At 40.1% G+C, this 71193-nt stretch overlaps 3 protein-coding genes and 1 long non-coding RNA gene across 11 annotated transcripts; 2 read left to right on the top strand and 2 right to left on the bottom strand.

Moving 5' to 3' along the window:
• Nucleotides 1-3824: 3824 nt before the first annotated feature.
• Nucleotides 3825-10000, top strand: LOC147655417 (uncharacterized). The gene is made up of 5 exons (XM_086884899.1): nt 3825-3976; nt 4896-4963; nt 6888-6991; nt 8029-8128; nt 8446-10000. The coding sequence occupies exons 2-5, from the start codon at nt 4945-4947 to the stop codon at nt 8646-8648; spliced, it is 426 nt and encodes a 141-aa protein (XP_086741025.1). The 5' UTR covers nt 3825-3976; nt 4896-4944; the 3' UTR covers nt 8649-10000.
• A 2925-nt stretch (nt 10001-12925) lies between these two features.
• RDH10 (retinol dehydrogenase 10) lies at nt 12926-39060 on the bottom strand. 7 transcript variants are annotated; one of them, XM_086884811.1, is made up of 7 exons: nt 38925-39060; nt 38492-38830; nt 37782-38020; nt 18108-18206; nt 16655-16800; nt 16211-16342; nt 12926-14308 (listed from the first exon to the last, which is right to left on the bottom strand). In XM_086884811.1, exons 2-7 carry the CDS (start codon nt 38781-38783, stop codon nt 14185-14187), a joined length of 1032 nt encoding a protein of 343 aa, XP_086740937.1. In that variant the 5' UTR covers nt 38784-38830; nt 38925-39060; the 3' UTR covers nt 12926-14184. The 7 variants fall into 7 exon arrangements, with proteins under 7 accessions (XP_086740937.1, XP_086740915.1, XP_086740943.1 ...); XM_086884789.1 differs by having other exon boundaries at nt 38492-38815; nt 38947-39054; XM_086884817.1 differs by having other exon boundaries at nt 38492-38818; nt 38947-39054.
• A 307-nt stretch (nt 39061-39367) lies between these two features.
• RPL7 (ribosomal protein L7) lies at nt 39368-49022 on the top strand. 2 transcript variants are annotated; one of them, XM_086884939.1, is made up of 8 exons: nt 40510-40822; nt 40937-41459; nt 42582-42684; nt 43405-43571; nt 44217-44354; nt 44715-44824; nt 45933-46143; nt 48958-49022. In XM_086884939.1, exons 2-7 carry the CDS (start codon nt 41446-41448, stop codon nt 46139-46141), a joined length of 741 nt encoding a protein of 246 aa, XP_086741065.1. In that variant the 5' UTR covers nt 40510-40822; nt 40937-41445; the 3' UTR covers nt 46142-46143; nt 48958-49022. The 2 variants fall into 2 exon arrangements, with proteins under 2 accessions (XP_086741056.1, XP_086741065.1); XM_086884930.1 differs by having other exon boundaries at nt 39368-41459.
• Nucleotides 49023-63086: 14064 nt separating this feature from the next.
• Nucleotides 63087-68943, bottom strand: LOC147655418 (uncharacterized). The gene is made up of 2 exons (XR_015279038.1): nt 66522-68943; nt 63087-64721 (listed from the first exon to the last, which is right to left on the bottom strand). It is a non-coding gene; the product is annotated as an uncharacterized LOC147655418 (long non-coding RNA).
• Between the last annotated feature and the right edge of the window lie 2250 nt (nt 68944-71193).

Raw genomic sequence — 71193 nt, forward strand, 5'->3', positions numbered from 1 at the left:
GTTCTGTTGATCAGCACCTCCTCCCAGGAACTTTTTTTGGGATAACACTGCTGAGGAGCCCAGCTGCAGTGAAGCCCCTCACTGTGGGGATGGGCAGGAAGCTCTGCCCCAGAAAAGCCCCAGGAGGGCTGGGTTTAATCTCCCAGCTCCACAGATTCAGCAAAGGTTGGGATCCTGAAATTGTACCGGGACAGTGCTCCCTTTAACCCTCACTTTCAGGTAGTCCTGCATATGTGAAGATGATGGGAAAGGCTGCAACTCTCTCAGGTATTTCTTGAGCTGTTCCTCTAGGACAAAGACAGATCAGCAAATCAGATAGATAGATAGATAGATAGATAGATAGATAGATAGATAGATAGATGGATGCAGTATTAGTAGATGAAGAATCAGCCACACTTTTGGCTGGAGATGGCTCCAGAAAAAAAATCAGAAAGGGATTAATCACAAGGAAGTAGACTGTTTTGAAAAGCTACTCTCATCCAGACAGCCCTCTCAAATCTAGTTGGGAATAGTCTCCCAGGACACTGCATGAGCAATGAAGCCAGGTGAAGACAGAAGAGCTGCTCAGCCGCTGTGAGATAGCTGTGACTAAGAATGATGACCACTGTCTGCCTTAATCAAAAAAAAAATAATCCTGTGTCCCTTTTCACTCCCATTACAAGGAACTCACGAATGGGTTTGCATCATTTTCCATAAAGCAGAAGGAAAACCCCTGCTGAGGTATTTTTACTCTCACTCTATCTCACTGTCCTGCTCTAACACCCACAGTTCTCCTGAAGATACAGTCACTGCTTATTCAAAGTTCAAGTGTAGGGGGACCCTGAGCTGTTCTGCCAAAAGCTTTCCCCTTCCCCCTCCACCCCCGCCTGAATCACTGGCAGCAAACATAATGGCAAAGGGTGTCACATTCTTCTTACCGTAATTCTGTAAAGCAGACTGGGATATTTTCCGAGATTTCTTGTAAAGCTGGATGCAAGCAACTCTGTGTGTGTGTACATGTGCACACACCCGTGTGCCAGTAAATCAGCTTAAACTCACATGTTTGGAAAATTACTGGCTGATTTGGCTGTTTTCTCATAGCTAAGTGTGTGTATTCAAATTATAATTGAAGATTTACGTCTTCAGGCTTTATTCTTCCAAGCTCTTTGTTAAATTTCATATATGAATAACACGAAAGCGTATCCCAGATAGCCGAAAGGCATGAATTGTAAGTGCCCACACCTCTATACACACATTTTTATAATGGCTTAGGCTGACATGAGCCAGGAAATTCAGAGTTTAGTCTCACATGGTCTTAATTCATACCTTTGAACACACAAAATCTTCTCCCTGTAGGGTTATATTTTAAAAATAGCCAGTGGGACTTAACCCCAAATTTCTGTGCAACTCTGATTACATTGGCTCTTTCTTTTTCAGCTTTATCATTTACAGAGTTTCTTGCTCATTTTTCAGAAAGATAACAGTTAGAAAGAGGGATTGTGAAAATATTAATTAGTTTTCTATAAGACCATTGTTCTTTTTGAAGTGCTGGGCTATTTTTTTTCTTCATTTTAATATATCTTAAGCATGTGTATATTTTATATGTTCTTATCAACACAGTGAAAGATACTGTAATTAAATGATCCAAGAACTCTACAGTTAAGAAATGCCAAAATAAACTGCTTGCACAAATCTGTTCACTTCTCTTACACTTATGTCCAAGGAGATGGCTCCCACTTAGGGTCAGTGCACGTTCACTCTGGCAGCTGCCCTTATCAGATCCCTCTGCCCTCTGTGTCCTCCTGCAGGACTCTGTCTCCTCTCCTCTGTCCTGACATGCTGTCACCTTGGCCAGTCAAGGCCAGTCATGCAACGTGATCATCACATCCCAGCCTCTCATCTCTCTTACTCTGGTTTTCCATGTGCCTCCTGTGCTCCTGGCCCACAAAAGCCAGAGTAATCTCCCAGCTCTCCTCTCAAAGCATGGGTCTCACTGAAAACTGGCACATCATGGTGGAGAGAAATTGGCTGTAGATCAGGTGATAATTTTTCACATACACAAACACACTGTCTCTCAAGAAGCCACCCACACACTTCTACCTGCCCAAGTCAGTAGAGGATACAACTAATTCCTGTTTGCTGATGAAGGCAAAGGAAGGATGTAGGGGCTAAAGACAGGAGATGAGGGTTTAAAGCCAATCCACACTTGGTTGAGCTGAGCAGCCGGGACACAGGACCACCTATGACCGCACAGACCTGACTGTTTATCTGCTGCTGCAGTCAGCAATTTGTCAGGGAGTTGTGCACATCTGGTTGCCTGAGCTGCTCTGCATTTGGAAATTGGAAGATCTCTAGTCACACAAAGGAAAAGGCTTACAGGTCTGGTGGGCCTGACTTTGGCAAAGAGTAAGAAATCAAAACTGCAAACCCCTCTACCCACTCACTTTTTAGCTTGGGCATAAAGATGTCCCATCCCAGCTTGCTTTGAATCTTCATTTGGCCCTTTGGCCAAAAATTGAAAGAAGAAAACTGGGCTCCTGACAAAGAGTAGGTCTTTTTCCTAGGAAACAAACCTGAAATGTTCTGACTGACGAAGGAAGCATTAGCCAAAGCTGTGCCACCCCTGCCTGCAAAAGGACCTTTTCTACTACATAGCTCCTCAAAGTCTCCCTTAGCTGAAGCTGAGCACAGGCAAATGGGGCAGCATGGACTGGACCATGGCCCCACAAATGAATGTTCTGGGACCTGCCTGGAGAGCAGCTGAATTCTGGTTGCTTCTTCAATATTTTCATTTTTAACTCAGTGACAAGACAGTTTAAAAAATGCATTTCCAAGACTCCCCAAAAACAGGCTACAGTGTCATACCACTTCCCATGTTGCCTGGGTGGTTCCTGCATTGCTAAATTTGTCCAGACATATGATTCTGAGAAAAGCCTGGGGAGAGGCAGTTTCCCAAATGGAGCACTGGCTGACAGCGATGTGAAACAGGGAGCAAAAGGACTGTCACCTGCAGCTTGAGACCTCCAGAGAAAGGCTAGTTTCTGAATTTTCTGTAAGTAAACAGGATTGTCTCAGAAAGACAGCTGACTCCATCTTCTGTTTCCCATGCAACACCTGCAGCTCCACATATTTGGCTAACACTTGGGTCAAAATAAGGGTAATATTAATATAATCAAAGTAATGTAATGAATTTAACTCAGTGAATGATTTCTAAACAGCCCAAGGTCTTTTGAGCTGTGGACTGTTGTGATTTGGGTCCTTAAGCTCGTCAGTCTTTACCAATGATGCCAGTGGGCATTTCAGATATAGAGTATACCTTCAATGACAGCTTAATTGACACTATGTTCCCAGTGAGCCAGAAAGGTTTTCATCCACATGGAGACATTTCCAGTGCCCTCTAATGTTGTGTTTTAGGGCTTCAGTTCTGGTTCTGTCCCTCTCCCCCATTTCCCCACTGGGGAGGGCAGGACAAAGAGTGCTGAACACCACAGTCCTGGCATTGTCCAGTATATAGCTGATAATAGAGATCATATAAGATTCTCACCCCCCAAAAAAATAAATCTCTGAATCATATCCTGAGTATTCCCTAAACTCTATATCATCTTACTGACTTTTTCCAGTTTCCTCAGATGCATTTTTATTCCCAGCTTTATTCCCAGCATCTTCCAGAGCTCTGCCGGTTTACCTCCATTGAGTAGTTCCTTAGTTTACATCTCTCAATACAGATCTTGCCTGTGGCTGAAAGGATGTCCCTCCACCCCCTCCCAACACTACATATTCTCATAAATCTTTGAAAAACCCGTTGATAAAGAGCAGCTTGTTGGTTGTTCTCACTGCCTTGGCAGGTAAACCAGCCTGGAGGAACAAGGAGTTCTCTACCCCCACGCCAGTGGAGGTACAGCCTCCCTTCCACTGTTGCCAGCAGTCTCCAAGAGTACAGAATAACAAAAAAAGTGACCCTAAAGAGCCAAGGAAATGTGACACTGTCCAAATTCAGGTAAAAGGTTTTTTTACACTAGTTGCTTTGTGTGGTTGGGAACACTGATGGGGTAAGGGAGCAGTGGAAGCTGTTTTCTTGCCTTGCAGCAGAGGCAGCATCAACTAACTGGGTTCAATACAGCCTCCCTTCTGAGAGATGTATGGAAAACTGCTGAGAGCAGTAGCAAACTGCTTGCCACTGGGTGGATTTTACACAGAATAAGCCATGGGTTCTGGCTACAGACTGGGGGTGCTGAAAGAGAGGAGGCAAAGAGATGAGAGTTGTGGCATGTGTGTGTCCATACCCAAAAACCCTCACTACAAAGCCCAAACTAGAAGCTGTAATATTTAAAACAGAGGAAACTGGAAAATGCAGCCATCAGCAATTGCTCTGTGAGAAAATAACACATTTAAATCCTAAAATATATTTTTAATTCTTTACTTTTATTCCACTCAAGTTTCAGTTGTTTCAAAGGACTTTCTTAAAAGAAGAAAAAAAAAAGCCTGAGCAGCAATTTGAGCTCATGCTTTGTGTAAGTCTCTAGCTTGAACTCGTGAAAGTATTTTGCTTTATCTTTGATTCAAGACACAAGCTGCTCAGTTCACTAACACTGTGAGATGTCAGAGCCTACAAGTTAACTCATGGTTTGCTCCTGCAACCCAGAGAGTTAGCTCAAGGATCCATCCCACTGATCTATTATTTTTATTCTGTTTTTTTGTTTATTTCCTGGTAGATCTTTTTCGAACTCATTGATGGACTTTTTTGTTATTAGCTACTGAGATGTTGAATGCACAGGCGCTCTGAAAAGCATTGAGTATTGGGTTACAGAATAACTGATGTGATCTTCTGACTTTTGCATCTAATTGTTAAAAAAACCCAAAAAAACTAAGAAGAAAAAGAATGAATCGACTATATTTAATTAGAGCTTTTCATGCAGGAAAGAGGCCAGATGAACTTCTTAATTCTACATTTCATTTTGGGACCTTATGTGTAATGTCAAACGGGGTAAGTGAATTGCATCAATCCCTGATTCAGCACATGGAGACCCTTGTCGCTGAAGTTTCCCAGTCAATCTATCCTCTTCCCCCCACCTCTGACATAAATAAAGTCAGGAGTGGAAGATTCCCTTCAAGGAAATTTATCTCTTTGACAGTCAAACAGGTGGTGAAGTTAATGCAAACCCTCAGGAGAACTTGGTTGGTAAGAAGGGCTCTGCAATAACTAACCACAATGATTTACAAGGGACTAAATTGCCAGATTAGGCCTTGATAATTTTTCAACTCTTGACTTCATTATTACCTTGTGGATCTGGATCTTACATCACCTCTAGGAATGCCTGGGATCAAATTAAAGTGGAAACACCTGGTTGTAAGTCAGTTCAAAATACAGATTTAAGAACTAGGGGGGGTATTTGTTTGCTGGATCTGATTTTCATGCATTGTAGACAGCTAGGAAAGTCTATTTCTCTGTGTTCAAACTTTGTTTTCAAATGCCAGTTTGCTTTGTGTGTGTGCTTGCTAATGATCACTGCTCTTTGCAAGCACACTCATTGCTTACAGATCTACAGATCTGTCATGTGAAGCAGATTTAGAAGTTAAATGGAGTGTCCAAGCGAGTCAAGCTACAAACTCAAAGACTTAGACTGGTTTGAAAATCTGTGGTTTGACTTAACACAGCATGACTGTTTAAGGAGGAAGGCAGAGGTACTCATGCAGCAAGGATTTGCACAGGAAAAAGAAAAGAAAAAAGATGATCCAGTAGTTGAGATAAAATTCAAATAATTTTTTTCAAATAATGTGTGAGAACAAAATATAATTTTTGCCAGGAATCTGCAGCTGGAACAAACCAGTGGAACACTCAAAGGAACAGTGATTTAATGTCAGTAGTGCTACCACACAGCTCTGTTTGAGGAGAGTCTCCTACAAGTCCTTATGGTTGTCTTCCCTCTGCATCCTACATGTCCTTCACCATCTCTCCTGCTCAGCTGGGGAGCTGCAGTCAGTACTCATGGCTGGGCTTCCAGGAGTCAGGGAATTCAGCACCAGCACAGGAGAGGCAAAGCTATATGACACTACAGCAGTAGGAACCCTTCACAGCACACCAGGTGAAAAGTCAAGAATTTATCTAGTCCAGACAGCTGCCAGGCCACTTAATGAGAAGATGGCTATTTATAGAGCAGAAGAGAAATCATTTCAGTTAGTTCTGCTGCTGCCACACTAGCAATGGCTGCTTCATCAGAGAAAGTCTCCAGCTCCAGTGAGTCCTCCTGATTTTAATGACATCCTGCCTGGATGGCTTCAAATAACAGTCCTGGCCTAACAGCCTTGATGGGTGAAAGCTGTTCAACTACATTTCCTATGTGGAAATAATAATTAATTTGATCAGGAGCCATTCCTCAAGGGTACCACCTCACATGGCTGATAGCAAAACTGGGCATGCCATGCCATTCAGAGACCAGGGTACTGCTGAAGCTGTACTTGTTGCCAAGTTTCAGCAATTGATGCACTGATCCTCTTTAATGGGTGAGATTCTCCTGAGTCTGGTGCCTTTCTGTTTGATACAGATGCATGTGCAACAGGCTCCTGCCCATGAAGAAATCAAATGTGCTTGACAAAAAATGACTGTCCATGGGCACAGGAGCTTCCTGCAGATATGTGCTCTTTGCCTATGTCCTTGTGTTTGATTTTTCCAGGACTAAAGATGCTTTCATTGGGCTCTAGGTGGGCAATGCAGCACAGAGGCTTGAGGGGCAACTTCTCTAGCTTGGAAGGCTAGGCCCAAAAAATCACCTCCATGCATGGACTGGACTGCAAGTGCTAAAAGTGCTTGAGGGCACTTTAAACTTCCCAGTGTAGGCTGGGAGAGAAGCAAAAGCACAAAGATGATGGTAAATAACTCCCCCTTTCCCCTTGTGAAAATCACATGACAGATGGGGAGCTCTCGCACTGCCCATGCGATTGGGTTCCTGTTCCCCCAGGACCAGACCTGGCAGCCCCGGCAGGAAGAGGAGGCCAGGATGCAGCACCTCAGCAGGTGAGAAAGCTCAGAATCCTGACCATGACACTGGAATTGTCTTCAGGGAATGAGACTCGAGGAAAAGCTCCAGACAGTGACAGAGCAGGAAGTTACAGCAGCTGTAGGAGCTGTGGTTAATGAATTTCCCAGTGGGGCTTTAGCTTTTGCTCTGCCTTGCTCCCTCTGGCCCAGAGAGCCGTATTAGTTTCTCCGCTTCCCAGCCATCCCAGTCCCACAAGCTGTTTCGTGTAAGAATTTTCAAGGCAGCAGATTGTGTTATGAGTCCCCAGTGAGAGTATAATTTTAGGTCCATTTCCAAATATTTAGTAACAAAGGCTTGACTTCCCAAGGTGAATCCCAGGAACACTGACAGGATCTCCACATCTGATGATTCAAGCATTAGGGGAAGGAAAAAAAATTAAAATATGCAGTTTTTGTTTAGAAAACAAGAAACTTGGGTCCACAAGCTCAAGGGTTATGGAATTTCAGGTGCAATTTTGTCCCTTCAGTAAAAAGGGGTCACCTTGGCTGACCTGACTACTCTTATTAGATATTCTATGTCTTCAGAGGAGAACCTCCACAGGGGACTGAAAATATTCATAATACCAAAAAAGACAGGGAAAGGTAAAAGTTGCTTGTTGGAGACTCTGGGAGCACTTACCTCCAAGTTTATTGTAGCTACTAATTTCAGCTAAAAGTTAGGACCTTTTTTAGGTAAGAAGAACTTGTGGACAAATTCCTTTCTGGTCCCTGCCCCAGTCTCAGTCCCAGCCCCAACCTGGCCTGGACAGTGACTTGGTCAAAATTACCACTGTTCCCTTCAAACAAAGGAGAAATTAATTATTTCCTTGAGAAAACACCATCTACACCAACAGCTGTGGCTCAGAAGTGTTCTGCCTATAAATAAGGATTCCATATTAAAATATAGTTTAAATTATTTTTTTAAAAACTACTCCCAAAGCTTATAAACTCTTCATAGGCCTGTTGTTACTTAATTTGTTATCCCATCTAGTAAGAACAATTACACGTCTTCTAATTCCTTCATTTTTTTCTAGTTAGCTACACAAAATAAAGATCTGAAAGAGATCTCACTGAATGACTGCTTGAACAACCTGGATTTTCAGAATGACTCTAGTATTCCTCCAAAATTCTCAGGTTAGTCGTTGGACTAATGGAGTGCCTTATTTTGCAAAGATGACGTGTGAGTCACATGTTAGTTTTAAATGTCAAAATTTTTAAAGAACCAAACGAGTGATTGCTTCTGTAAATAAAATACAGAGGACAATTGTTTAAATGATCTTTGTTTAGAGTCACTGAAAGCAGAGCAAAGCTGGCATTTTTTATCAGGTTGGACTGTATAAACAAGAGATGAAGAAATCCACATGTCAATACTTTTGCTGGATTGATCTAGTTTATGATGTCTCCAATGGAGGCCTTGGTGCCGTCTGCCTCATGCTTATTTCCCACCACAGTGAGGACTTACTGGACAAGAAGCTGGCAACCCTCAGCATTTCAAGCACTGCAGTTCACAGGAAAGCCCTGGGAAAGCAGAGGCCTCGAGGAGACAATGGGCCCTTGGAGCTGTATCTCCATGTACTGCTGCTACCATAGTGAATTAATAGGGGCCACAAGACAAGAATTGGTCATGAGACCTCTGGAGACACCAATAAAATGAAGAGCACTGAGACCAGCTAGATTTGGAGACATTTGGGAGACCTTAAGTCCACCCTCTGCTCCAATCCTATTACTGACATATAACTCCTTACCTTACATGATGAAGGTTTAACTAGGCAGAAGCTCTCTTTTTAAACAGCTGCAGAGGTCAATATTCCTGGCTCTCAGCACAGCAGGAAAACTGAACATCCTTAATCAGCGTGGGATGTTTTCATTTACTCCCATTAACTACTGATCTATGTAGGGACCTAACTTGTATTGAGTAACATTTGTTCTAAACATGGATCCAAATGCACTTGCCTGTTATGAAAATAGAACAAGTTTAAGCTAACTTTGCTTATCTGTAGCTTAAGTGGTTGCATCCAAATGAAAGTTTGTGATTATCTTCTAAGGGCTTGTTTAGATGTGATGGTTGATGGAAATGGGAATATGACAGACATTCCAAAGGCACTGGCTAGTCCCAAGTCCCAGAGTGCAGAACTTCTTACTCCAGAGTATTGTTCTTGTTTAAGTTGGGCTGAAACAGTTTATGCATATTGCAAGACATGAAGGTAAGCACACACACACACTTAAGTGCGGCTATTTCAGAATAGCTCTTGTGCAGGGCTGTGTGTAGAAGAGCCCTGGTGGATGAGCTCAGGACTGTGGCTGCCTGCAGCTGGGACGGGAAGGGAGGGCTGGATGTCAGTAGGAGCAGACACTGAGCATGCACACACCCTGCAACAGGAGCTGCTAGAGTGGGTACAAAGGGGAGATCCCTAGAGCCATCTTAGCACCCCATTCTTCCTCTCCCACTAAGAACCTGTTCCTGGATACAGCTACTAGCTTTCCAAACGCTTCAGCATTAGCTATTCCCCATATCCTACTGCCACAGCAGCTCTCATTGATAATTGGATCAGGAGAGAAAAGCTCCAGTCATCCCAGTGCCATAGGCACTGGCCCAGGAACATTGTTTGCCAAAATGTTTTCAATCAGAACAGATAACATTTTAAAGGCAGTTTTGGTCAGCTTGTAGACAGGGATGAATTTAAAGGTTTACTTTTTTTTCCAAATACATTGTGGCTCCTTAGCTAAGCGCTACATTTGCCCTAGTTAGGAAGAAAGAACCAAACATCCTGCTCATTTAACTTAGGCAACAAACACTCGATCCTGACTTCTGAACATTTATCATTTAGCTCAAAACCTTGTTTTAAAATTTTGTGGAAGAAATTAATTGTTTGTGTATTGTCAGCACTAAGCAGAAAGATAAGTATGTAAGCTGGAATGTTATTTCTAAAGTTACTTTAAATATTTGGGTTGTCTACTTAAGCTATGTTTAAATAAAGTTACTATGAATTTCTTCATTTCACTGAAGCCATTATAAAGCCACACTTTCTGTCACTAGATACATCAGCTTTTAATGGTCAGAGGAAAAAACACGGCGGGCTAATTAGAATATGATGGGGCTAGGGTGGCTACATAAATGTAATTACATCTGTAATTACATTTTAAAATTTGTTGGGTATTGTCCCGAGACTCCCCAGCCTTTTTTTGCAAGATGTTTGGCTAAACACCTGGAATTTAGGCTTAGGAGCTTCAGAACAAAGTAACACTTAAATCAGTGCCTTCATCAACTATTCTGCCTGATCTGCTGTTTCAGGGACTGTTAGAAGACCTCATCTCTGCAATAGTTTTATTTCCTATTTGTGAATTTAGCTGCAATGGAAAACTGAGCAGAGCCCCAAAGCTTCTGTACTTGGAGAACCTGGGTTTTAACAGACAGAAACAAACTCCTGAGGTTAAATACTTACCTAATTACCATTTGCATTACAATTATCTCCTTTTGTTAGTCAGAGGTCTTAGCTACCCAGAGACACAAGAAAAATTAGGAATCAAATTCAGAGGTTAGGTTAATGATTTTATGTGTAAATTCTTGAGTGGGTACACACTGTCAGAACCATAGTGGCCCATAACTTATTCCTTTATGTGCATTCACTACACAGCTCTGATCTCTCTGCATTTTCCCAAGTTGCTCCTGAAGACAAGACTCATAAGGGTTTGTCTACACACAAAAGTTAGGGCAGATTATGACGGTGTTTGAACATTAAGAATAATGGTTGCTGCTGGATTATTTATTCATTATGAAGGGTATTGTTCCTGATTAGCTCACCTCACTTTGGTCTTCTGAACAAGCCCTTATGATGTAAGGTAAATATACATTTATCATGTTTTACCAACTCAACATACACAGACAGGCCTAACAGGGTGGAAGAACAATTTATACTACAATAAGCATCCAGCTTAGGTGCTCCAAGCTGCAACTACATTAATACATAAAATAACTTACAAGCACGTGATACAGGAAACTACTAATACCAAGCAAGGACACTTGAAGCCTAAACTTATCTCATTCCAATGACTGAGTACGCCAAGTTTAGAGACTTGGTAACCCCAGATTCTTTTTAAAGACTAGGAAATAGAGGAGAAACCCTAGAAGCCTCCTATAGATGAACCAGCGATGCAAATGAGTGAGTCCTGCTCACTGGGAAGTAGAGTGCTATAGAATGATCTTCAAACACATTGTTTGTGTGACTATAAACTTAGCACTAGTAAGATAGGAGCTTTCTAAGAAAACTGTTGTCAACTGCATATCCCATCAGGTTGTTACAGCAAGACAAAAAATACCAAGAGGTGCACCCTTGAGCACATCAGCTCATCTGGGTTTAACAGTAAACTTTCATGGCATTTTCCTAGAGAATGAAGGAAAATGTTCCTACATTAAGCTACTAGTCTAAAATATTAAATTAGAACTTTAACCTGAGCTACTTAAACTAGGCTGGCTTTACATGAATTATCACAGTCTATCAGTCACAGCCCTGAAGAGACACAATTCTCATAGTTTCTGACTGTAGTGTTAAAGGAAACTCACCATCATGTGGTATTTGCAGCAGTTTAGGGCAATATGAATAAGGGATACCCCAGTTCCCATTCCATCCTGTCACAAATCTCTTCCTACTTCATAGGAATCACCCATGCAACTGGGAAGTCATCCAGTCATCAGAAAACCTTCTTGGAGAAGTGAGATTGACCTCTTTACATGATTTGTTCTTGCTAAGGTGTGACTAGAGGTGACAGGAATTTTGGGATTGTTTCCAAAAGAGCTCATGTGTATCAGAAAAACTAACAAACTGATTTCTTTTGGAGGCTTGAACTGAATTTAGGCTCAGTCTCCCACTCTGCAACACAAGCACTATACACCCTCAAAGATCCTCCCCCCATACAAGTCTCATTAGACCCACAAGGTAGCTGTAGATCTAATAGTCCCTTTCCCTGTGTAGCAGTGACTTTTGAAAAGAAGATGAAAAGTTAAGGGAATGAATTTTAGAAACATGCTTAGAGTGCAACAGCCACAAGCCACCCCCCCACCACACAGCTTAAGAACTGAGAGAAAAGGCAGTAAATTTAGAGAAACCAGGATCATCACAAGCAAGCCTTGAAACTTGCTTTTTAAGTAAGCATTGTAAATTGGCAGAATGATTTATAGAAGACCTTGGTATTGCTGGTCAGCTTCTTATTTTTCCTTTTCTGTCAGGCTAACAAGTGTCAAGTACCAATATATCAAACTTTAAAAGTTGCTTCTTAGTCTGACACAGCAGCAATGATTGAGACATCTTAGAAAACAAAAGTGCAATACAATAGCACTATGCAATAGAATTAATTTGGTTGTACTTGCTTTTAGTGACTGCTGTAAGAACATGGGAGGTAATTTGGCCCTGGGGAAATCGTCTAACAGCTTTTTCAAAAGAGCATGGAATTTGGAGTAAGGGTTAATGTAAATATTTTCTTCTACTTTCAATTAGTTTCTAAACAGAGTTAGTTAACAACACTGTTCTTGACACAGATACCAATTTTTATTTTATATGTATGCTATGTATATGCAGTAATAACTACAGCTGTACTGAAAGTGCACTTTATTTTTAACTCACTGAAACTGCATCCATACCAGATCATTTTTTCAATGACCTGAATGCAGCCCTATAGAACACCAAAATTAATATTCTTCATAACCTCTTTGACGAGCTACTCCATCAGTGAGTCTAGAAGACAAAACTGTCAGCTCCTGAAGTCCAATTTCACAGTACCTACTGACAGCCTTCAGAGATTACACTGTAAACCATGTAGCTGACAAAGTGGATACAGGACTTGAGCCATTAATATTTGATCTGTGTTGACACCAAAGAGTCGTGGAACAAGCCGCTTGTCTTAGTTCAGTCTTTAAAGGAAACATTCCAATCACCGTTTTAAGGAAAAGGTGGCTCACTTTAATAACCACAGGCATTGGTCACTATTTAACAAGACATTCTAAAAAAGTAATCACAATTTTTCTGATAGTAGTTTACAAGTGGATGGTATACATTAAGATACAGAGGTAGAATCTCACTTTTACAATGCTTCACTAATACAGATTACCAAATTCAAGGCACAAAATTGTTTGCTTTACAAAAAATACTGTAAAAGTCATCTGCTGTTCTATGTGAGTACAACTCAAAAAAATCTTTACACCCTTTCATATTCTTAATGTAGAGTTGCATCAGGCATTATTCTATTTTTCCTTTGCTAATAATTGGCATATGACCAGCACTTACATAAACAGTTTGTATCTCAGCTGAGTTGCTTTGTCTTTTAGGCACAAGTCCAGTTAGAGAATTTAACATAACAGTTTCCTTGGGGGGGTGGGAAAACTCTGTCAGAAGAATGAGGAAGAAGAAATGCAACATGTAGTCCATAACAGTAAATTGGACTCTGACGGAGAGGGAAACAGAACAGAGCATTTTTCAAATTAAGTCAACTTGGAAAAAAAGTGAAATTAAATCACTGACTGCATTCCTAAAAAACCAGATGCCCAGTACAAGTTTGCTCTGACAGTATGTAAGACATTCATTTGCCTTTGAATTGGCAGAGATTTACAAATTTATTTTCATCTTTGTTTAAATAGAACACACACAATTGCAACAAAAGAGAATTACACCACAATTTGGCCATGTGTCCTTTAGAGAACTTGGGTGAACAAGTGAAGAGATGCACTCAGAAACTGTCCTTGAATTTGCTATAAGATCACAAGCAGTAGCTTAAAATTGCAAGATTTCTCTCCCTTCCTAAATAACATAAGGAAATCAAACCATTTCTGAAACATTGCATCTTCTGGTTGGATACAGCTCTTAGAAGCCTTGGCAGACTAAGAAAGAGAGATCACACAGTGCATCCCTACAACAAGTAGCATGACTAGTTTACTGTACATACAGTGATATTCTAAAGGACAGTGGTGGCAGCTACATTGTAAATTCATTTGAGTTACCTATCACATTTCCCAAGTACTCTAGTCAGTTTTATTTACAGTATATAAAAATCCATTGATTTTTAGAGTTCAATACACAGGTTTAGGACCCAAGAGAATGCCACAGTAAGATGTTGACATTTGCATCTGTTAGATGCAAGTGCACTTTGCAATTCAGTAACATTATTGCATTCACCTATAAATGTTAGTCCATCCAAAACTGTTAAATTCCATTTTTTGCTTCATTGTTGTTTGTAGCCTGTTTCCGTTGAGCGATGAAAGGATACATACACTTGTCTGCTCCCAAAAATCGGTACATGCATACAACTGCTTCAAATGGCAGAATACTGGGGAAAAGAGGTTAGAGATTTGTTAGAAGACAGTATAAAACAAAAATCCTGCTTACATGCACTTGTAAGTACATGTACTTGGTCTTCTTAAAAAGAATGTAATACCTATTGGAGATCCTTCTTAAAAGATTTAAGGGATTTTTATTTCACATGGACACTTTCAGAGAGAATTGAAATTCCAGAGTTCCAACCACAGACGGAAGCAGAAAGGAGAAAGCTGTTTATTCACATGCTTCCATCTTAGAACAGATTTTCTGTTTCTTCACGAGCAGTGTAATAGCTTGTTTAAAGAAGAGAGGCAGGGGGATGGAGGGGGGCAAGGGCACCACAGAAGGCCTGGTACAAGCAAAGCATCTGCTAAAAGCCACATCAGCAGAGGTCATCAGACATTTAAGATATTCTTTAACGTGGGATTAGTGTTAGTTAATGCCATTCTTTGATCACCAGATGTCTAACAACCTTGATTTATACTCTAAACTCAATCATCCATCCTCAAAAAGAAAGATACAAAGTAAAGAGCAATTTCCTTCCCCCTCACAGATAAAATTCCGAGAGGTGATTATGTGATGGATACCTGGTACAGATCCTCCCCTTGTTCTCACATTAACAAAATATTGTTTTTACTTCAAGTGCAGTACTAAAAAAGTCCTGGTAAAGGACTAAAATGGGATTCCTCAGCCCCTGGGAATACCAGCAGGCACTTGTCCAGTGGCAAGCAGTATAATTCCAGCCATTAGGAGTAATGACCACTAAAGCACCAAGAAGTAGATGTCACTGGTACAGGTGTCTTCAGTGCCAGCAATACTGCTTGTGCAGTGACTGGAGGGCCTTTTGATCTAAAGGCTGCTGCCTGGGGCACGGATTATGCAGAAGCTTTGATCTCCCTGTTGGAAGCTGAAGTGTTGAACCAAGAAAACCCAAAGGGCTTTTGATGTGGCTGCTGCTGTGTAAGGCACTGCTTGTGCAGGAAGCGCTGAGGCACCCTCTGAGCTTCTGAGTGAAGGAGTTATTTCTTAAATATACTGAAAGTGGCCTTCATTTGGTATCAGAATAGACACATACATCTCTCTTCCAGGAAAGAGATGAGCAGTGAAGATGCCTCTATTTTTTGGTGAGCCTGTCCACCAAGAGACACTTGAGTCAGAAGATAATAACCACCTTGTAAGTAGAATAAAAATCACCAAGGTGCTCAGTTTCAACCATTCCTTACAGAAAGAAGATACAATTCTATCTATTTTTTATATATAGCATACACACTACAGATTTAAAACAAAACACAGACTGTGAAGCTGTTCTCCATAAACCAGAATTCAAGTGATGTTGTATCACAGGAATTGAAGCACCCCTGCATGATCCTGCATCATTGAAACATCAGCCTGGCTGCAGATTAAAACAGTTTTCATCCTAAAACTGTACTGTGCTAGAGTGAAAGAAGAAATTCCTTTAAATATGCCTTCCACCAAACTTAGACTCTGAAAATTGGTTCTGAAAGTATCAGTTTTCAGTTTGCACAAGCTCTGAAGAATCTGCAGTTAGGAAGGGCCTTCTCACAAACTTGTTCTGGAAACAAGCAGCTAGAGATTCCTCTGCTGGTAGCTGCCTCATGCCCCATTCCTAATGAGAAGAGTGAAATTAAAAGTCTGCTGAATAGAAAATAGGAATCCAAGAGGATGGTAGATACAGAAGGTTAAAACAAAGATGCATAGATACATGGCATCTCAGTTAAATGAAGCTTCCCAAGCAAGCAACCTGTAACATGCAAGCCAAGAGAGATTTATGAATTCCAGCAAAATGGCACCTATGGCCTGGGTGGGTGGGAGGGTGTTTGTATCCAGAAGCTGAACATGCTGAAGTATTTTGTGGATTGCATTGCCAAATAACTGGCACTTCAGTTCTTACCTTTTCATGAAGGTGACCATATACATGAGGCGAGGTGTGCAGATCATTGGTTGGTCTGTAAGGATGGCTCTCATGGCCTGTTTCACACAGTATTCAGGTTTCAAGGGTGGAAGGAAAGGCTCAATTTCTTTTCTGAAACATTTGATTAAGACAGATTAATATGGCACATGAAGGACCACAGACACCAGTGAACAGTTCATTAACTCAATTTCTTTGGAAGTTTTTTATATTCACTGTTAAGTTACAAAGACTAATAGTTCAAAATTTGCATTGCCTGTGTACAAAAGGACAGAAGACCGTGAATTCAGAAAGTCTCTTTTTGAGTCTAGCACTAACATATACTAAAGCAGATACAGTATTTAATACTTTTATGGTAACACTTGAGTTACCTTTAAATACTTTTATGACACTACAAGCACAGAGCAGAAGGAAAACTCTACTCACCTGATCCTGCACCCTCTAAACATTCCTGTATCTACAAGATAAGGGCAAACTAAAGTAGTTTTGATTCCATCCTTTTCAGCAGCCTTCAATTCATGGCTCAAAGACTCATGGAAGCCTACAGCTCCAAATTTGCTGGCACAGTAATCCTGCATTGGCAATGAATGAAGCAGAAAAAAAAAAACAACAACAAACTTAAAAAGGAAGGATATGAATGATGTTCAAAGCAAGCATACCTGAGGTGATTCTGCACAGATTTTCAAAGCAACAACAAAAGACACCCACTGAATAGAGCATCACATCAACTCATTTATCACTTTACTTTTGAGGTAATTAGCACAGAATCATGAAAGCAGAAAAGCTGAATGTAGGAGGATATTACCTGGATTCAAGTCTTTGAATCAGGCAGGCTTACATGACAAGTTACTCCAATTACCAGTTTGCTTAATAATAAATGGTGCAACAAAGGAATGAGAATACCTAATACTACCTTGGGTCAGATTTGAAAAAGCTGGTATGGCAGGGCATAGGTGTAATAATCATAAAGGTGTTATTTTTTAGGCTTGTTTCAACAGAAGAAACAAGCAAGATTTGAGTTTTTCTATGAGATACACAAATAACTCAAATGCTACTGCTGTCTATGCAATTATTAATTGTTGCTGAACTTAGTGTGTTTTCAGACGTGTCCGTCTCTGTTGGTGGTCACACCCAGTGTAGGAAATTCTTGTAGCTTTCTCAAGACAGTAAACATTATAAAAAGCCCCAAGTTAAACCATCTTCATTCATTTATGTTATGAAACACTGCAGTTTAAGGTCCTGGATTAAGCCTTACCTATACACAAAGAAGCCTATGCTTATGGGGTAATATGACCATTATTGTTTTAGACACCTTAATTTTCACTAATTCAGTACTTTTTGTTCACGCTTGCATTTGTATTAATGACTCAAAAAACAAGACAAGCTCCAATCCTAACCTATTTTTATGCACCAGAAAAGTCTCACAAACTGGAGTTCTCAACCAGCTGCTAGTGAAGCAGGTGAGCCATATATTCTAGAAGGTTTTCAGTCATTTCCTCATAGAAACAAGAAACATTACTTTTGAAACCCCTTGCCTTTGGCTTCAAGCTTAGCACTGAAATGCTTGACATGAGTAGGCTGAATGGCACATTTCAAGTTCCTAGATTCACCAGGTAACTCAAAGATCACCTGGCATTCTAAAACCCTCAGTCATCCTAGGCTTTCACTCTAAGTGCCAATTCCACCATCCAAGGAATGAATGCAATGCCTACCCAAACCCTGTGGCTCCCACTCACGGAGCCATGCACTGATATGGTACTCAGCACCATAACCTCCAAAGATCTTTGAAGATTTGACCTCATTTCCTCTAGATGATAATATTAAAAAACTTATCTTTGGCAAAAAGTGCCAAATTTTTGTTCATTATAGGCTAACAAACCTCAACTCCAGCAGTACTGAATAACCCCAAGGAGCTTGCAACTGTCACAATGTGTCCATGGTTCATTTCCAGCATCTTGGGAAGGAAGGCTTTAGTGGTCTACAGAGAAAAAAAAAAAGTACATTTAAACAACTGATGCAAAAAAACACTTCATGAACAAATTACATTAATAATGAGTTCTCAGAATTTCTCAGTTTATTATCAAGAATATAGAAATACAATCATTTTACAGGTTTTGAACTTGAGTTTGTCAAAAATGCTAACAGAAAATCTGCAACTTGTTTGTGAATCCAGAGAGCAAGGCAGCAAAGACTGTATCTCCAGAAATCCTAAGGGTTAAAGGATCAGTTGAGCTCAGACGTGTTTATTTTTCCAGAAGAGACTAGTTATCAGGAGGAGATAATTTGACCTTAAAATGGAAGCCACAATTTTTAAAGACAAAAAAAGAAATGCAAAGTGTTTAATTATACCATTCAGCACATCTCTGTTGAGACCAGTACCAATTATCAGTTCTAATTATTGATCAATTCTAATTATCTAATAAAAAACAATTAGAACTGATTATAAGTTGGATATTGCTAGTTTTATCCAAGTAACTTATCACCTTAGGCCATTTTTATTAAATTAAATACTACAGGTATGGTTTTTGCTGTTGTTACTTTTTACCTACAATAGAGTGAACAACTTCCAGTTTAAATTACTCCCTATCCTTATTAGCATCCATAGTATTTCTATAGTTAAAAAGACCTTTGTTACTAATTCCTTAAAAGTTTAAAAATAAAACAAAATAAATCCAAAGCAAGTCTCAAGATGAAACTTTAAATTTAAACTTCCAATTTTTATGTTTTGTTTATAACAAAGTTTGTTTCCTTTTAAAAACCTGAATCAGAGTTAATACCATTAAAAAATTAAGTTTCAAGCAACACATTGAAGGTACTTGCTGGAAGATCTCCCCTACCAGAATACCTATCTTTGTCATATCTCTTCTGAAGCTGACTCAACACTTCTCCATTTTAAATAAGTATTAAGCAGAGCACCATATTTACAACAAAAATCAATGCAGTGGTAAAATGGTATGTGCAGTTATGAAATACTTCAGCTTTTAGGTTGTCAGTGTACTATATGAGATCACTTTTAAATTGCCCAAGAACTTCAGACAATGCTTTTTAATCACAAACATGCCTAGTTAATATGGTAATCTATTAGTGACAGAGCTAATAGTCTATTCCAACTCACTCCATGAATGTTTTATCCTCCTGAAAAACTACTCCTCACTACTCTTCCCATGTAATTCGTATCCCAACTCAGAGCATGCAAATGCCCCTTAAGTGTTTCCTACTTGCTGAATTGTTGGTCTGAGTCTTCTCAGCTGCATTCTTAAAAAGACATGCAAACTACAGCTGAATCCATCTAATTCCATTCTTATGCTGTCTGCATTTTCCAATCAAAGACGTCAGGACAGTTTTGCTCTAATGATTTTCACATGTTCTTGTACAACATTTTTGCCTGCAGGTGTTAAATGACTAATCCAGACCTCCTAACACCACACAAAAGAGTGTTTTCACTGGACAGCTGGCAGATGATAGAAGATTAACAGACCTCCTGACTCCTTGCCTTTTCTACTGTTGATTCATACAACTCCTAGATTCTGTCATAACTACATAACAAAGCTAATTATAAAAAATAATCTGAGAGCAAGCTGCCTTGCATTTGTTTCTTTCCTCATGGCAGGGATCTCTAAACCTCTTACACAGAGCCTTGGACAAGAATTCAGTTTGCTGTTAAACTAATCTGTGCCAGGCACACAAAGTTTCAGCCTCTCTTCCCATGTTGCATGGCAACAAAGCCCAGTCATCATCGGGCAGCGCCACCCGAAAAAGAGGCTTCGCTTGGACGGCACTGAAGTTTTACAGAGTGCTCTTTATTTGCAGCCTGCCTTGCACGCTACGACACCAACAGCGTGTAGGCTAACCCTGATCCTCCGTGCTATCCCTGTAAGACACCCATGCTCCCAGCTCAGTCCTGCTAAACAATTCACTCCACTCCCCAACATTTGTCAGCTCCATCAGCAGTTTCCACTTACGTCTCAGCTTATCTGTCCACATCACATTGGAATGACTGATTGCCACCTCACATTGCCAGAAAGCTTGATAATGCAGACTGAAGCTCTGGCTGCAAACCACAGCAACTACAGAAAAAAAGGGGCCTTGAAGTTTGTCTTGGGGGAAAGAAAGGAGGGAAAGAAGCAGAAACAATTCTTTTTTTTTTCCTACCACTTTCAAGGCATGAATCAGTTTTGCCTTCCAAGAGATGAACAGGCAAGTGCACCAAGCTACTGTTTTTACTATGGCACTGCTTTTTTTCCCCATTTTTTTTTTTTGGTTGTTTTTAATAAGGTGAACTATAACTATGTGCTTGTATTTATGTTTAGCTTGGCTGAGGAACAATTTTCAAACTAATATGTATATATATAAACATGCAACATAATCAGAATAGTCAATTTCAGAAAGTCCATTCAACTATGTTATTTCAAAGCATAAAAATTATAAAAATTGAGTTTTCAGAACTTGTAGCTAAAGCAACCCATTTTCAACCAGATGAAATTGGCACATGACAAACACAGCTTGTTGAGGACGCTTTTGGTTGACGTCTTCAGCATCTCAAGTGCAGACTTGAACAACTCCCAGCAGCAGAACTACAGTCACTTCATGTAAGTAATCTCTTAAAGGCCATTTATGGCTAAATTGGAAAAAACCACAGTTCCTCTGCTTTAAAGACAGTGGATTTCATGGAAATCCTTGCATGAGAACTCAGTGTTCTGAGACAGCCTGTTCAGAGCAAGCCCCTGTATTTTGTCATGGCATATTATCCCACAAATCCACTCAAAATCTGAAGTTGAGGGAGTCTATAAAGATAGCTTAACTATCATATGTAGAGAATTTAGCAGTCAGCTGTCAACATCTCCACTAAATGGATGTCAGAGAAAGTCATCTCGATTGCTGCCACCCTCCAGCCATCTGCAGCAGCTGGGAGTCAGCACTTGAAAACAAGCACTGTCAGAGGCAGACACACCCTACCGGGGGATCCATTTCCAGGCTCAGAGTAAAGGCTTGCCCACTGCTCCTCCCAGCTTCCTCTCGCTGGGAAAAACAATCCCAAAGTGAAGTTATTCTTTCATAGTATAAGCAATCCCCAAATAAATCAGTGTTCTTACTGAGCTTCTGGCACAGCACACCTCCTTGATCAAAGCAGCTTCCTCCATACTCTGGTTCCCAGTTTTTCTACCCGTTACATAAACCAGATCAACCTAGTTTCTAGTTTCTTTCAGCTTCAGCTACATCTGCCTACCAGACCTGAAATCTTCTGTGTGCTTGTCGTGCTGCTGACAAACTAGTTAAGAGTTTGACTGGTTGTGGCAGTTTCATAGGGCAAGATGCCTCCTGGGTGGCCTTCCCATCTGGAGTTTGTCTGAACAGGTACACAGACCACATTAGTCTTCTGAGGTGATGCATGGACATACTAATCCTCCATTAAAAAAAAAATAAATTACAAGACACCAAGCAAAAGATGGGTTTTGTCCATGGCATTAGAGGTCATGAACTAGGCCTCCAAAATAATTCAAATCAAGTCAAGTGGTTTAATCAAACTATCTGCCTTTCGGTTTGATCCTTGAAGCTTCAGTTTTACCTCTCACAGCTGCAGAGGAAGACATTTAACCCAAAACACAGAAGTATTTAAAGTCAGAGCTGGGTCATTTATTCATGACAAACACACCACAGTTTTCAACACTGAGGAGAAACCAGTAAGTAGAATACAGAGGATGAAAGAAATTGTGATGCATCAGGGTGATCAGTCCAGGATGCAAGTTAAGCATCTTCTTCACCCAAAATTACCTTTTTTTTTTTAAGGAAAAAAAATCCCAACAAAAAAGCAAAAAGCGAGCCCCAAAAGCATAGTGAAAACACCAATTTTCTAACCAGCAGTATACTTTGGATAGACAAACTAGCTAGGATAGACAGAACATATAAAACTGTTGTGAACAGAGTAGAGCTAGTTTTTCTAACTAGTTCAGCCTTTAAGTTTTTTTTGGAACCAGGAGATCCATTTCTAATCTTCTGAGCATTTTCCTCTATGCTTTTGAATATACCAATAAGACCAAACTATTCCCAGTAGCTGTAACCAAACTTCTATTTCATGTGCACACAGCTTAAATGACTTATTTCTCACAAGTGTGAAACTGAACAAGCACTTACATGTCACTTCATAGCTTTCGTAATCTGTTCTCAACATTTTGGTTTACGGCAAATTAACTTCTAACAGTCTAACACTTCTTCCCTCCCCTTCCCCAAATTCTTTAGTTCCATTCTTAATGAAACAAAACTCCAAAGATTGTGCAACACAAAGAGCAGCACAGCTGCAATGTCAAGACAAATTAGTCTAAATACAGCAAATGAGAATATGAAGAAATACTGCGTTTGGGAAAGTGATTCTTTTAATTAAATTTTGGATTAATTATTTTTAAAGAAGAAAGCAAGCATCCACAGAAAACAATGTTAGCTGTATGCAGCTCAAAACAATGGATACTGAACGCAGAAAGCACACCAAAATAGAAAAGTATGTGTTACCCCATGTTTAGAGGATTGCCTTCATAGCAAAGAATGAAATAAACAGGTACCAGCACACAGGGTCCTTTAAGTTTCTCTTTTTCAATATAGTAAATTTCTTCATACTTTCTGCCTTCAGTCAACAGCCTTTTAAAACTACTTTAATGGCATAAAAAGGCTGTATTACTGTAAGGTTGAAATACCTTTATGCCAAAGTATATATACCAAAGCTTATTTTCTACACAGCTCCTTCAGATAAAGAGCATGGTTTTTTTTGAGGCTCATCAAAAGGTGAATTTTTACATCACTAGTTATACACAACAGTGGTGTACTGGTATAACAGAGAAAACATCTTCTCCCAAGCCACAGCTATTCCTGACTGCCAGAGCTGCTGCCTAACAACACAAAAGAGTGCACTTTTGGGTAAATGTATTGTTTCATCTTCATGTTAAAAGCTATTCAGGTAAATCCAATATGAAATCCAATATGAAAAATTGGTGTGGTTAGGCAAGGACTCACATCCAGACATCTCTGGGAACTAAGGTACCAGGGACCATAGCAGTCTTCTGCCACACATGAGCTAATTTGTTAATTTAACCAACAAAGACAAAAGATTTTAATCTAAACTACATGTTATATCCTCTCTGTCCCTTAGCATGGTCATTCAGTCTTCTTTTCTTCCAATTCTTCCTCATAGCAAACAGCACAGCACACTGCAAGTTCTCTTACTCCTGTGCAGGACAGCATGTGGCCACTTCACCAAACATTTCCACATGCCCCAGTTTCTTGTTCCATTCCAGTAATTGAGAAGAAATGTACCAAGGTCTGACAAAAAAGCACCTCTAACTTTTCTGCAGTCTTACCTGTAGTAGATTTGTCCAAACTATGTGGTATTCCACTAATGCACCACTATATATGTTGAAAGGGAAAGGAAAGTGCCTGAAAGGCAGAAAACCCCTTTGGCAAGCTTATCAGTAAACACACTCAAGTTATTTTCAGCTACAGTCATGCAGCCCATCTTATTTCAGAAGCCAGCCACTTTACATACAGTTTATAAACACAGGTTAAAACTTTGCTTACAGGATTACAGGGGAAGTCATCACCAAATGGTTTAAATCGAAAATATACCCTACAACTCTTTCATAGAAGGATTTATCCAAGTTAGGCAACATAATATCCAAAATGCCTTCTCAGGCACCAAAGTATGAAGTTGCAAGCCTGCATTTAACCATTTACTTTCCTTCTACCTGTTTTATTTGGTTCCAAAGAGAATAATTGTCATTTGCACCATCATCTCAGTTTTCCCATACAGCCTCCACATCCTTCCTGAATTCCCCTCTACAAGCAACTCTGAAATGTTAGCTTAAGGTGGGAATAGTAACTGCACTATGACTACATAGAAATACCAAGCACTGAGCTGAAAACTAGAGAGACCACACAATACAAAGGATGTGGCTCTGACAGTAACAGGCTGACTACAGCAGGCACGCAGAAGTCTACAACTACTGTTGACCTTGCTAACACAAGGGACCAAAGCTGTACTTTAAAGGACCTCAGATGTCTCTGCTGACTGTTTTCAAGAACTGCTGGGCCCCTTCTGGATAATTAGCCACTGTCTAAGTAAATATTTGAATAGCTGTGGAAATTAGAACTATTTTTGATCTTCGGTTTCTATTCTCAAGAAAGGATAATGAAATATAGGTCAGAGTTACAGAGTCTTCCTAGAGTAGTGAATTAAAAAATAAAGTCACATTTCTCAGATTTTTTTTATAGGACTACCCAGATCCTTTGGTAGCAAAAAGGATCAGGAGATAAACATAACATTCTTAACCCAAGCTTCCATAGGTGGCTGTGTTAAAAGCAAAAAAAAAAACTATTCAAGGACTGTCCTCAAGTGTGCCTTGCACAGGCCCTGCATTCAGAACAAAAAAGCTAGACCTTCCAATATTTCATCTCAAAAGAAGTCCCTTTGTTTTTTATCTCCTGGCAGGCAACACAACCTTCAAGTTCTCACTGAAGGTTTATTTGTCCTTCACATAAAAACCCACTGTTTTGGGGCCAGGGGGATTCCTTTAATATTGAACCGCACCAGCAGTTAATGCTTAACATACATGCAGAGTAATAATGCTACAATTGCCTTGCAACCAGGAGACCATGAAAGAACATGACAGACTTAAACAAAAGTCCATAATGATGATGAGTAACACAGAAGCAAAGCCACACATACACTCCCCAATACCTTGGATAGCCTACATTGGCAGACGGAGTGAAACTACAGATAAAGCTACTCAGTTTAAGAAGCAAAGGTAATAAAATAAAGTAAATACCTTAAAGACCTAAGTCACAAATTAAAAGAAGCACCAATAAATTTAAAACTGTATTTAATTTACAGAGAAATAAGAATACTTTTCTTCTCTCCCAACTCTGCACAAAACACTGCACTGAAGTACAGGCAGTCTTAGATTAATAAAAACATAAGCTATTACTTGATTCACTTGGTTTTTAATTCATTATTAATTTATGGAAGTAATATTCTCTACCCTCATGACCAATCTAAATACATAAAGTCCCCCACTCATCAACAGACATATCAAATCAGCTGAGAAGCACCAAAGTTGTACAAAAGAAGGTTAAATCTTATTTATGGAAGTTTGTAAGTGGGTTTGTTAGTAGGAATAAGCATCTGTCACACCATTTACTGAAGAACAAGTATGCTACCGCCCACATTTACATTACTACATTGTTTAGTTTTGTATTGTTTAGGGTTCAGTTTCAGAAATTCTCTAGTTTTCAAAGCCAATAGTCAACAGCTTTCCTATGAAGAGTTCAATTATCATAGTGGTTCCTCTTTTACATGGACTTAACTCATGTTGAGTTTATCACACAAAAGCTGAAACTGAATTAAATTGTTTCTTTAATCAGAACTTAGTGCCACAAAGCTGTTTACAATGGGTAGACAGTAAAGATAAGATAAGTAACGCTATTAAACAAAAAAGAAGCACACAGGAAACTAATACCACTAGTTATCTCTCAAACATTAATCATTGATTTCCACTCTTTACTACTAGAACCAATTATGCTATGCCTAGGGCAACTGAACATTGCCTGACTAAATTGCCTTTTGTATAGCTTGTTAACAAGGCTTAGTTGAAAAAGGCTGTGTCTACAGAGAGAGGGATATGAAAAATGCTTAGGGAAGGACATTGCAATTGAAACTTTTATTACTGTTACTTTATCACATCATTACATTGTCTCACCCTCCTTCCTTTTAAGGGCTTAATTTCCTGTGATCTTACCCCAAACTGGGGTAGAAGATAGGATTTCTTTTCTCCCTCTCATCTGAAGCGTAGGTTCAGTACTCAAGAACACTATCTAAGTAATACAAGTCTGACTTCAGAAACTTGCCTTTTGAGCATCAAGGTGGAAAAGGTGTCACTGTAAGCTTTATAGTACCCTTCTGCTAATTGGACTTCAAAATCTCTTCAGTAAAGCTTTTCTGCATCAGACTAGATTTTGTGTGCACCATAACCTAGGGCAAGGGTTTAGGTACATAGAACACAGGCAACGGTACCCCTGATTTCTCCTTAAGAACACTTCTCACTCCTGTTTAGGAGTCACTACTTTATATAGTTTCTGGGTACGAAGAAATTCAGGTATTCAAGCAGAACTACCCTTGTTATCACTAAAAGGAATTCAGAGCCTTTGTTATTTGCATGCAGTCTCCACCTTCCTGCTCCCAAGAACTTTTGTAATTTTTTCCTTAGAGATTTTAGATTTACATGATTTTAAATTTACACTAGACCAAAGTGGAACAAATGTATACCTCAGATGTCAGTCTTGTCCTGTAAATTGTCCAATCTTTCTAATGTCTATATGCCACCAGTCATTTCTATGCAAACATCTAGTTGCCTTTAGAGCACGTGCTGGTATATATACAATACCATAAACGCTGTACATTTATACAAAACCATGTTCACCTGGACTTGCCAATATTGCTTGGCTGATGTATAAGTGCTTCCTACATACGCAGTGGTACACGCAACTGCTTCAGTCACTGATTACGTATTTAGACTTCTTCCCTCAGAGTCTGCATGTCTTTGATTTCATATGGCCATGAAAACAAAGCACATTCTCATAGGTTGCCCAGAGAGGTGGTGAAAAATCTCTATCTTAGAGGTATTAGAAAGCTGTTTGGGCACAAGCCTTGGCAGCTGGCTCTGGGTGGCCCAGCTTGAGCAGGGGAGGTGGACCTGATGACTTCAGAGGCCACTTCCCACCTCAGCCATTCTGTAATTCTCCACTCAACAGCCCACTCCCTCTTTCTCTCAGAGGAAGAAGTTCAGAAGCCAGCAGAGACCTTGCACTCTTCATCACTGTGTTAACTCAAGTTTATCAACACAGAATCTTAACTGGAAAGGATGCAACTCCTCTACCACATCTCTCATGTATCTCTCTGACAGGAGCTCTTGCTTGCAATAAATTATCCTGCTCTAAAACAGTGTCTGTTCTACTTCCATTGCTCCTCTTCCTCCTTTGGTCTCAAAGTCAGTTCAGCTGGAGGGAGGGCCCAATGAAGCAGTGCAGGACACCCAGCTGAATTTCTTGTGGAATTAACATTTTCAGCCAAGTTCAGCACATACATGTATCATACTGTTTTTAAAAACTAATTATGCCCCCCCAGCTAGCAGAAGTCCTCCAGTAGCTCACTATGTGCCAGCTTCTTTAGGACATTCTGAGCCCTCACAACTTTACACACTTTGAATTTTAGTGGTTTTAAAGCCTGGTCAGAGCAATCCAATCATACTGGATTCTTGACAGCTAACAATGAACAGGGAAAAAGAGTATCTCTGCCTAAGCTATGTAAAAGTGCAAAACAAATTACCAATGATGTTTGTTGTAAATGACAAAGTAATCTATAAGATGAGACTGAATAATAAAGGTAAGATGGCATAGTAAGAGGGCTGTTGGAAACACAGCTATGCATTTAGTGTGCCTTACACTGAAAAACAAGCAAGTCTAGATCAAAGTGGAACAAATGCATACCTGCAGACTTCTCCAGACAGCACAAATGCAAGGCATATTTAAGCATGAGAACTGAAGGTTTCCAAGTACTCACTTTCAAAAGCTGACCTCTTCCCTCCTGCTCAAAGGCATTTTATTGGACAAGCTGATAATTATTCTCCAAAAATATTAATCTCATTCTACTCTCAAACTACCACAGCTATCAAACCACAATTACTATTAATTTAAATGAAGTATTAAACAGTTGGCAGCCACTGAAAAGCAAGATGTAGCTTAGAAAGCAAATCCTTCTGCCCAAATCTACCAGGTCAGTATTTGAGCTTTCTATATAGCCAAGACTAACAAAGCACTCCAATGTGGCTGTGACAGCACAGATACACTCCAGCAAATTCAGGAATTTAAATTACAGTCTATGTAGGTAGCAGCACCAACCTTGTATTCTTCCACAGGCAGATCTATCAGTAAAGATGACCTAAAAATAGGTTTATTCAAATGTCAAATTTGAAATTACTTTAGAGTGTTCTACTGAAGTGAAGCAGGAAGTTAACACTTGCCTACTCCCTTCCACAAAAGGTGGTTTAAGCCCTGCTGAAGTCAAGTGACTAGAAATTCTACTTTGTTTATATACTGACAAATGGCTGTGTCAAAGGATTTGTAGCATTTCAGAGCTATGTTGACATTAGTGTAACAAACACATTAGTCCCTCACCTTCATTAGCACAAGTTTGCAGCAAATGTCCAACCATTTGGAGAGCGGTTATTTATTGCCAGCTATTTGATAATCTTGGCAAAAATGAAAGCATGCCCCTATAAGTCTGCAAAAAATCCACATAACAAATTCATTTTAGAAAAAAATATTAGATAAGAGCTCAGAATATTTTGTTCAGTGAACAAGAACACAATCCAACTTTTAAATACACATTTTCCTCCAGCTTGCCATAAGCTTAGTCATCTTCTGGAATATTTAGTAAAACTTGGTATTTTAGTCTACAGGTTTCCAAAACATTACTAGAGAACAGTACTGTCAGAACTACTTACGGAAAATATGAAGTCATCATTCATGTTTTATGATTTATGTAGCAGGCTTTTTAAGAAGTGGCTAAGCATTAAAGGACTGTCATATTTTATAGATACCTTAAGGCCAGTACCTCTGTAACAATGCAATTGGCTAGAGTACTTGCAAGCAAATGAAAGCTGAGTCACTTTACTCATCCTGCTCAACTCAGTCCCCAAGTCATTGTTCTGAATCATTTCCTTCATAACAAGGAAAGTGATTGTGTTACAACCGAGTATCTCACAAGAGAAACAATACTAGAAGGAAAGCTACCACTTCCACATAGCAGAAACAAAACTAGGGGAGATGATATAGTTGAATAGAGATTTAGCTTCAGTATTTCTTTAGGAAACAGTAAGATCCTAAAAGACTATGACTGCCTGTGAAGTAACTCAATGAACAAGAAGTAGCATTTTTAAAATGCATGAAGCTTTTAGATTTTTAATAACCCAAGTGTTTATGTTTCATACTTCTCCCCACCCTTCCACAAAAGGGTGTGCAGAAAATAAATAGTCTTAGCAGGTAAATTTTTGCTTCGTAAGCCTACAAAGGCTAAAATGATCAAAAGACTCCAGCTAATACAGTGACTAAACCAGCGACTAAAGCAATTTTCAAAATTTCTGCTTGCACAGGCATTTTAAACAAACATCAGCAAACTACCCACTTTCTTAGGGAGTGAGTTTTCATAGAGAGAGAAACACTTCTTTTGCCTGTCTGTGGAAACATATGCTTATGTCCCACAAGCTGAAACATGGGTCCAGCCTGGTTTTTTACTACATTCTGTGTTAGTAAAACTGATTTCCAGACAAGTCAAACAGCACAGCAGGAACAACAATCATAGTTTCAAGGTAAATAAGCTAAAACTGTAAACACAACATTGTCTGATGGGTATAAAAAACTACCTTGCCTTTATCTGTAGGTTTTTAATAGTTATAATTAAAATACTGCCATCTCTTTTGAAGTCAAGTTGTTACATTCAGACTGTTATGCTAATGGAGGATCTGCTACAGCTTGGAGTCATTTATGACTACTTAATTATTTAGAGGATGTAAATCCTACTCCCAAAAAAAAAGTCCAGAAATGAGGGTTCACTAGAATAATCACAGAGGCCCTGTTCAGCTATGTGATTTTATCCTATTCTTCTTCACCTTTTCCCCCCACACTGGCTACTCTAAGTCTGAAATGCTGAAGAGGTGATTCTAGTCTCCAAACAGAAATACAAATCAACTCGGGCAAGAAAATTAGCAGCTTTCCTCCCTGCCCTGCAGACAAGTTAGTGAGCTGAACCAGCTCACTCAAACATCAGCTGAAGATAAAAACTAGTGCAAGGTAGGATACAGACTCAAGGGATGGTCCCACGAGACAGACTGCCACTGCTAAGCTGCCTTGTAGTTTCTTCCTAGATCAACAGAAATTTTGGATAACTTACTTTTAAACACACATGAGCTTTTTCAAAACACCTCTGAAAAGGGGAGTGCTGGAGAAGCTGTCACACAAGTTCAAACAGATGGCAGAAGGAACCAGCACCAGGGCACATTTAGGTGCAGAATTCAACAGCCAAACAAACTTGAATTTCAAAAGGCTCACACCAAGTCAGCCCCCTCAGCTCTGCAGCTGTTCCAGCATTCCTTGGCCTACCATGCCCTCCCATCCCAGTTGTGATAACTTACTCATGTCATGTGTTTGACTGACATATAAATCATTTTACTAATATAATTATTTACAAGAACAGAGTGTTCATTCAGAAGTGTAAGCACAGACAAATCTCCCCCCATTTGTGACATACTTGCTTTCAAACTAAACCCTCAACTCCCCAAGATTCTATGAATCTCAAAGTGTATGCCTACTCACCAATATCTTAACTGCATTTTGAAAGACTGAAAGACTAATTTTTAGCAGATGAAGTCTAGGACCACAGGTAAAAACATATATCATCACATGTACATCAGCTTCAGTTTGTCTTTGCAGAAAGACATCTGCCATTTTCCACAAAAGACAAAGAGGTATCAGTAACTCAGTTTTACCATCAGTGTCAATAGCCAGAAACCTCAAAGGTCAAAGGGAGCAAGGCTTATCAAGTGACTGATGCTCTGGCTTTTACATACAGAGAATTGTGGAAAGATTTAGTACTAGAGATACATAACAAAAACCTTTCCTCCCGACATGAAAACCCCGGAAGTGAAATCAAAGCATGAGAAGCATTGGGAGAGAATAATAGTTCACAGCTGATAAGGATAAAAGTAGAAAAGATTTAAGAAGTGCAGTGCTAAAATGACAAAGATGGTGTTAGAAAACATAACATTCATCTTTCCTCAGCCTGTCTAGTCAGGGTAATTGATGACACTGAGAGCTATGAAAAAGGATTGCTTACCCACACAGATCAGTTAAGACAGGTCTTAGGCAGTGATGCAAACACTGGGTCAGCAGAACACTTGGCTGCATCATAATTAGGACTGCTTTTCTCCGACCACAGCTGTCTTCTACAGTTCTGCCACAGTCACTTGGTTATTACAGAAAGTTAATAACATAATGACATAACATTAACTTAGATGGTTTTCATAAAATAAAGGTGGATGTTACCTGTAGATGCAAGAATCTGGCACTTTAAACTCCATTGCCCTCCTAACCTCTACAGGACAAGAAAAGCATACACATAATCATTTAGATGAGTATTTCACTGACACGTAGGACGAGCCATTCTCTCCACTTGTAGCAAGGTTAGGCACCACACTGGCAAAGACCATCATCACATTCAAGGATTTCCTGTCTCCCCACATCCTTCACAAGTAACTGGATAATTGCAGACCAAAGCCAGGTCAGAGGTTTTTGCTTATTCAGCTGACCTACTGCGTTCCATAAGAAGGAGGAATATAACCATCACACTGATCACTCATCCAGGACCATGCCTTCAGAGAAGATTAGCAATCCTAAAAACATTCACACAGTTTGCTGACAAGTCTCCAAGCCTTAGAAAAAGTCACAGGAGACTAAAGAGTGAGATTATCCCGAGTGTCTTACCTCTGCAATCTACACTGCAACTCCAGCTTCATTTTAGATGGATGTAGAATTGCAAGCCACTTAACAATTAATACTTCAGACATGTTACAAGTAGTCTTGGCGTGGTCTCTTCAGGACAACTTTCCCTTTCCTTAAATGAACTCCCACAATGCTTTTCTGGAAACATTACTGTTTTCACCTAAATTCTTCAAGCTTAATACAGTTTAATGCATGGAAGTAAACAACTGATCACACCTTATGCTACCACCTTGGACACCAACCTACAGGTAACAAAAAATCCATGGGTCACAATCTAAAAATGCCTATTTCCTGTTCCTTGAGACTCTAAGATCTGTGCACCTTTCAAATAGTGCAGCATATTAAATTCCAAAGTACGTCTGAGAGAAGCTGCCACAAAAGCTTAGCTGTAACTGAAGCAGTTCAAGGAAACATTATAAAAGGTCATTTTAGAGTTGTTAACTGACTGGGATGAAAATCAAACACTTTACATCATCAGTGAGAGGGAAGGGAAATGCACAAATTCAGCTGTCATTTGAACAAAAGAAGCCAGCTTTCTCCATCAGGCAAGGAAGATGCTCTAGCACAGAAAGTATATGTAGGAAGGCTGGTGTAACACATTCAAAAAATCTTCAATATGATTTTCCCACAGCCCTGAGTGCTGCTAACTAACCAAGAGCGCTGTAATTTATTCTTCTCACACTCCTGGATATGTAACTACTTATTTATCATCACGATACAGTAGACAACGAAGAACCAGGACAGAACAGACTCAATAGTCCCTTAAGGACTAGAGCTGAGAAACATGTGAAACAACTACAGTTTGGTGGGCAGCACTGTGGAATCCCAATTATAGATGCTCAAACTCATGATTCCCACACAAGGCAAATGAAGAGGCGTTTTGCATAAGACCTACCTACCACCCCATCCCTACATGCTCAATTATGCATGTTGACTCTTCAGATGAGTACATTGCCAAAAGATTCATTTTTATCCGCTTCCATTACTATTCTGAAACTGGTATAAGATTGGTGCTATGGTCAAATCTCAGACATACAGGCACCTAATTAAAGGGTTTGGGTTGGTGTCCCCATCAAAAAAGAAAGAAAATAACAAATTTAAAAATAACAAATTAAAAAACATGAAGGTTTTTTTAAGTGATCACTATAACTAAAACATGATTATAAAGCTAAGATATACACACAAATTGCAAGATACAAGCTACAAAATTAAAGACTGCATGATAGTGACTGACAACTGTGCTTGACACGATGCTAGTCCACATAGACCATAATGTAAACCTGTGAGGAAAGCTCTGAACCAGTAGTATTGTGCCCACTTTAACTCCAGAAATATATAACCACCCCTTTATTTTCCAGAACTTAGTACTAAGTACAGTGCTTTATAAAAAGGGAAGTGCAGTTTTTTAGGGCTTGCATCTGGAAGCCAGTATTTTCTCATTTGATACAATCCCTCTATTTTTTTGATAAATGAACCCAAAAACATCTAAACAGCAGAACCATAACAAAGCACTTGTAAGTTTAAAGTATGACTAATATGACTATTTCCATAGCTAAGAATATGATTGCTTTTTTCTTCATACTCACTACCCAGCATGCTACCACAGTATATGAAACACATGTGCTGTCCAGGGTAATTTACTGGTGGCATAGAGTTGGAATAATTGAGCAAGAGAAAAGTTAGTTTTGGTGATACTTTTTGGATCACATACAAATATTTTGTTTGAACTTGATCCGGCTCATTTTTCAAAGAAAAAGAACATGTAGATTAAACTTTGTAAGTGAATTTGTGCATCTTGGGGTACATCATCATCATGAAGTTAAAAACAAAAAAACCCAATTAAAGCTAACTTCACTCATCTGAAATACTAAATATAGCTAGGTGGCCTGTCAGTGGCATACTGTGTCTATATTTAATCACAGGCACTAGAATCCTAAATTTGATAGCAAAAGTTAAAAATTATGCCAACAGGCCACAAGACTTAGCAAAAGCAAAGCAAAAAACAAAGCAAAGAATAGTTTCAAATAACATAAGCTGCATTTTCTTCTTCAGAATAAGAAAATACACACTATGTGTGATACTTCTGTATTTGAACTAAATAAACTATAGGCATTAGTGAGCTTTATTTAATACCAGGGAGCTTGAAGACAACACATAAATGCTGACACTTTATAGATAACTATAGTCTCTCCAAGGCTTTAGCAATCCTGTCAGCGTAATGAGACTGATAAGTACAGCAGCTGTATCAAGGGGTATTTGATTTAGCAGTTCTGTATTGACCATCTTTCCAAGGTATATTTACATTTTAGAGGTTTTCATGAATGCCCTAAATACCTGAATACTGCTTCTCCCTCTAATAAGTATTTATTTCCCTGTACCAATGTTGGGCCTTCTAAAAAATTACTTCAATTCCTATAGAGACGCCAGCATACCTTCAAAAATCAAGCAGCTGTAAACAAATTAACAAAACTACTCAGGCAAAGAAACCAGTACATAAGTCTTTAAACTCTGGGTCCTAGTCACTCTCTATATGGATTTTTTTTTTTTTTTTTTTAATATGACAGAGCTGGAGCAGAATGCTTTTGCTTCCCCCTTATGGTAAGTTGAAGAGAACTCTAGGAGGAAAGCTTTAAGCTGAAATATTTGGAGTATCCACATGACAGGGAAACACAGATCACTTAGATCTCTTAGAGCTGAATACTGAAGACCTGTTATACAGAAGGATCCTCATGTCACAGAATTTCAGAACTGCTTATCACGCTGCCCTGGCCCCTTCCTCAGTGACCAAAACTAGAACTACCCAGGTATTATAGAGATGTCCAATATTAATATCTACTTATCCAGACTATTTTTCCAGAAAAACTGTTAGAATAGGTTCAAGACTCTCAAATTGTCCCAAAATTAAGAGTTTGTAGTTCTATTCAATATGGTGCCATTCTCAAAACCACAGTATTTTGATACTTAAGCTTTAATGTAAAACTACAATAAAAAGATCTGATTCCTATATTTACTAAAATCTGATTCAGCAACAGCTTTAAGTTATATTGTGGCAGCCTTTTTAAAATTCGAATCCTGACACATCATAGGAAGAAACTTTCCTAGTCTATAGAAATTCAGTTCTAATAATTGACAAGTGCAGCCAAGTAAGTTGTTATTCTTACAACAGACTGGAAGGAAAGATAGTGTTACACTCCCGCTACAATTTTATGCATCTGCAAATTATAGTAAACCAGAGCTGGCTTATTTCAAACTGAGATTGGATTTTGTCCCTATGTTTTCAATATCAGAAGCATTCAAGTTATCACAGCATGAAATAACAGGTTCTTAATACTGCAGTGGATTTTATGCTGTGGAAATTGCTACATGATGCAGTGGTGACATGTTTATATAGAACACTCATAGGAAGGATTACACAAATCATGCATGTCAGCAAAATGGAAAGCATCTGTTTAGGCTGTGGCATGCTGCTAAGGCTCTCTCCACTGCCAGTTTGTGATATGGTACACAGCCCAGTTGGAGTCACAACAGCAAAACGGTGACAGATTTTCATGTCACTGCCTACTGCAGAAGTTGGGCAGCCTTACGATGGTAGCTGCTAGCATAAAAGCAAGATCAGATCACGTGCATTCTGCATGGAGAAGAGGCAATTAATCTGACGTTAAACGTTTCAAGGGACAAGTACTAGAGCCTTATTTTCAGTTTTTATATAGAAACTCATTGAGACTTGATTAATGATCAAGGGATGAAAAAGAATTTCCCCTGAACCACATTAAAAAAAAACACCACAATACACCAAAACCCAGAAAAGTACAGACACTTAAGTACTGAAGCAATATTACATGCAAGATCCATGTCTTTACAAAATCCACTTACAGTTTTTTGGACTAAACAGCCTCCAAGAATACTTAAAAGCCTACATAATGCTCCAGAGTATTAGCTTTGCTTTTGGACCACCAGTTTAGCTGACACGGAAAAGACTAGCTGTATAAGACTTCACACATCTAGACACATTGTTCTATTTAAGTCAGCATTGACTTGCATCAAAAAAGTTGGCTTCAAATCAGCTGATTCAGATGACATCTTATGAATTAAGTAGTATTACTTTCAACAGAAGTCCACCCACTATTGGTCAAGCCAATCTTTTCTGGGATCATGAAGGGGAATACAAGGAAAAGAGCTTTGCCAACAACAAAAAAAAAATAAAAGGAAAAGCAAAGCAGGACACAGAATCTACAGGAAGTTTACATATGAACAGATCTTCAACTAAATCTAAAGGGTGTTGACTACTCCTTTAAAACTTAAGCCAAAATCTCAAGTTCCGCAGTCCAAACATAGCTATACCTTCTTGGAGTTTTTTTTTTCTTGAAGTCACTTCACAATAACATTTAGAGATGAATGGAACTGTTATGGAAACCCAATCATAGCAATACTAGATTCTAAGTTTAGTTCTCTATTACTGTAAGAGATTCAGAACACACAGGGTGCTTTAAAAAGGTCTCTAAAACTGTTATAAATAAGTGTATGACTTAGGCCTGAAGGAAGAACAGCTGGAGAATTTAGGATCCTCCCATATTTTAACTCATGGTGATGTCATAATTTAGAGTTCTTGGAAACTATCAATTCAACATTTAAGCACCATCAATAACATTAAATGTACTACACATCTCTATTGGCTTAAGCACCAATTTAACTTTTATTAAGGGGAACACACAGAACTCTTAATTACAAGAAGTCACATGAGCATTCTCAGAACCTCTCAGATTGATTTAAAATATATACTTTTAGAGTTCAAAAGGGTTTCTAAACATACTATCTCCTGTGCACTCTCTGCAAGCTTTATAATACATTGGAAAGAGAGTGCTCTGCCATTAAGTGTTTCACAGTGCAGATTTGAAGGGGCTCCTTTAGGGTTATGAAACAGCATTTCATTTCCATGTTAAAAAAGTTTGGCTTGGGAGGGCCTTCTAAGTTTTGAAGATGGGGTATTTTATAAAATTTTATTATGAAAAGGTAAGATCAGTCAAAGAAGCTTTAAGTTGAAGTATATTTTCAGATTGCTTAATACTTTCATTGTTATGCAAGTGTATTTCATAACCTTATTTGAGGATTCAAAGAACAGTTTTAATACTAACAATGGTCTCAGTCTGACAGCTAATGCTAACCCAAGTGTGCATCATGCCCTCCTTCAACACTCCAATTTATGTAACTCCACACCACTATGGGTCTAAAAATAAACCACATGGGAAAACAAGGTTTAGATGGACAAGAAGAGTAAGGGCACATACTTATTCTCCTTAATTAGCATCTGCTAGTTGTGGAAACAATACCATCCCAGAAACCAGTTAAGACTTTCTAACCTCTACAGGCAGCCCCCAAAGAAAGCTATTAGGACAAATACACAGGATTCCTGAAAAAGTGTTCTTGGCTTGATTTCTTGAGAAATCTTTTTTGCCTTTCCTCCCAGCCTTCAAAAAGAACAATTTGCCTCCAAGGCAATTCAAACAACATTTTCAGCAGGGGTTTTAAAGATTTTTTCCAGAAATATGCAAGTTTGCTATTGTGACCATCATTAAAACAGCATCTTAAAGCTGCTAATGTGCTGGCAGAAGAGTCTGTGAGGAAGACTGAGAAGCCATTCATTAACAGTAACAACCTTTAAGCAGATTCAGAGATTATTGCTTGTAAAGGATTTAATATCGAAAGCTACAGAAATGACCATAGGACTTAGAACTCTGGATCCTAGGAGGATACAGTTGATTTAAAACTATTTGTTAACAATCTTAACACCAGCATTCCTGTTAAACAGAACAGTCAGTTCAAAACCAGAAATAACCAAAGCAGTGATTCTACAAGTGAAAAAGAACAAGTGCAAACCTCAAGGAGATAGGAGTTCATCAACAGCAGTTCATTTCACAAAAATAATTACCAAAAAGGACAGGAGAAAGGAGTTTATAGTTACCCAGAAGTGTGCGTGACAGTTAACCATCATGGTCCTCTCAATAAGCTCATCAGGACACTCCAGAAGATGGTGCCCGGAGACCACACCAGCATTGTTAACCAGGACAGACACCTCGCCAACCTCCTTGCGGACCCTCTCAGCTGTCAAGTAGACATTCTCTCTTTTGCCCACGTCACAGGTGTACGTGTAAACCTGCAAGTTGCAATGGGGCAGCACATCTTTCTCTCCATCTCCAGCTACTAAAGAACACAGATAAGAGAACAGAAGGGGGGGGTGGCAATAAAGTTCTTGCTCACATTTTGACATTCAAACAAGTAGTTCAAGCAGAAATAGCAAATAAAACTCCAAACCACCAGAACTTCTATTTACTTTGGTGTCACTGCGGTACACCAGGAGCCAGCTATTTACTATCGCTACTACGTGTTTTAGGAAAAGCCGCAGGTTTTAAAGCCGCTACTGGAGTCCGAAGCTCCGCGAAGCAGGTTCTGTGCTCACCGCTGCGAGCACAGGGCCGGCTCCGGCTGGCAAAAGCACCGTCGGGGCGTCTGATAGCCCTGCGCCCGGCGGGCTCCAGCCCGCAGCCGCTCTGAGGGCCCGCCGCAGGTGAGCGCTGCTCCGGGCTGGACCCGCCGGGCGCGCAGCCCCGGCTCCCTCCGCCCCGGGCCGGGCAGGTGAGCGCCGGGGACAGCGCGGAGAGCCCCGCCGCTTACCTCCGGGGGCGGCGGCGGCCGCCTCTTCGGCCATCTCCCGGTAGATGTGCCGCACCATGCCCGCCGTCTCCTCGTTGCTCTGCGTGTTGATGTCCCACAGCACCAGAAGCGCCCGGCGCCGGGCAAACTCCAGGGCGAAGAGGCGGCCCAGGCCGCTGCCCGCCCCGGTGATCAGGCACACCTGCCCCGCCACACTTTTCTCTTTGGGCCGCACCAGCCACTTGGCCGCGGCCAGCACGAACGCCCACAGCACTCGGAAAGTCACCACGAAGAACTCCAGCAGGATGTTCATGCTGCCGGACCGCGGGGCCGGCGGCACGGAGCCTCCTCGCCGCCCGGCTCCCCGACCTGGAGCCGCCGCTGCCCGGGACCACCCGCTGCGGGCACCGAGGGAGGCTCCGCTCACGGGGGTCCCGCCGCCGAGCGCTCCCGCTCCGTGCCGCTCGCAGCCCCACGCCCCGCCTCAGTCACACACGCCGAGAACGGAGCCCGGACACGGCGCTGCCTGCCTGCCCGCCGCCTCCCCGTTCTGTCCCGTCCCGCCCGCGGCCCCGCTACTGGCAGTGAACATCTTGCCCGCTCGGCCCCTCTATATAGGGCGGACCGGGCGGCCGAGCCCCTCCCCCGGGCCGGCCCATCCCGCCCCGCATTCCCGGGACCCCCCGCCCCCGCCCCGCTCCGCCCCGCCGCCGGGGGAGGGCCCCGACGGGAACGGGACGGCACGGCCGGTGCTTTGCGCTGCTCGGGCCGGGCGTCCCGGCGGCCCCCGGCGGCTCCAGCCCGCCCCAGCCCGGCCCCGGCGAGCGGACTACAAGTCCCGGGGTGCGCCGCGCCCCGCCGGAGCGCCATCTCGGGTGCGGTGCCGCGGCGCGGCTTAGAGGAACACGCACGGGCGCTGAAGGTTCGTGCTCGGGGCTAGAGACGCAGGGAAGCTGGAAGCACACGGCAACCACTGGATCCCCGCAGGATGCCCGCATGCCTGGGGATCCTCTGCTGAGCTGTGAGAAACCTTTGAGGAAAACCCCCCCGTGGCTTCTTGGTCTGTCAGCCAGGTACAGAGGTCACTGATACCTCGCGCCCGCCACTGGCTGAAATAGGAGCTCACAGGTGCCAGCACACGGGAAGTATTTTCTTCTGTACGATAACAGAGGCTGCTCCCTGTAGCTGGGCACCCTGTGGCCAGCACCCGGTGCCGCAGCATCCCGCTCCTGGGCATTTGCCATTTCCAGTGGATGAGGACCAGAGCGTACCTGTGCGATTTCCCACACATGCGTGTGCAGGATTCATCCCACTGTCTCTGCCCGCCTGCAGCTGTGTGCCTTAAGGGCACGACGCTGCGCTTTCTTCCCTGTGTAGCCGCCAGTTTTCAGAGAAGTTGTTGGAACTTCGTGAACGCTGCCTCTCGGACTGAGCAGAAATTCGAGTTCAAAAGTTTCGGAAAAAGTGCAGTCTTAATCTCTAATTAAAATGCAGCATTTTAAACCCCCCCCCCCCCCCCCCCCCCCCAATACTGCTTATGAGATCAAGTGATACAAACGTCTGTATTAGCATAAAATAACACCATGGTAAAAAACCGAACATTTATACCCCTGTAACTGGGATCCAAAGCACTCTCAATAACCTTTTCAGGCGTTAGTGCTGTGCGACATCTCCGCGTGCTGTTAATTGACAACAAAGTCAGCAAACACAGAGCTGTTCCTTATCCCCACCCCTACTCTCTACACGTTTTTTTACATCGGGCAATCCTTCGCTGCTCAGGATTCCCTCTTCTTCCCGTACGTGTGTAATGATATGCCGGTGTCTCCGGGTGATTTTAGGAGCGCACAGGGTAGGCGCGCTCAGGATGAGACTTAATAGGCACAACCTTAAGCAGCCTTCCAAGCCTCTGTGCTGGGCAGCGCTGCTTCCCGAGCCGCCCTCCCACAGTGCAGTTACTGATTCCGTATGGCGAAAAGATGCCCAGCCTAATGAAAACACATGCCGGCAGCCCGTGGTTCCCATTTGCTCGTGCGTCCCACGATCCTGCGGGCAGCGTTCCCCGCTCAGCCTCCAGCCCCGCCGCGGTGCTGAGCGCGGGCGGGAGGTGGCGTCCCGTAGGCACGAAGGACGGCGTTTAAGGCTGAAACGGGCAATCCTGCCTCAAAAAGACGCCTGGCAGCCCCACCACCGCAGATCTCGTTCTCAGCCTCCTGCAGGAAAGGCTGGGCCTGGTGGTAGAGCGGTTCCTGCCCTGCCCGGGACACAGACAGTCCGGGACACAGCCCGTGCTCGGGAGACAGCCGATCCCGGGACACAGCCGATCCGGGACACAGCCGATCCGGGACACAGACAGTCCGGGACACAGCCCGTGCTCGGGAGACAGCCGATCCCGGGACACAGCCGATCCGGGACACAGCCGATCCCGGGACACAGCCGATCCCGGGATACAGCCGATCCGGGACACAGCTGATCCCGGGATACAGCCCACACTCGGGACACAGCCGATCCCAGGACACAGCCCGTGCTCAGGAGACAGTCCGTGCTCGGGACACGGCCAATCCCGGGACACAGCCCACACTCGGGACACAGCCGGTCCGGGACACAGCCCACGCTCGGGAGACAGTCCATGCTCGGGACACGGCCAATCCCGGGATACAGCCGATCCCGGGACACAGCCGATCCCGGGACACAGCCCACGCTCGGGAGACAGTCCGTGCTCGGGACACGGCCAATCCCGGGATACAGCCGATCCCGGGACACAGCCCGTGCTCGGGACACAGCCCCGCTGGGCGGAAGCAGTTCCTGATGCTTTTACCTCAGGCACTCGCTGGACACCCCGGCGCTCGCACGGCGGTCAGGCACAACGGGGGACGTCCAAATGCGGGGTCCTGACGAAGGGCAGGGCCTCGCCTGCGCGGGCGAATGAGCTAAGAGCGCGCCGCGCACGCGCACGCCCCTCTCTTCCGGCGCTGACCATGGCGGACAAGGAGTGAGTGCCGTTCCGCCTCTGCCATCCGCCGCCATCCGCGGCCGCCGCGCCGCCCGACCCCTGCCTACACCACCCCCGGGGCCGTCGCGCCTCTGCCGGGGCTGCGAGCGGTGGGAGGGGAGGGACCGGCGCGGCGGAGATAGAGCTGTCACCGGCCCGGCCCTTCCGCAGGCGGCGGCTGCGGCCGCCGGCCTGGCGGGGTGGGGAGGGAGAGCGGCACCCGAGCGCCGTCGCCGCCGGGAATGTGGGGCCGGGGCGGCGAGTTCCTCCGGGCTGGGCGGGCGGGCGGGCAAGGCTGTGTTGGGGGCTGGAGCAGGGAGTGATTGTCCGCCGGGCTGCTGTAGGTGGTCGTCAGGGTGATTGCTCTATAAATGCTGTTCTGACAAGTTTTGTCGCGTCTGAGAGTTTAAAATCTGCGGGACAAGAGGGAACGGGGCAAAAAACGATGTTTAGGAAGTTAGGTCTGAAGTTGAGGAGGAACTTCTTTACCCCACACACTGGAACAGGTTGCCCAGAGAGGTTATGGATCAACACTGGGGGTGTTCAAAACCATCCGGCTGCAATCCTGTGCCCTGTGCTCTGGGATGACCCTACTTGTGCAGGAAGGTTGGACTAGATGACCCGCCGTGGTCCCTTCCAACATCACCCATTCTGTGATGATCTGAGCAAGTTGAAAGTCCTGTGAAATAAATTTCACAGTATTTCCAAATAAGCTTTTCCTGTTCGAGCACCTGTTGAAATGTGCGTTGATCAAGGAGAAGTTACCCTGAAACAAATTTGTTCTATTAGCAATTGTAGCAAAGTAGGACAAGTATTCGTAGTTATGGTTGTGTGCAGCTCTGGTTGGTCTGTAAGGGTTTCTTGTCTGGTATAAAATGTGAATGGTGCAGGTTATGCACCAGAAAATCACCCAATTAAGTCCCAGGGAACTGTCCTGGGATGCTCTCCCAGGCCAGGGAAGGAACAGTGAGGACGACAGAGGTGAAGTAAAGTGGCTTAAGGTAGTGAGGTCTGTGCATATGTTGTGTTTGAGACTCTTAATGTTTGTCATATGTCAATATGTCATAACGTCATTGAGTTTCTTTCTACCAGCTAAAAGGTTTTATTTCTGTTTTCATTTAGAGTAAAGAAGGTGCCCTCTGTGCCTGAGAGCCTGCTGAAGAAGCGGCAGGCCTATGCGGTCATGAAAGCCAAACGGCAGAAGAAGATTTTGGCTATAAAAAAGGTGAATATTCTCTGATCCCTTGGCTCAGGCTGCTTATTTACTGCAGTAGCAGCTGCTGCTACTACTGTGATGCAGTACAGAAGTTCACAGTATGTTGATGTTTTCTTGATGTGTTGGACTAAAACATGCTTTTACTGGCTGATAACAAAGTTCTGGGCTGAGTTAAAGTGTACAGCTGTCTATAATAACATTGAAGTTAGTCTTGTACGAGGCAAGAAGTTATAGCCTTTGTGAGGGGGAGCTTGATGTGTGATCAGAGAATCCTAGAACTGTAGGAGGTTGGAAGGGACATCAACGATCTAGCTCCAACCCCTGTGCCATGGACTGGGACACCTTCCACTAGACCAGGTTGCTAAAAGATCCAATTCAATCTGGCTATGAACATGGGTAGGGTTGGCCCATCCACAGCCTCCTGGGGCAACCTGTTCCAGTGTCTCACCACCCTCACAGTAAAGAATTTCTTCCTTATATCTAACCTAAACTTTCCATCTTTCAATTTGTACCTGTTACTCATTATCACCACAGTGCTGAAGAAGAGTCAGGAATGGTAACACTGGTTGCTGTGTCCAGATTCTCTGAAGCATCACTGAGGGTTGATCAGAGCTGTGTGATACTGATCTGTTACTTGGGGGAAGTTCTAGAATGTGGCATGATACTTGAAGGTGATGCTCATGTGTTGAAAGGCATTTTCTAACTTAAGCAATTTCCAATTCATCGCAGTACCGCAAGGCACAAAGGAAGCTCATCTATGCAAGAGCCCAGGCTTACCACAAGGAGTACAGGCACATGTACAGGCAGGAGATCCGTATGGCCAGGATGGCCCGGAAAGCTGGCAATTACTACGTCCCAGCTGAGCCAAAACTGGCATTTGTGATCAGAATAAGAGGGTAAGGTTACATACAAGTAACATACAGGTATAAGTAATTTTATGTTCAAAAGTACTGAAGTTGGCTTTCCTGTTACCTCTCTGTTTTGAGGGCTTTAACAAGATAAAGCCTTCTACCAGTGGCTTGAGAAGTTGTTGGTAGATATTGTATGTGCCCTTGAGGTATGTTTAATTAAGGGCTAAATCATTTTGCTGCCTACTATCTTTAGGAATCCCTGATTTTCAAGAAGACAAGGCTGAAAATACATGCAGACAGTTATTCTTTCTCACCTTTAACTTGATAAAATTACACATCCCTATTCCCAAACATTATGCTGAGCTGTTCTTCAAGTGTTTGATTTGTTCTACTTTGGTGTAAAGTGTTACAGAAAACTAAAAAAAAAAGTGTGATTGGAAGAATTATGTTCAGGACAATGCAAGGCTAGTTCTAAATTGTTTCAGTATAATACTTAATTGAGTTATTTTTGTGGAAATAGATGTTTTAACTTTATACTGAAATGTATAGTAATAGTAAGTTAATTTACTGAGTTTGCTTTGTGTAATTCATGAAATGTGTTTTCATATGGTAACAGTGCTACTGTGATTTGGGGTCTTTTTTTAACCTCATACCTAGTGTTTCTGAGATGTTGATAATTCTCTTTTCCAGTACCAATGGTGTCAGCCCGAAGGTTCGCAAGGTTCTGCAGCTTCTTCGCCTTCGGCAGATTTTTAACGGCACCTTTGTCAAACTCAACAAAGCCTCTATCAACATGTTGCGGATTGTTGAGCCCTACATTGCCTGGGGGTGAGTGAAAGGCCCAGTTGTACCTAATCAGGTGCAAATGTTGAGTGGGTTTTGCATTTTGCTATGCTAAACTTGCAGGGGTTTTTCATCTTCTGTGTGCTTTCCCATCTTTGAATTGAAAACATGGTTGAGGCAGTGCTTTAAAGGTAATGTCTGCTAGATATGATTGCACTCTCATACTGGTGTTCTTGGGAACTTGGCATAAGATTTGCTTCTCTGCTGCTTTTGTGTTTACATGTGGGACATGCTGAAATGATCTTTAGTTGTTTGGTGTTGCAGTCTAAATCAGGGATGTTAACATTGTCCTAAAATGTGGCTTGCAAAGACTTAAAATTCTCTTTTTGAATGTGACCGTTTCAGTTACCCCAACCTAAAGTCTGTGCATGAGCTGATCTACAAGCGGGGTTACGGCAAGATCAACAAGCAGCGCATTGCTCTGACCGACAACCGCCTGATCCAGAAATGCCTTGGTAAATTCTGCTGAACAAAATGGGGAGCCAGCTGCTTGCCTCAGGGTGACCAGTGCTGAGCTGAGCAACTGTCCTTAAGTGTCACTGGAGTACACTGGTGTTTAGTTATGATCTCCACTTGTGTCTTAATTGTTTAATACAAAGCACGCTGGAATAAATTCCGTCATAAAGTATTGAAAACAGGTGTAAAGAATCAAATTTTAGCCTTTGTAATGTTAAATGTAACCTGCTTTACCTTTATGGGGTCAGTAGATCTTTGAGTAACTAAAAAGTACTGTAGCATGAAAGAGTCATCATAGCTTTGAACTTTAAGACTTTTGTATTAGACATTTTGTCTTTGACTTTTATGATCCGGTAAACAGACTTTCTAAACTTGTTAAAAGAACTAGATAGTGATCAGTGTATTCAGTAGAAGCAAAGTGTGCTGAAGAATTGGGGTATGGGCTGCTCTGGGAGGGTCCCTGCTCTTGCAGTCATGCCAGAATGAGTGAAAGCGACCACTCAAGTCTGTCCCTTTTTTTGGCACTCGATTTGCATTTTGCTTCAGATTAGGCTGTGTTGTGCCTGTTCCTTTTCCTGTGCAGTGGATTAACATCCTAAAGGTACAGGTATTCTGTTGTAATCTCTTTTTAGCACTGTGTTTTATGAGAGTTAACTTGTAACATATTGCCGAAGACTCTGGAAAGGCATTAAGGAAACATGCTGTAGCATTATTCAGCAGCCTAACTTAATAGCTAGTGAGTTTCTCCGAGTTACAGATTGCAGTGGTTTAGGTGTATTTAATCTAGCATTTCTCTGAAGAGCAGTCTGTTTTTCTGAGATTCAGTAAGTGCAGGTTGTTTGTTGTTTTTTCTCACTGCTGGCAGCAAATACTTAACAATTGAAACTGATGCCTCTTGCCAAATGTGCCATCTAAATGTTGACTTGGCTGTAACTAATCCATTTTAATTGGAAAAGTCAGTCATTCAGTCTCATGACAAAGTGAGTGGTTTCTGACTTCCTGAAGTTTATCAAAATAAGTAGGGATGACAGTAACAATGTGATAATTTTTAGTTTGTTATTGACCAGTGCCTCTGAAGTCTTTCTGAAAACTGTGTCTGCATTTTAGGAAAGCTTGGCATCATCTGCATGGAAGATGTGATCCATGAAATTTACACTGTTGGCAAGAACTTCAAAGTTGTGAACAACTTCCTTTGGCCCTTCAAGCTATCCTCTCCTCGGGGTGGAATGAAGAAGAAAACAATCCACTTTGTGGAAGGTGGGGATGCTGGTAACAGAGAAGACCAGATCAACAGACTCATAAGGAGAATGAACTAATGGTGAGATACTGCCCAAGGCAATCAACTGTTCAACTCTGCAGGCTGCTGTCATTATTTGTCAGACATTCAAGTTTAATAGATGCTCACTCATTCTTGGGTGGTACCTACAGTGTAAAGCTACTTGAACAATACAGTGTTCTGGTTTTGTTTTGGAAGTCTTACTAAAGCTTAAACATTCGGGAAGTTAAATTGTCAGTGTAGCTGATCTATTTAGGAAAAACAAACATTACCAATAACTTGTTTTAAAGCTTTATTTTGGTCTTATGTTGGGAAGCCTTGAGATCTCAGCTTAAACTTTCAAGCCTCATTATGTCCTCTTAATATGATCGAAATCTTGTAATTGCAAGTAGCATGTTTTTTTTTCATGTTTTCTAGAAATACCTGATCAGAACTGGTCTAAATTTTCAGCTTGAGCAAGCTTCAGAATGATTCATTTAAAGCTCTCACGTATAGTGACCAAGTTGGTAATTCTGAAATACTGATTTGCCCACTTGAGTAGAATGTCCTTTAGAAATGTGGCTTATTAACACTTAAAATCATTTAACAGTGACAGCTGAGTCCTGAAGGTAGGACCTACTCCAAACAATGTCTTATCGATTGTTGTCACTCTGCTGTTCTGCTTTAGTGAGAAGTCTGCCATTCAAAGCCAGCACTTTTTTTTCAGAGTTCTCGTATTTTGCTTTTTAGACACTAAACTACATTCAGTGTTGCCCATATTTTAGTTTCAGTCAAATATCTTTTTGGTTTGACAGGTATGCTGGAATATAAGAAAGCTTGATTGTGTTACGGTTTTTGGAAACAATATCAAAGACCAATTTTCCCTAAACTAATTTCTCCAAAGTCAAAATGGTTTTTTTTGATTGGCTTGTTGGGATTTGTGTGGGGTGGTTTTTGTTGTTTAGTTGTTTTTTGTATGGTTGTTTTTTCTTTTGGATCAGATATGCAGTTTACTTATAAATTCCTAGCTTCAGAAGATTGGTTCATAAAAAATGGATAGTATTGTGACTTTACAGTTCAAAACAGGTGCAGTTGCATTTGGATGAGTTCTCAGAAATTAAAAGTTTCTGAAGGGAAAGAAATTTTATAGTGTTTTGTTCTCTTTTTTTCCTCAAGTCTTAAAAATAATCTTACAGCCAAGGCACAGCAAATTGAGCTCATTTGGGTCTGCTTTCTGTCCAAGGAGCTAAAGAAGATCTAGGAAATACTTTCCATTTGACTGACAGCATTAATTCTTGAAGCTTTTTTTTTGTAGGCTGATAATTTCCTCATTCAGGCTCCTTGCATGTTGTGTTATCTCCTGTCCGTGAAGTCAGCAGAGTTTTAAACCACTGGTTACATGGCATGTGGAAATTCCAACTTCAGGAAAATAGTTCCTTACTAGGGACAGTGTTCTTGAAAAGCCTTTTAGCTCAGCTATGGAAAGATGTTGGTAACTCTGAGAAGCAGAGTTGCTGTAATGTTTTGTGCCTGGGGTGATGTTAAGTTACTCCCTGTACTATTCTTGTAGAAATTTTGCTGCTGGTGGCAGAAACTTGGAAGTTCAGAATTGGCAGATGTGTCCTTGAAGTTAGTGCACAACCAAGGCTGAGGAGGACTGTATGCTCCTGTCTGATTTGTGAGCATGATGTTGTTTTTAATGGAAACACTGCAGCTTTTCTGTCAGTGTAGATTTATTTCTTTTCCATCTTCCCTGCTAAACATCAGATGTATACTTGGTAGTGTTGTTTTCAGGAGCTTTCCTACAGATGGGAAGCTTCTAGTTCACAGTTGCAGTAGTTGTAAATGCCTGCAAGGGTTGGTATGTTGGCACAGAAACAAGGGCTATCCATTCATCTGGTTGCACATGTTTTCCACTGGACTTGTAGCTCAGCATCCCATATAAGTGACATACATTAGAGCTCTACTTTCTTCTAATTTGGGAAGTGACCTTGCAGTTTCTTATTTTATGCTTATAAGCAGTTATGCTTCTCCTGCAAACTAAATCTAAGACAGCCAATTCTTCTTGTCTCTTCAACTGTCTCTTCCTGCTGTTGTGAATAGAGTGCATGTTTAAAATTCAAGTAGCCTACATGTAGAAAATAGAAGAATGTTGTAGTTTCTACCAAGGCCATGGACAAACTGGAGTAGTAGGTTCAGGTGACATACTGGCAGTACTCTCCAGGTAATGTCATTATGAAGGGCTGTGTAACTGAAGAAGAGTATTCCTCTTTCCTATAAGTAGATAGTTTCCTGCTATTTGTCTTTATTTCTTATTCTATTTGTGACTTATTTCTTAAATTATAGTCTCAAGTGAATGAAAAAAATAGACTTCCAGTACTGATTCCTTTGTAAAGACTGGGAAGAAAGAGCATAGTACTTGAAAGCAAATGATGTCAATCAGTATTGACAGTATCCTGAATTTCATCAATTTTTCACGAAAACTTTACAGGAACTGGACCCAAGTTGGCTGTTTTGCTTTCACTTTTGTATGTAAACAGTCTCTGAAATTTGCCAAAAACGAGAGTGCAGCAAAAGTTAGAATGTATATAATGTCTTGGCATGTCTTTAAATATCAAATATAGGCATCATTGGTTCAAGGTAGAAATGTTTATCCTGCTAAGTCTGGTACTTACAATCTTTGTTTTCAGTAAAGAGCTGTTAATGTAAAACTTAGTTACAGTGTGTGAGGCTACCACAGTCTTAAATCCAGTGAAATAAAGTGAGTGTTTTCAGCCAAAATTACAAATGGTAAAAATGTATTATTTTTTTCATGTGGCCAGAGTTGTTTCAGATCTACATGTGCCTAATGATACCTTTTTCTTTTTTGCTTTGCAGGTAAAGATGCCCAGCTGCAATATTTCAAAGTCTGGTCTGTTAATAAAACAATCTTGCACAAAACAGTCTGTTGTCTCGATTGGTCTCTTTATTACGATCCTCTTCTGAAATGGCGGTGTTTGTCAGGTTCAGTTTGGAGATGTGTTTCAAAGAGCCATAGTTTGAAATAGCAGTATGTAGATAACTGCTTAACCTTCATTTGGAGGAAGGAAATACAGAAGGATTTGTGCAGGTAGCAGATGAGGTTTTGAGTTGCAACAATAAATGACAAACTGAGCTGTGTGCTGTTGAGTGGGCAGGGTTCCTGCTTAAGTTGTAGTGCACCAGGAAGTTGTGTGAAAAATCTTCTAATGTAAAAAAGCAAGTGTAAATCTGTTCTTAACATCTTCAGATTAGAGAATCATAGCGTGGCCTAAGTTGGAAGGGAGCCTAAAGATAAAATCTAGTTTCAATGCCCCTGCCATGAACACCTTTCACTAAACTAGGTCGTTCAGAGCTCCATCCAGTCTGGCCTTGAGCACTTCCAGGAATGGGGCATCCACAGCTTCTCTGGGCGACCTGTTCAAGTGCCTCACCCATCCTCACAGTAAGGAATTTCTTCCTAAAATCTAATAAAATCTACTCTCAATTTGAAGCCATTGCCCCTTGTCCTGTCCCTACATTCCCTGGTAAAAAAGGATCTTTATTGTAGGCTCCTTTTGGGTACTGGAAGGCCACAATTAGGTTACCCTGAAGTCTTGTCCAGGCTGAATAATTCCAATTCTTTTAGCCTTTCCTCATGGGAGAGGTGCTCAATCACTCAAATACTCTTAATGACTCTTCTCTGGACTTTCCAATAGGTTCCAATAGTCCTTCCAGTGCTGGGGACCTCTGAGCTGGATAATTACTTCCAGCTTTGAGCATCCTCAGGTATTTTTTATCAAGGAAGCATGAAATACTTAAAATAGTAATTTTTTTTCCACTTTCAAATTAATTATTCAGTTTAACTACAAAATTTGCAGTGTTAGGCTGCAGATACTGGAAAGTGGAAGAGCACAGGATTTATGAGGATATGAACAGCTGCTGATAAATGTGTAGGTGTAGCAGAGAGCAGATTAGAAAGCCAGGGACTAGTAAAGCATGTAACTGCATTCAAACTGATTTCTCATCTTGAAAGTACTTTACTGAAGGAGTCTTAGCTTGTTGAGGCATTTGGTGCAACAGATCAACAGGTTGTGTCTGACTGAAATGTTTTTTCAGGTCAGGTACAGGCAAGCTGTATTAAAACCACCAGTGAAGGATCTCTATAAAATTTATTCACTGTCATTGATTTATGTGCCAAGTTCTGCAAGAGCTTATTTCTGCAGTTTTATTTAAACTTAACAACAATGCTGATTATTAAAGTTTCTCAGAAGCTAGTTTTTAAATAACATGGAAATTTATGATGGCAGTTTAACTAAAAATAGTTGAGTCCTTTTGTTTGTGAATGTGTTTGGACATTGACAAGAGAGCTGTGTCAGTCACTAGCTCAGTGTTTCCAGCTACTTGAATAACACAGTTCTAGAACCCAAACTAATAACTCCCCTATTGTAAGCCAAGCTCCAAAATGTAGTAACACACTGCTTGTGTCTAAATACAAAAGTACCAACACCTTAGTCCATTTAAGCTAGCTGCACTAAATCAGAAAAATTTAGCATTTCCTTACAGTTATTCAGTGCAAGTAATGGGGGACTATGTGCTTGAAAGAGGTTTAGTAAGTTTGAAACCATGAAATTATTTAATTTGGCATCTTCATAAAGTGACTGATAAACTGTTTTACAAGGAAGAAAAGCATTTTTGTAAAGTTGCTGGATCAAGGGAAAAAAATTTATGGTGAAAATTACAATAATCAGTTTGCATAATTAATGGAATTGATTTTATAAGAATAAAGTCTTCAGTTTAGAATTGCACCAACAAGCAATGAATTTTGCATGTTGGGGGTAGATGTACCCAAGAAAAGTCTGTTGACCTTGATGTCCCTGTTCATTTGTTTCAGTTGGGAGTTTGTCCACTTCCCTACAGCATTTTCACTTACTTTCTTCTGACTCACACATGTGTTCTAGTATCTTAACAGACAAGTAATTTGTGAACATAATGAAGCCATACAAATGGATCACAGACATTGTGTGATAGGTATAGAGCATAAAATACTAGCTCATTAAATTAATCAGTTACGTAGGACCTTGGTTGTCTGATAAGAGTGCCCTATAGGTCCCAGATTTTGTTTAAAGGAGTACATGGACTAAAGCATTAGTGAAGAGAAAGTTAATTTGGTGTATATGGTACTTAAGCGACTCATTTTTCTTTCCTGCCTCTGAAATCCCCTTTCAGATAACAGCTGCAAAACGTTAGTACGTAGTGTGGAAACTAGTACTAAAGTGTAGCTCTGTTTGAGGCAGTAATTTGCTGTAATTGGTCACCTTTTATAGGATAGCTTTCAGGATTTTTGGTGTTGCTTTTCAGGCATGTCCCATAGTAGGTATTTACAGAAACAGCCCACAATCTGATAGCAAAGGTCAGAATTTGCACTAGAAATGTGGCACAGTCTACTTACTCAATGCATGCACTTTGGAGCATCTATGAGGTAATTTAAGTTAAAAATGTAGCAGACAAAGACAATCCCTAAACAAAAAATAATTCAGATCCTTTGTCAGTTTTCTATGATAAAGTTCAGGTTCTTGGAAACATTACTCTTTCACTGTCCATAACTGCCAGCTGCTGACACATTCTGAAATAAAATTTCTGTGAACTCCTCTCCCCTTTCAGAAGGACCAACATCTTCCTGTTAGTTCCTCAGAACTAAAGCCAGAAGCTTTACCTAATAGCTATTGGAGAAGCAACGGGAAACTGAAATGCTAACAACTCACAAATTTTTCAGGCAAGCTAAGGTTTATACACTTTACATTTAATTGATATGCCTTTCTTTGCTGGTGTCCAGCTCATACAGCCTGTTTCACTATCACCAAGTGTAAAGTCATACATCTGGAAACGGAATGGGAGCCCATCCCAAGGATCAGTGTTTTGAGAGAAAGTTCGGAGACATGATGGATAGTCAGCTGAACATAAGCCCCCACTTGGCCAAATGCAATTCTTGGATGCATTAAAAAGAGAATATCAAATGGTATGGGGGAGGCAATACTACTTTTGTTCCAGTAGTGCTTACACTAGTGCCAAATGCAGTATCCAGTTCTTGGGCCAAAAATCAAGCACATGCCTTGTAACACTTACAGACTTGACTTTAAAGGCAGACATGGTTACAAAATGAGTATCTACCTATAATTGCCTCCATGAAGAAAAGTAGTTTGATAATAGAGAATTCTTTGATCTAACAAAGCTATAATAGGATGAAATATCTTGAAATTGAATCCAGACAAATGTTGGGCTTTAAGCAAACAATGTTAATGGAACATAATTAGACACTAGAACGCTTAACCAGTGGTGTGCCGGATTCTTTGTTAGTGGGCATTTCTAAATAGAAGCTTTGGGTTTTTTTCTTTCTTTAAAGCATATTTCTAAGAGATTTGTTGAGGGCAGTCCTGGTGCCTTTCTTGCTCAGCAGAAAGCAAGAGCAGTAACTCTTGCTAAATGAGTTAAATGCAGGCCCTTCAGGTACTTGAGAGGTACAAGTTGGAGCCTTGTTTTAAGGTGTCTGTCCACCCAGAGTGACATTCAGAATGGTGATGGTGAGTGTTATGCCCTTCACAAGGGAACTGTGAAGTACAGAGTCCAAGTGTAGTGCACAAAGGGGTGAATCACATAAACCTCAGCATAAGCAGGGCTCAGGAGAGAGATGGTAAGACTTCATACACCTCTCTGGGCTTTGCTGCTTCTGTCTGTTTGGAATCCAGATCTGGCAGCTCTCTCCTAAGAACTGGGACCCATGTGGTGTTTCAAGAATTGAGTAGTGCTTACTGTCCAGGTTGAGTCCTCAGCAAGCAGAATGGTGTTCCTGCTTCATCCATCGGGTTTGCTTACACTTAGGCAATGGGTTTGTTCAAACCATTCCTCCCATGTCCCATTTTTCAAAAGACTGTCCTTTCCACAGAACTGTAGGTGAGAAAATCCCAGCATGTTGCTCCTTATTGAAGCTGCACCAAAAGTCTAAGACAGGCAGATCAAAATTTTAGTTTAGATTAGGAAACTGCAGAGCAGACAGGTACAAATCTGAAACCAATCAAGTTTAGAATCAAATTAAATTCACATCTCTCAAATTCCAGGCAAAATGTTCTTCTTAACTAGTTTTGTCAGGTCTAAGTTGTAGTGAGAATTTCTTTGTCTTCCTGGATCTTTTACATGATTATGTCCAGTTTCTCATGCTCCCATTCTTGGCATTCTTGATTTTTTCTAAAAGCTATTTGTACTACCAGGCTGTTGTGGGCATTTTAGATCCCCAAACCATGCAGGTTTAGATGTAAGTAAGCTTTTACCTGTTGCAGTTTTTCATGAGTGAAAAGCCTGAAAAAGTACTGAGCCCATGAAGTACAAGTTCTAGGAACTAGGATGTTCAGAAACAACTTTCTACACGTAGCTTTTTAGTCTGTCTTTAGATGATCACACCAGCCATTTCTAGCCTAATTGGTGAAAACTAAGTACTTATGATCTTGGCCATCTTGCAAATAAGAGCAAGTTTTTGAAGTAAGTCCCAAGCTGTAACCAACATTCCTTGATTTATTTTTTTTAAGATAAAAAAACTGTTTTTGCAGTCTGAATACTGCTAAGTATTTCTTCATATAAAATTTTAATTGCAGCAAATATCTTTCATGATGGAATAAGTAGGTACTTGGAGGAAAACAATGAAAAATAAGGGCGTGTGCACTCATAGGGCCATGGGGTGTATATGGGGAGGAAGACACATGCAACGTGTACGGTAGAGGAGCAAAAGGGAGCAGAGGAGGTGTAAGCAGCAGTGTAACTTCACTTGCTTAGCACTGTTTTGGTAGTCCAGAGGGGCTGTAAATCCAGTCTAACTAGCCAGCATGCCACATGCTGTACATGCTTCCCACCCTGAGCTGCTCTGGCAGACAGAGCTGTGTTGAACAACTTAACCAGTCCTTGGAGTCTGCCTGGAGTGCTGGATGTCTCCTGGTGAGTGTGTGCTGCCCAAGCCCTGCAGCACTGTCATGGAGCTCTACCCGTGGCACATTTCCACTCTTGCTGCTCCTTGTTAGGGGCTGTGCAAGGATAACCTCACTGACATGTCTGATGGCAGCTCTTATCCACAATATTATGCTCTTTATTGCACTATAAAATCCAATTGAAGATTTCAGGTCCTGATCACACCAAATATCTCATGAATAGAGTAACACAGTAGTACCTCATAATTTCAACACAATGCATGTTTAATTTTTTGATAATACTGTATTTCAAATGTCATTATTACAAAGCTTCCAGGATAAAAAGAAATAAGATACAGTGAGCCAAGACAAGTAGGAAAATGGGATTCAAGGAAGGCTCTAACCTAGTTTTAATCTGAAAAACAGATAGAGGTTTTTCAAACTTCTTTTGCCAGGTATTATTTAACAACTTTATTGTAAGAGAATATGTTTAACTAGTAATACTAACACCTTTTTTATGTCAATCCTAATTTTCTACATTTAAATACTTTTTTTACTCTGAAATGCTTTTTAAAAATGTTGATATTCCCTCCTACTACTGAAATACTTTAGCTGAGGTTTTTCTTTATATGAATGGTCTTCTAATATACACATACATGCATGTTTTGTGTCAGAATTGAAAGTGCATAATCATAGAATCATAGAATCATAGAATAGTATCCTGAGTTGGAAGGGAACTGCAAGGATCACTGACTCCTGGCCCTGCACAGCACCATCTCACCGAGTCACACCATGTGCCCGAGAGCACTGTCCAAACACTTGAACTTTGTCAGGCTGGGGCTGTGACCCCTTCCCTGAGGAGCTGTTCCAGTGCCCAAACACCCTCTGGGAGAAAAACCTTTTTCTAATATCCAACCTAAACCTCCAGGCCATTCCCTTGGGTCCTGTCACTGGTCAGCACAGAGAGGAGATCAGTGCCTGCCCTTTCTCTTCCCCTCATGAGGGAGTTGTAGGCTGCAATGAGGTTGTCTGTGTATATACTCAATAATTTATATTTATAATTTTATATATATATATATTAATAAATATATATTTATATATGTTATAATTTATAATTTTATATATTATAATTTATATATATGTGTTTATACTCAATAATTTTCTGTGACTGAGATGGGTTCAAATTCACACGTATAATTTTGCAGCAAAAATTACCCACACTTCTGACAAACTGAGTTTTTCTGAGTAATGGCTATACTTTCTTTTGAAGTCAGCATTGCATATGGTTTGAATTATCCTACTGGCTTGAGTGTCTTTTGGTCTATAGACATCTATCATGGATGTTAAATAAATTTAGACTTGATCTAAATACAGAGATTCCTTGGCCTGCCAAAATGTGCTTTACTGTGGACAGGCACAGTAAGAGAATCGTGGGAGACAATTTTGTCTGCTGCAGTCCTGCAGGACTGAGCTTGTAGTAATGCTTTAAATACCAGTTTGGGTACCTATCTGCAAAGGGAACTGTGTCCAGAGCCAGGTCTGAGCCAGCAGTTTCAGCTGGAGTAAGAGTTGGTCTGGACCAGCAGAGGAGAAATATTCCTGCATTACTCCCACTTAGCTCTGCTCTTTTTCATTTGTTCAAATGAACAAGACCCTCTTTTGACCATCACTCACTACTTGATTTTTTTAACTTAAATTGGCTTAATTTCTTACAGGTTTACCCCTGTGTTTTGTGAAAAGCTATGAAAAAAACATGGTGTGAAAATAAATTTCTATCTATCTATCTATGAAAATTTCTATCTCTTACCTTAAATGTTCTTTTAAACTAAGCCAATTCTTCACTATATAAGTAATACAGATTAATAATTTGTTGTGTCAGAGTAACAAGCAAAGACTTGAGATAAATTTGCAGTTTTTGTTCTGGATGCTGTACTAGCACTTTCTGGAAGACTGTTTTACTGAAGGAACTATAAACTAAGGTAAGCAGAACTTGTAAATCAAGTGATGGCACATACATGCGATCTTTAAAATATAATCTTTGTGAATCGTGTTACATTAAAAACATAGATATGCAGTTAGATTTCAATCCACTTTTTGCTAAATGCCTTGATTACTACTGGTTTTGATCACTCCCTTGTCACTTTCTTTTTTGTTTTCACAAAGCATGCATGATTGAGCAAAATAGGCTATTTTTGCATCGGTTATACTTTTCAGAATGCAGATTTTGATTCTTGTGTTTAGTTTCTTCTCATGTTTTCAACCTGAGTCTTCCTGAACCAATATTTTGCACGGGAATGAACTTCTAACTTTTGCTCAGAAGCTGAACTTTTGAAGTGAATATATTTTTATTTCAATAGTAATCTGTTATTCTGAAATAAACCAAATAAATATATTCAGTTTTTCTTCCTATTTTTTTATGTGATGTTTTTTAACAATATAGATAAGGGTGAGTGGGTAACAGTTGTCCTACATGGGAAATGGAGGGAAATTTGTAGGCATATTCTAAGTATCCCTGAAGAAAAGCTGGTCATTTCTCTTCTGGGAGTCAGAATGATGAAATTATTCCTCCACAGATTATTTTTCCCAAGAACTCCTGTTACTTAGCCATCTGCAATGTCTGCTCTTGAAGTGCTGAACTTAAACCTGTGTGTTTGTGGTACAGAAGTGCTGTGAGTTGCTTCTGGGTCTTTAAGACCTTCAGGACCCTATCGAGATGCAAAAGTTGTTGGTGGTGACAGCTCTATCAGACAGAAAGGCTCCTGCAGTAACATGCCGTGGAAATGTTCCTCCTGGTAACACCCTTGTACAAAGTTACACATTGCTGAGGGCTATTGCTCTAGTGTGTTGAAACCATTTTGTTTTAAGCAATTGTGCTTAAACTGAGGTCCAACAATACTACTATTTGTTACATGAAATTTCATTAGAATTGCATCCAGAGCAGGCCTCAGTTGGGAAGAGAAAATAGCCCCCAGTCCAAAAGCTGCTCATTCTCCATCTGGAGCCTTCACAAGTGAACTACAGATCCTGTAATCAATTTATGTTTTGGATGCTGATGAATATGAAGTTTTAGAGCACATGTCAAGCTATAACCTCTGACAAAGATTTGATCACTTTCTGAAAGTTCACTTAGAAAAAACAAGGCCCTTTTGTGGGGTTCACATTCTAGGAATAACTGGGAAAGGCAGGGCACGTGGTTTAGAAGGAAGCATTAAAAAATAGCTGCAGGTACTCAACACCATGTACTTTCTGGTTGCTTACACAAAGCTTGTAGGGACATGGCAGCTGACTGCACCACAGTCAGTTTGTAAATGAATCTCTAGATGGAGCCAAAACAGATCTCATGCCTGAGTGTTGCAGACAGAGAAATTATTTTTTTCTATTAAAGGCTTACAGCTATGAGAAAACATTCAATTCCATACCAAATCTTTGTATACACCTGTAAATTACTTAGGTTCCTTATTGATTTTTTTAATGCTCAAAGCCTAAAACATTGCAGTGCTAGTAGCCTAAAAAATTACGTATCAGGATTTTTTACTACATATTAATGGCTAATATAACACTAATATAGTGTCAGAATCCCTTATCTCACCGTCAATCTTCACCTGTGCACCCATTACATACATAAAATTAGTAGGAAAATCTTATGATGAGTCCTGTAATATTTACCTGCACATTAAAGGTTTTCTGAATTGTCAGCATTGATAAGCACTAATCACACATATTCCTTTATGGTGCTGCATTTGTGGTGTGACATCTGTTTTGCCTGTTATTTACTAGCCCACTCTTTCAGAAAAGCATTTACTAGCTTTGTTACATGTGCAGGCTTAAGAATCTCAACACTACTCTTGTCTATGGTATCTATTGACAGGTTAGGACAGAACAATGCTTAAAACCATCTTTTCCTTGAGAAAAGAAATTGAAAACTGCAATACAACATTGAGGAAAAATAACCTCTGACTGGTTTTATATGTTATTTTTTATTATTTTCATAATATACACTATATGATAACAAAGAAGCTCTTTAAAGCTGTGTTTCCTTTCATTTTTCCTTCATATAACTTCATAAAAATGTGTGATTTTACAGGCTTACAGTGGTAACCGATGTATGTGGAAGGGTAGGAAAGCACCTATGCTAAAACTGACCAAATTAAAATCAACTTGGTTGGTCCTTTTTGGCACAGAGCCTCCTCTATCCTGCTGTCTCACTGGAGCTAAAGGTAGCTGAACTATGGGACATTTTGAATTTGTGCCACATTGGGTGAAGTCTAAGAGAAAACTACAGCTCTCAAATGCACAGCTCTTTGCACTGTCTGTGAAAAACTGCTTAGACTGCATGATCTCAGGTTCATGAGATAATTGCAGCCTCACAATTGCTTTCTTCCTTGGCAAAAAGATAAGATCCCAGCTGTTACTGTGCTCACAGGTGCTGCAGAATACCCAGTGAAGCAAGCTGAGAACCGTGAGCTCTGCCTTGCATAGAATCCATCTCGCACTAATCCTTGAAATATTCAAGTGACGCTTAGTTGCTCAGTCAAAAGTCCCACACCACATCATTTTATTTCTGACTTCATTGCACAAGATAACTCCTCTTTCCAGAGAGCATTACATGTTGAGTGACCCAGAAAAATTTTTCCCCTAATAGTGCAGGATCTTTGCTCATATCATGGGACTGACTGATGGAAGAGCTGCAAGCATTTCCAGCTCTCTGCAGACTCAGGGCAGTAACTGCCTTTACTCAATGTGTTGCTGATGAAGTGTGTGCATTAGACACAAAACTAAGGGAGCTTTGTCAAGGTAATAAACCCACAGCCTGTTACAGTGACTTATTCCTATCATAGTGGTCTGCAAAGTGAGAACGAGGTAGATCCGGTTAATGTCTGCAGAGAGTGGCTTTGCCATTATCTGGTGTTGTTGTGGCCCTTGTCTCTAGGCACAAACAGAGTTTGTGAAGGCAAGGACACTTTTACTTTCAGAATTCCTGTGGTTTACTGCTGATATCCAAAGACAGTGTCTAAGAGACAGAGATTCTGGGAGGGAAAAATCCCTCAGTTCATATTTCCATGAAGAATTGAATTCCAGTGCATTTAATGATTGCAACTGTGGGTTTCATAATTTTCTATGTACCTGCCCAGACATCTCAGGCTGTTACTTGCAAAATCCTTGAGAACTCACAGTAAGAGTAATGGGATCTACATTTTGCATATTAAGGGGTACTCATTGCAAGTGCCTCGAACAAACCAGATCCAGCATGCCTCAGATTAGGCAACCAAAATCAGCAGGTATTTTGAAATGTACCCTTTGTGTGGAACAGCCCCTCTTTTACAACAACGGTGGAATAATTCACTTGGTGGAACACATGTATGCACTGTAGTGGGAAAAATTCCTAAGAGAATTCATAGCTCCGTCTTCAAAACAATATGTATTAAATCATTGGGAGGGCCACACACTGAGCATCAAAGGGAAAACAGTACTGGATTTTTGTTCATTAAGTGGGCATCCTTCATCCGATGCACCAAAGGAAGCAGGAGTGCTGCTGAATAAAAAGCCTGTGGCTATATAATGACACTACAGCTTATTCTAAGGGTCAGTGAAGGAAGAACATGACTTCCATGATAGAAATTCTAGTACCAGTATGTTATGGAGAGTTTATGCTAGATGTAGGCTTCCCATCATAGTCATCACTCGAAAGACTTTGCCTTTTTTGCTGAATGTAGACCAACCCCAGGATGTTTTATACCACTTCCTCAACATACAGCACAACAACACTCTGCACTGTTGCTTTTTAAGAGTTACACCACTAATTGTTTAGCAGCCTTCCCTACCCACCACCATTTACCCACTAATTTTTCCATCCTTCATGCATTAATGACCTTAATTGATCTCAGGAAGATGATGACAGTGACAAGAACAGAACTATTGAAAAGAAGCCAGTAAGATCATCAGGCTTGTCAGCTGGAGGAGATGCTGGTTTTCTGGGAGCTAGAATTTGTGACTTTGCGTCTGTCAAACTTGGTCACTTTTGTGAGGATGAAAGCTAAACTAATATTTTCTGCCTTGCTGCCTGAATGGTTACATTTTCATCACAGTCATCACCTTTTTCGAACTTGAGTGAATTTGAGTTTTCTATCCAGAATGAAAGATGGAAAAAGGAGGGAATGATGACAGTTAGCAAGCTGTGACATATCCACTGAAGCATCTTGGCTACCAAAAAGCCAACACGAATTCCAGCAGATGATCCTGCTTCTGAGCCTTCACCTTCCACGCCATATACACTGTCCTTGTGTATTTAAATTGTACTTAAGTCACTCTATGCATTTTCATCCTATTACCTTCATTCTTAGGGTGAAACCTGCTTTGCAATGATCCATTGAAGTCAGCCTTTTCTACCAGGAGGAAGCAGAATAAAATATATCAGGACTAGAAATCCAGTTTAAGTTGTGTGTTTTTATTTAGTGGATTCCTAACAGGCTCAAGACAGGAACTGAGTGAATTTACATGCTCATGTCAGGTATCCAGCTATTATAAGGATTGCTACAAAGACAGGTTTCCTTTAGCATTCAAAAAAAAAAAACAAAAGAAAAAAAACAAAAGAAAAAAATCCTCAGTGCTGGTTCCCTGTCATATGGGATAAGAGTCACATATATTTACATATCTCTTTCCAAAATGGAGGAATATTTCATTTTGAGACAGACGCGTACAAGAAGGAGAAGTCACTTCCCATCATCTTCATACCACATGTTCCTGGAGAACTCAATATTTGTAATAATTTTTTTTTCTCCTGTCCACAGAGAAACATAATTAGAGGTTAGGAAAAAAAGGCTGTAAGAAAGAAAAACAATCCAGCAAAGCATTAATAATCCTGCTGTATTTCTTGTCCCAAGAAACAAATAACTATTCTTTACTGATGTTGCACCACAGGAAGGGTGCAAGAGCAACAACACAGATCTTGGGCTGATGTCATTGTTTTCCATGACAATAGCTTCTTGAGGTAGTCTCTCTAGCAGTCAGGTCTTATTGCAAGATCTCATCTATTACTGGTGAGAAAGAAAAGAGAACACCCACAGGCACTCTCTTCTGGGAAGTGGGCAAAATGATGGTCTGGTTTTCTTCCAACAAATAAACTAACAGCAGCTAGATTTCAGTCTGCTGTAGAGATTTCTCACAGGCAGATTCTCTCTCAGTGGAATCAGGTTAACTCTTTCTGCTTGTTCAGTATTTTCTTTTAAAAACTGCATCACTTTACACAGGAAATGTTTGGTATTTAAAAATCCTTCCTAAAATAGCAAATATTTTATTTTTGTACTGAGACATGCAATGGTCACTTATTATCTAGAATAATATGGGTTCCATTACTCAAATTATGAAGCAAAAAGCTTTGAAAACATAGTGCCTAAGGGGAAGGTTACGGATAACATGACGTGTACCTCAGAGTAACTCTTATATGGAGGTTGATTAAGATGAGCTGAGTGTTTTGGTGTTAGCTCTGCCTTGATATGAAGTAAGTTTTGTAGAGAAGCCCTTGTGGTTCTTCTACATGCTACCTAGTACTCAAGGCAATATTTATTAGTTTATGCAGAATCCCAGACCAGGGCTGCCTGAGACATTCACACAAGGGAGGTCATGAGTAAATAAACCTTCTGGGAACCTGAACACCAAGAGACATGAGCACAGAGGTCTCCTGCAGAATGACTCTCATCTGAATGTCCAGCAGGGTTGATGCCAAGACTGACCTGTTAGAGCTCCATGCAACCGAACTGGACTCACGTAGAACCTCTGTGCACTAACAAAGCCAACCTCTGCAGTATCCTTCTCTGGCTGAGAATGGAACCAGCTCATGGAACAGCCAGGCTAAAGCTGTAACCATGCCGGTGCTGAAATCCAGACAACTGAGTTAGTTCATGTGGGGGCTTCACCAGAAAGCATAGCCAGAAGAAGGCTGGCTCTGTGACACCTGCTGTGCATCTGGGACTTGGTTAAAATCTGTACCACAAGTACACTTGATCACCAGAGGCTGAGTTCAGTGATGTGGATTGCATATTTTCATGATGAGCTGTAAAACATTACTCATGTTTCACTGAGATTCATGCGTCTGAAAGTTGCAAAACCAAAATAACTCTCTAGGAGAGACCAGGAAGAGTCACCTGCAGAAGCAAGAAACCAGCAAGAATTATGTGTAGGAGCAAGACACAGAGAAGACAGCTGCACATAGATGTGGCAAGAAAGATTGCATATTATGTCAAGTCACTTCTGAGTTACCTCTGAGTGGTGTCTCTGGGCTGTAGATTAGGTGTACCATAGACACATGTCAGATTGGTTGAAACTACCACGATTTATGGACTACAGATGGGACTGTACTAGCATGGCTGCTTTGCTGCTAGGGCCGGTGTTCAAATGGAAACCAGGTTAATCCCTGGAGCTCAAAAAACTCAAAAAATACCCTGCTATTGCTCCAATTGCTCCATACTGATCTTTGCAAGTAGCTCCCTTTAAAAAGGGCTTATAAATGTGGGCTTTTCCTAGGTATTCTATATGAACAACACATATCAGTGGAAGAGGAGGAAAAAAATTACCCTTATAGAAAACAGTTATGTTGGAAGAAAGACAGGCAGCAATATGAGGTAGAGGCATTTTATTTTACTTATATTTTTTTTAAAGGTGAGAAAGAAGAGCTTGTGAAGCAATAGGAAAGAAGTCTAACATGTTTTAAGGCTTTTTACCTACAGGAGTCAAAAATACTTCAAGAAGTGTTCGATTCAAATGGAAGGTAAACAGTTCTTAAAAGAAAGATAAAATATTTTTCCAATTATTAAATAAATTATTAAATAAATTATTAAATAATTTTAATTTAAAAGAAACCTGCACAGCTCTAATCTTTAACAGAATACCCCTGTCAGGGATGCAAAAGCTGATGTCCTTCCCCACTGTCGCAAAGACCAAGCCAAAGCAGTCCAGGATGGTTTGTCATGATATCATCATCTAAATACACTTCCTCTAAATCTCCTCCATCTTGAGTATCCCCTCTTTCCTATTCTAAGCTTGGGACCAAAAAGTTTGAAGTTTCTTTTTTTTTTCTACCTTTCCTCCTATCACACATACTTTTCTCTCTTTAGTGACATAATTCACAAGCCTTAAACAGAGCTTTGAAGAACAATGTATTGGTGTCTTTCTAAAGCACTTTCACTGTTTTAGTCATCCAACTAAATCTAAATGCTGCTGCCAGTTATTTATTTGTGAATAACTCAAACCAGAATGATTCAGCTCATACATCTGGCACAGATTCAGGAAAACCAATAGGCTGAACTTGATCAGATTTTTATCAGTTAAAAAGTATTGAGCTTTTTAAACATAAAAAAATATTGCCTAATAAAGGTCAATGCAAAAGCCCATCTAATGACAAGAAAAAGTTATTTTTGGATATTAATGTATTGTCTATCAATTCTTTATTTTCCTTGTTTAGCAAAAACCAGAAGAGGCATGCCACAGCACTTATGCATGAAACTAGAGCTAGTGCTCTTTAAACAAAAGAATCAGCATGAGAACTCTGAGCATGTTCTAAAACTAAAATCATTAAAAATGTTGTTGGGATCTTAAATATTTATTTTAAGGCTGAATCTAATTCTAGCCTTCAGAGACATAAGACTGTTTACCAAATAAGGCATCAGATTGGTTAGTTTCTTTGAGATAAGCCATTTCTTTCAATATTATTTAATGGTATGCAATCAACCAAAACTTGACATATTTGGAGCCAGCTGTTCTGAATTAGAGTCTGCAATTTTCCAGATTCCAGCAAGAAAGTTAGGAACAAAATTATGTTGTTGTTTTTTTTTCCTGTATTGTCTATTATGATTACAGAATAGCAACTATGTAAGTTAAAAAGCCACCAGATTTTAATAGTGCCAAACCACTCAATCGGCAGCATTAAAAATACTATTTTATGAATCAAATTGACCTATCCATTGGAACCAAACTTAACAAATATTCATCCAAATAATTATGGAATAGGCCTTGACAAGAATTAAATAAATTGATTCTGCTGAAGTGACCAAGAAAATGATCTTGGTGTTCAGGCCTTGGTAAAGGCTTTGGATCTTTTAGCTATGGAACCAAGGAAAAGCTTTCCACCTTAACTAACATCCTAAAGAGATAAGTATTTTCCTGGGTATTCAGGATTTAAAAAATAATTTAGGGGTAATTATGCAATATGCTCAGATATTTGTGTCCTAGAAATTCTAGGAAAGATTCCTAGAAAAGAGCTCTTTGCCACAGGGAACAGCCGAAGAGCCCAGTGCAAGGCAGAATTTCAAGTGCAACCAGCTGCAATCCCTGGCTCAGGGAGCTCTGCCACAAGCATCAGAACTGCTGGATTGATATTTCAAACAATGTGAAGACAAAGCATAGAGAAAACAGTCTAAGGGGTGATGGGAGTGCAGGAGAGGGGCAGCACTGACATCCTGCTGATTGCTTCAGTTCAGATTAAGCCTTAGGCACACAGGATCAGAAGGAGCATTAAGGAGAAATGATTTCTGCACTCTGTTTGATAAAGATGGTCATGTCAAATGGAAAGAAAGTTCCTCAGGAAGAAGAATGTCCTCAGGATCCGTAAGAAGACCTGATTGTGGCTCAGATTTCTTAGGAGATTCCAGGATGCTGCAGTTGGCCAGCATGATGAGGGATGTATGACTAGATAAATACCTGAAATTTGAAAAAGCCAGAGGAAAAATTATAAATAATTCAGCTCCAGGAAAAAAAAGTTCTACCTCTCTGAACGAAATATATGAGAAGGAACATACTTGTATTGCAGCAACAGAATGATATCATGGGCTACATATTCAAATATTTGTTACATATTCAAGAGTTTTCTGAACCTCTGGAGGTTCACTCTGTGAAGTTGTACATCCAAATCCCAAAAAAACATTAGTGGAAAACATTAAAAATATATATATTTGACTAGGACTGGAGCATAGACTAATGCAGCTATCTACATTTCTGTTGGTGATTTGGATTTTAGCTGTCAGAGAGAATTAGTTAAATTCATTTAAATGCAAGAAAAAATAAGCCTTTCCATTTTAAGCACCAATTTTGAGCCCCAGTTCAGCAATCCTATCCAAGTACTTGGATCCAGACAGACCCTCTTCAACTAAAACTGTACAAGCTAACAAAACTTTTGGTAAGGCCTCTGAAAACAGAGTCCTGACCAGATAAAGTTACAATGAACTGTCTCAAAAGTAGTGTTTTTCTCATTTTATCTTAACTAAACAGAAAAAATTAGTTATTGAGGAAATAGTCTAGGAAAACAGAATAGAGTCCATCAAGCATACAACACATTTGCAGGATATCAAAACTGAAATATCATGAAAATTTGCAATCTAGTCAAGCAAAAAAAAAAAATAAATAAATCTTGTCAAAGTCTGATGCAAGTAACCTTCAATATGTTAGAGAATGACCATATCCACCTGGAAGATTCACCCTCTTTGAAACAGAGCCAGATGAAAATACATGAAAACCTTGAGATACATGAGGCAGTTGTCAAAATATTAAAACAATACAATACAGGTTTTTCAAATTATAAAATCCAGGCCTGGTTAGCCAGTCAATTCCCTTTATTGGCAAAATGTCCTAAGGGTAGTTTTGAAAATCATCCATAAGTATTCCATTTAGCTACACTGCAAGAGGAAAGAAAAATACATAAAAAGAAAAAGGAAAAAAAAATACCCCACCAAAACCCCACAGCTTTAACAGCTTAGTCATGAGGATACTCTCTCAGAGGACAGAAGGTTTATAGCCTGATTCCTGAAAACATTTCTTTGCAATAATGAGATACAAAGAACAGATTGTATGGATATTCATATCGCAGTTGGCAAGATATCACAGCATAATTTATGTATGGTCAGCTTAATTGACATGGGTTTTACCCATTTCATTCACATCCATGACCCATAGATGCTGATCTGAAGTGGAATAAATGTACTTTCTGACTTAGAACAACTACTTAAAAAGCAAAATGTAACTTCTGTGCTGGACAAGACCTAATGATTTAGTCAGCACAATTTCTTCTTTTGATAGCTGTTGGCATCTAATATTTCAAGGAGAAGGAAAAAATCACCTCCCCAACAATAAATTACCTAACTGTAGGTCTTTTTAGTCTGCACATCTAGTCACTTTAAAAATTCAACCTGTGCCTAAATTTGGGCTGGCTTTCAGATCTCCATTCCAAACTTTGGCATTTAATTTTGTACTACTGTGTTAAAAATAATCTAGGTATTTTGTAGACCGATCCCTTCTTCTAACTTTTCACCTGGTAATATTTACATGTATAAAGATGGGTCTAATTTACTATTTCTTTCATATTCTTTATGTGTTGCACTTATGTTGCTTCCTGGGTTCTTTAATATAATAATTGCTTAATTTCTTCAGAAATATGACCACATTTCTAATTAATTAAATAAAAATGCTTAGAAGGCTTATTGTCCTCTGATTGTTATGTAACCTTACCTAAATTTTAAAAATGTAGAGCACCTGCATCTCCTACACATTTCTTCAGAAATCAGAAGAAAGCTTCATTTTATTCCTCCAAAGACTGATATCCATGCAACGAAACTTGGCATATTTGTTTCCCCGCACCTTGGCACTACATGTTAAAGGAGATACTAGCATTATCTTCCTAAACTAGCTAAATTTAGGGTGAAATCTTTGACAGTTCTTAAAAGGTCTGAATGGATTTCAAGACAACTATCACATTTTGTCAAGTTTCAGAGCTGGTTTGCATATTGTGACATTTTTCTGCAAATCCTTCAGAATCTTCTACGAATTGAAGGAGATGAAAAAGTAAGTCACTAAAGAGAGTATTTCTTACAAAGTTTTCAGAGTAAAGATGCCAATCTTTTTGGCAATATAATAGTTAGTTGGCATTAGTGTGCTTTACTTAAGGATTAATTTAATTTCTGAGAGGGAACATTTAACAATGGTATTCACTCATTACTTTACTCCCCATCTCATCTGAAATACCACCCTGAACCACAAACAGCTACAATCCAAAGGGTGTATCAATGGTGAAGTATATATCAAATTTAAACTCAGTTTCTCCAGGTTTTCACACTGACTGGTGCTACACATGATTAAGAAAATTCACAGGAGGTGTTGCCTGCTTGTTTTGTTTTAAATTGTCTGAACATTTGCATCTCTTGCTTTGGAGAACGGAACTGTTGCCCTTACAATAGATTTGGATAAAACACTGGGAACAGGGGGAAGAGGGGGAGCGGGGACAGCGCATGCCACCAGTAATTGGAATGTATGGAAAAAAGAATTATCATCAATAATTAGAAATGAGATGCCACACGAGAACTACACACCAGAAATTGTCTTTTTGTGGGCTCAAAGAGGTTGGTGAGCCATCCAAAGGTCTGGAAACAAACCAGGAAATACCAGATTTCTGTCTGTGCACAATGTCAAGGATCACTTCACCAGGTTTCACTGAAGAATTTGGAGGCACATTTGACACTCAAATAACTTTTAGGCAATTGATGGCTTCTAGAGAGGACTAGAACATTACATGCTTCATGCCAGCATGCTGCCCTGGCACATAACAACAGGGGACTTAAATATTTTGGTTCCCTCTCATCAAGTAGGAACTTCATGTCAAAAATATTATATAGTTACTCTGTAGAAAATTAGGCATCTACTTAGGATCAATTCTTAATATTCAGGTTAAGAATATTCACAAAAAAAATAGATTTAGGCGCAGAATATTGCTTGCTCTAATTGAAAAAAATGTCAGACACATATCCACAATTTTGTTTTAAGTTCTATAGACAATTCAAGGGAGAAGACCCTTGTTACCCCTTAATTTTATTTTTTAATATTCCTTTTTTTTGGTGATGATTGAAGCTTTTACTTCTCATTTGAGATTCTAAGAATTCTTCCAGAGTGGCTGCAAGGTTTTTTTATTGCATTTTGCAACCAGCTGCGATCTGTAAATCTATTAGAAAGAGTGTCAAATGCCTATTGTTTGGTCCTTGAACAGCACAATTCTTACATTTTTTCTTTGTTTCCATTTTCAGTAATACTGTCATCTCCAGAGAAAACTTCATAAATACAATCTGTCCTATACAAATAAATTATGTTGAGCTGTGCTTGTTTCCCCGGATATCTTGGGTGCAAAAGCAGAAAACGAAATGAACCTACCTAGCAATTCTTCTCAGCACAGTCTTAAAATACTCAAGGCAGAGACCATCTGCACGCAGCCATAAATAGATGGAAGGAACATTCTTCTCTGGGAGCATTCTCTTACCATCGGCGCCATCAGTGTGTTAGCCACAGTCGTGGCAGAGAAGCTCAGAGTTTGCTGCAGAATCACATGTACTGGACTTTTTTTTATGGGAGAAACGATGCCACCCAGTGGAAGTTTAAAATTATGGAACAAAAAGTACTGAGGGGGGGAAAAAGGTTTCCTTGATATTTCCAGTTAAGAAATTAAATCATTAAATTTATTTAGCTAAACGATTCACCATCAAAACATAGCAAAATTATATGGAGAAACTACTCTGATACTCACAGCTGATTACTCACAGCTGATTTAATTGACACTGGACAAAAACAAAAGCAAAAACCAAACACCCCAAAACCTCGTGGCAAACAGGACTTCCTAAAGACATCTGACCAGACCTTTGATTGCAGCTCTGTCTGCCATGAGCAGACCTGCTGGAATATGGAGCAGCATCTCCATTACCCTGGAGTTTCTCTTCCAAGGAAAATAAAGCTCTGTGTGTATGTGTGTGTGTGACCAGGGAGGGGAGAGAGGACTGAGTAAGTCTGTTCATTGCACAGCACAGAATGAACATGTTTAGGGCAAATCTAGACCCAGAGAGACACAGGCACATCCAGGGCCACCAAAAAAATACCCAATATTTGCTAAAAGAAATAGTCTATACAAGTAAAATCTATTGATATGAATAGTGCTATAAAATACATTTTACATAAATACAATTATTGATGTGAAGCCACACAATATACATAAATACAAAATTCTATAATATCAAATTATTGTATTTATTAATTGCTTCCATTGGTAGAGTTTTAAGGGAAATGTTATTGAGTACTATACTCTACAGGAAGGTAATTTTTGGGTTTCAGTGGTCAGAAACATGTAGTTCCCAGAATAACATTCTGAACAATTTTATTCTTTCCTGCCACTTTGCCCACAAGTCTCTCTTCTTTTTGTTATGTAATTTTTTTTTTTTCTTTCCTCATATACATTTCTACATCCTAATAAAGCCATTTCAGAAAGTCCTCAATGGTATTCAGGTGAAGCTTCACTTAAAGGATCTGTGTAATGGTAGTTAAGCAAAAGCCCGAAACCAGGAACTATTTATTACATCACACATAATCAAGCACTTTACAAAATAATTGTTTCTCATTAGAAAGATTTGTGACTTTCTTTTGTTCCTCTAGTGAATGATTAATCTAATGCTGAAGTTTGGTATTATGGTTTCAAATTAAACCTTAATATTGGAAAATGAAGTTGCAGCAGAGCTGATAGATTGAAAGAGCCTATCTAACATGATCTTAACAGAGTAACTACCTAGAACCTTGAGGTAAAGACAGAGGACAAGCAAATGCTTTGAAAAACTATGAAAATGTAGTTAAGATATTTTCTATAGACAAAACAAAAATAATTTAATTTGAAGCTTCTGTATTTTATTTTGCCCTGTCTCTACTGCTTTGTAGGCACTTATGATCACTTTGAGAAAGTCTACTTTGCCAAAGCACTTAAAAAACCCGCCAACAGTTTCCATTTTATTTGGAGATATTTTTCTTTCATTCATGAGTCACTGTATTGAGTCTGGCTGAGATGTTAATTTGCTCTGTAGAAGTTCTCATAAAGCTGTGCTAGCATTGGTAGCTGGAAAGATGTTCATAATAAATTTGTATTTATATATCTGAGTCTTCTCCACATTAAATTGCATGCAAAGTGAATTTCAAATTATCGACCATCTAATATGTTTAAAGATGCATAAAAATGTGTGTCTTCATAGTATAGTAAAAATATCCCTTAAATGAATACACATATTATTATAACCAGGGAAACCATTAAAAAAATTGAAAAAAATGGTGTAAAAGACTGTACCACAAAAGATGGTCATTGCAATTATTACAGAATGCTGTTTTCAACAGAATTAAATTAAGAAAGACTATTGAAACATAAATACTATATGTATCTTTCTTACCAAGTTTGTGGCAGGGTTCTTCTGCAAGTAGGTACAATCTAGAAATCTTGTGGATTTATTTGTCTTGCACCTATGTTTGCATTAAACCAAAAAGTCCTGAAATGAATGGACTGTGTAATAGCATCATATTTAAATATAAAATACAAACAAAATTGTTTGCCTGTTTGGGTGCAGCTACACTGCCTCCTCCAGCACCCATTGCAAAGTGAAGAGTTCCTGTTTTCCTTCCAGTCTGGTGAAGGGGTTTCACTCCTGTACTCCTGTGTCTCCCAGGTATGTGCTGAATCTGTAAGCTACTCTTAAGTGTGGTGCCAAATAAATTATCATTGTTTAAGAAACTTCCCCAGAGTTTTTGGACATGCCATAAATGTATATCCATGCCATAAGGGAGAAACAGTTGCTTCACCTTTCTCAGTTGCAATAAGCTTAACTTTATTTTTCTGGTGGAATATGTAGGAGATGAAGGATTTTGCAGGGTGGTCAGTATGGCTCCTTGCCTATATAAAGTTACAACCAATTTCCTAGTCAAATTCCAGGGTGGGAAATTACACTATAGTAAACTGCAGTGATTTCTGTATTGCTAAACAGCATGTTAAAGCCAAGCCAAAGATGACAGGATTTTCTATGGTATGTTTTGTATTATCAAAGAATGCACCACCATGGCAATAACAAAAACTATTTTTGTAGGAACTCATCTTTTCTCACAGCTATTCTATTGTGTTTTATACAGATTCTTTTCTCACCTTACCCTTTCCAAATTTTTTTCCAATCCTTAGGATGTAAATATGCAGCCCAGCAAAAGACAGATGGACTGGCATTCCTCTGACCTCAGTGAGCCTGTCTAGAGAAATAAACACAAGCTATTTGTTATTTCTTTCTGGAAGTCCTTACTTTCCTGAAGTAGCCTAATAACTAATATTCCCTTCCTATATATTAAAAGT

The sequence above is a fragment of the Cyanistes caeruleus genome, chromosome 1, assembly GCF_971803275.1.
Source record: "Cyanistes caeruleus chromosome 1, bCyaCae1.hap1.1, whole genome shotgun sequence".
NCBI classification, from domain to species: domain Eukaryota; kingdom Metazoa; phylum Chordata; class Aves; order Passeriformes; family Paridae; genus Cyanistes; species Cyanistes caeruleus.

What these genes read in the sequence shown, in the direction of transcription:
- LOC147655417 (XM_086884899.1), top strand. An exon ending in AGGATGCAGCACCTCAGCAG is followed by an intron (nt 6,992 to 8,028) that starts GTGAGAAAGCTC and finishes ATTTTTTTCTAG; the next exon opens with TTAGCTACACAAAATAAAGA. An exon ending in TATTCCTCCAAAATTCTCAG is followed by an intron (nt 8,129 to 8,445) that starts GTTAGTCGTTGG and finishes TTCCCACCACAG; the next exon opens with TGAGGACTTACTGGACAAGA.
- RDH10 (XM_086884811.1), bottom strand. Translation starts at nt 38,783, where the DNA reads ATGAACATCCTGCTGGAGTTCTTCGTGGTGACTTTCCGAGTGCTGTGG. An exon ending in GGCCGCCGCCGCCCCCGGAG is followed by an intron (nt 38,021 to 38,491) that starts GTAAGCGGCGGG and finishes TGTGTTCTTTAG; the next exon opens with TAGCTGGAGATGGAGAGAAA. An exon ending in ATGGTCACCTTCATGAAAAG is followed by an intron (nt 14,309 to 16,210) that starts GTAAGAACTGAA and finishes TCTTTTCCCCAG; the next exon opens with TATTCTGCCATTTGAAGCAG.
- RPL7 (XM_086884930.1), top strand. An exon ending in TTTGTGATCAGAATAAGAGG is followed by an intron (nt 43,572 to 44,216) that starts GTAAGGTTACAT and finishes TCTCTTTTCCAG; the next exon opens with TACCAATGGTGTCAGCCCGA. An exon ending in CCTGATCCAGAAATGCCTTG is followed by an intron (nt 44,825 to 45,932) that starts GTAAATTCTGCT and finishes TCTGCATTTTAG; the next exon opens with GAAAGCTTGGCATCATCTGC.